This window comes from Silurus meridionalis, chromosome 25 (assembly GCF_014805685.1).
Source record: "Silurus meridionalis isolate SWU-2019-XX chromosome 25, ASM1480568v1, whole genome shotgun sequence".
Classification (NCBI taxonomy): Eukaryota; Metazoa; Chordata; class Actinopteri; order Siluriformes; family Siluridae; genus Silurus; species Silurus meridionalis.
In genome coordinates this window covers 8,462,227-8,534,315 of record NC_060908.1, presented here as the reverse complement: position 1 = coordinate 8,534,315, position 72,089 = coordinate 8,462,227, and the positions used below count along the sequence as shown (strand labels likewise).

Here is a 72,089-nt window from a genome sequence, read left to right as displayed (position 1 = left end):
TTCATTTTTTGTAGTTATATATTATTATTATTATTATTATTATTATTATTATTATTATTATTATTATTATTTTAAATTTCTACTTTTTATTTATTTGACAAGCTACCAAGAAATGGTTAACATTGTCATATGATATTAGGATAAAAAAAATCCTAAATAGCTAACTACAATTGACTGTAATAAGCTGATGCTAATGACTTGTGCAGATGATTTGTGTTCATATTTGCAAACTATTATTGCAACAATAAGTAGCTGTGGTGTATCTGGTGTGTGTATTTACCAAAGCTGTGGTAGTAAGAAGGCTTGTTTTTTTTCAGCAGGAGAAATAGAACACCTGTGCCCCGTGCAATGTCTCATCAGAGTCTTATTTGTTTGGAGGCATTTTGATAATGTTGTATAAAGCTCCTACCAAAGACATATAATGTTTAATGTGTAAAATTACATGTATAGTGTGTAATACAAATTCAAATGTATGGATAATGTCTGTCAGGATCTTACCTTTTATTCCATAAGAGTTGCCCATGTTGTAGACCGTACCATCTGGGTCAACATGGGGGTGGGCTGTGGCACCATTAACAGCAATGAATTTGCTCCAGTACCATAGTACCAAGTACCATAGAATTGAGAAACAACATTAAAACCTATCCTCAAACACATTATAAGTTAAAGTAAGTTAACTTATATATATATATATATATATATATATATATATATATATATATATATATATATATATATATATATATATATATATATATATATATATAATATAAAAAACATAATAATGGAAAAGTATTAAGCTACATTAAATATTTGTTCATTTATTTATCATTTAAATACTCAGGACACACTTTATCTTTCACTAAGTTTATATATTTTAAATGTTATGCTAGAAATTATCATTATTATTATTATTATTATTATTATATTATTATTATTATTATTATTATTATTATTATTATTATTATTATTATTATGTAACATTTTCTAAACTGTCTATATTAGAACAGCTATAAAATGCTGTCACTAATCTATCATATAATATGCACTATTATATTATATTATATCTGTAGAATTCTTAGTAACATTCACACTTTTGACACAGCTTGATTGTGTATTTTACACTTCTAAATATTAAACATTTTACTTTATTTCTATGTTAAACAAATGACAGATTGCCTATTTATATATGCATATACAGTATGTTACATACCTTTCATTACATTCTTTTGTTTCTAAAGTGTTTGGATCAATTCTGTGCATAAAGTTTGTCTCTGTGCTGACATAGTAGTCACCTTTGTATTTCACAATGCTCACATTAGCATCGTCTGTCTGCTCTGTGAAAAAATTGACATTGGAAAGTTAGCTGAATTTGTGAATCTGTTCTTGGGGAGCATGCAGTTACAGTACATGGAACTGAATAACAATGTACAAAGCAGCACAAACATATGATTTTATTTTGTGGAATTACTGTAGGTCTTTAGTTTGTAAAATACATATTCAGCAAATCCCTTATTTCTCCATCTGTAAGAACTTTGAGCTAATGTCAAAACTGTTCTCTGCTCCTTTACTCAGCAGAAATACAATAAATGGAAAGTGGACAGACTGACCACTAAACCTTGATAAAAAAAAAAAAAAAGCATGGCATTAATATAGAGGTGGTTGCTCCTTTAATGCTCTAATATCCTTTTTCTCTATGAAGTCTTTTCATTAAATACTGGACCATAAATATCTGCAGTAAACCACAAAAGCACAAACGGTTGGGTAATTAATGCCCATCAAAGAGGGTGTGAATTTGGTGTTCCAGTTCATCCCAAAGATTTTCCATGAGGTTGAGCAATATGCAGGCCATTTAGGTACTTTTACGCCAACCTTGCTATTCCATGTGTTTGTATGGAACACACTTTGTGCCCAGGAGCATTGTCATGCTGGAACAGGTTTTGGCAACTTGTTCAAATAAAATGAATTCCTAATGCACCATCATATGAAGTGTATTCTCAAATACGACTAAACATAATTAGACTGAATGGTAACACTTTACAATAACAGTAGATAAATAAGCATGTACTAATATGTAAAATAAATGTTATTTTGAACATTTATGAACTAATGATGAGTTAAGGCATATACTAATTAAGAGCTAACCTTTACTACACCATAAGCCACATGAATTCATGTGTGAACAACGTCTACCTAAATTACATTAGTATGTGTTTGTTAATTAATGTATTAATTAAAACTTTAGGTAAAGTTAAATAGGAGAGCTGCTGTGTTTATGTATAGACTGTTCATTATGATATAAAGGCAGGACACTTGATCAGTACTGACACAATAAACCAGTCCACACAATAGCCACAGTAAAGCAGGAGAAAACCATCACCTGTAGGCTAAAGCTAATTTGTAGTTTGGAAAGTAATGTCTGCTTCATGAATACATGTTGGTACTTCACCCATGAGGACAATGGAGCAGTGCACTAGGGCCTAGGCCACTGTAACCACTTATGGTGGGTAGATTTAATAAGAAACATGTGGAAACAGGTGTTTATTATTGTGCCTTTGAGCCTTTCATTAGGAGGATAATTTAGCACCATCTAATGGTGTTTGTAATGTTTTTTATATAGTGCACTTTTAATTCATATTCTTTCTCATATAGCAAGTTATATTAAGCGTAACCTGAAGTGTTAATTAATACATTAGTTAACAAACATGTACTTAAGGTAGCCGTTTTTCACACATGAATTCATGTGACTCAATTCAGCCTGGGACTGAATTGCAGCATCTGCACATCTTTGCATTTGTAAGCAGATTATACTCACTCATCATCTCAAAACGGGATAGAAATCGATGGAAGACATTCTTGCATGGGTCAGGGAGAGCAAACGTGCCAAATTCAGACATCACGATTCGATTCATCTCACTGTTCTGTTTGTAGGAGTCACTGCGCAGAAAACGACTTCTGTAGGTCACCTGACCTTCAGCAATATGAAAGCTGTGCATCAAGGCCATTCCATCAAACCAGTAGTTAAAGCTGAGAGGAGAGAGAAATGTTGTAAATTGTTACAAATAGAAAACTGTGTGTGTGTGTTCACGTGTGTAGCATATATGCAAAATTTCTTACAACTAGAAGTGTAATAATAGTGCAAAACTATTCTGTTGTTTTGGTTTGCTATTGCCGAAACAACTGATAAACCAGATAATGTTCTTGTTTATCTTTACTTACTGTTGATTTCCAAACTTAAACTTTCCAGGGCCATTGCGAAGGAGATTTCCATGGATCCATGTAGGTATTGTGCCTTTTACGGTGGTAGGGATGGGATCTGGAGTCTCCTCCACACTCTGCACTAGTTGGACAATGTTCTGCAGCCCATGCCTCTTCTCGGAGGTATTTTTTGGCTCATTGATCAAAACTGAAAAAGATGAAGCCAGATATCCTAAATTGTCAATCAAAATACCAGGATCCATTCTGAATAGTGAATAAAAAGCTTATATCCAAGAACCACCAAGCTGCCGCTCCTGGACCCTTGAGCAAGTCCGTTAACCCTCTAGCTGCTCAGTTAAATAAAAAAATAAATAATTGTTGCTCTGGATAACGTCTTCAGCCCTTATATAAACCTTCATTCTATAAATTGCTTAAAAATATTGAAAACACATATTGCATTCCAAATTCAGGAAATATTTATATATAAAATGCAGATATAATGCCTTAAAATGAAAAAAAAAACAACAACTATATTTTACTATCCACTGTAAACAAATAAGTAAAGTCTTTCAATACTAATGGACAGATGTTAGTGTCAGCAAGCTGTACAGCTACATTAGACTAGTATCTTACATGACCATGGTGGAGATCTATCATTGAGTATTAGTGGTAGCTTTTTTTTCTGTGCCATTTCTTGCCACTGTTACCTCAAGGGACAGACACTGCACCATTACATAAAAAATGTGCACATGAGTTATCACGATGCAGACAAAAAATATAGAAAGAGGGGCACAGCGGAAAATCTTTTCAGGGTTAAACTCGTGATTGGTACAATCTGTCATGAGTGCAAAGCTATCTATCATTTCAGAGGAAAGGATAGCAAGGGTATTTTATCAATTATCCTAGAAAATTTGGCTGTGGATGAAAGAGCGGTGACATGCAAAGCTAACATGGGAATGACCCAGACACACAAGAGCTGTCTGCACTTGTTACTGATGTCTGATTAACTACAGCAGTACAATACCAAACAACACAAAACCATAAAGTGGTACACAAAGGACACTGCTGCCACCAACTCTTTGATTGTGTACAAGGAACTATATGGCAACATGAGCCACAAGGAGTCTATCAAACTACTTATTGTTGAGCTCTGTTGTGTCACAGAAAGAATCACCAAAAAAAAAAAAAAAGGTGTGACCATGTGACATTTTGAAAAGCTGTTATGAGACGTCAGGAATATTGCCAGTGCTGGTCACCAAACCTGTGTGCAAAGCAGTATGTTTAAAAAGCAGCAAACATCATGGGAACATCAGGTGTGTCACATTTACTTACATCTTCATTTGAACCAGAGTATTTTTAGGAATGTCACAAAGGTGTTCAAATCTGTGTACTCATATTTAAAAAAAAAATGCTATAATAAACATTTCTTTTAGTGATTTAAAATAATTTCTTTTAGTTTCCACAGTTGCATTTTACATTCATAACCTCATTAGGGGTTGGTCATTATCTCCTCAGGTGTGATATACTCATATTCCTGACCGTTGATACTCCCCTGCATACAGACTTTGTCAAATTCAAAGTCCCACAGATATGGCTAAATTGTTATATGTGAATGAATAAACAGAATGCCTTTCACAACATTGAGGAATAACACTGGTCTATGTAACCCAGGATTTAAAAGTCTTGTGAAAATATACCTACATATACAGTACCTCACAAAAGTGAACACACCCCTCACATTTTAGCAACCATTTAAGTAAACAGTATGTTCTCAAGGGACAATACTGTAAAATGAAACTTGGATATATTTTAGAGTAGTCAGTGTGCAGCTTGTATAGCGGGACAGATTTTCTGTCCTCTGAAAATAACTCAACATACAGCCATTATTGTCAAAATATCTGGTAACAAAAGTGAGTACATTGTAAGTTAACATGTCAAAACAGTGTCTTAAAAAAAGTGTCATTATTTTTTTGTGGGAACCACTGTTATCTACCACTACCTTAATCCTCCTGGGCATGGAATTCACCAGACATACTTGGCCACTCCATCACCTCCACCTTCGGCTTCCTCAACAAGGCTGTTGACATCGGTGTGTTTGGGGGTCATTATTATTTTGGAAAACTGCTTTTTGGCCTAGTTTCTGAAGTAAGGGCATCATGTTCTGTCACAGTACAAGTTGGAATCTATGTTTCCCTTAATAAACCACAACTCATCAGTACCAACAGTACTCATGCAGCCCCAGACCATAATGCTACTACCACCACCATGCTTAACTGTTGGTAAGACACAATTTTCTTTGTACTCCTCACCAGGGCATCGCCACACATGCTGAACACCAAACAAGATCATGCTTTCAGACAGATTGTCTTCAGCAAACTGTTTGCAGGCTTTCTCATTAGCCAATAAGGAAGCCTTCTGAAAAGGCTTCCTTATAGGACAATGACCATGCAAACCGACTTGCTTAGGCATCACTAGAATGAATATGGAGAACAATAATGAATTCCAGTATTAAGTCACACACACAGACACACATACACACACACACACACACACACACACACACACACACACACACACACACACACACACACACACACACTTTCATACACAATGTTAACATAATGGGTCAAATAAAAAAATATATACAATTAACAGTCTAAAGCATCCGCATCTGACTACATTTTATTAGCCTTAATTAATAAAAAGCATTGTTAAAAAAAAAAAGCAGTCATGAAAATAGAGAAGGCAAAAGCATCAACTCATGGATGAGTTTACTCTATTTATTTGTTTTATATATGTCTGTTACTTCTAAATAGCGAAAAGTAACATCTTATTTAATACAAAATAAATAATAATAATAATATATAATAATTAATTAATTATTTATTTAGCATAGCATTTAGCTTGAGTTAATGAAGAGATATGTGCGATTCATTAAATATTGGTTATCGGTCAGTATATTTGATTGCATTTGCAGTGATACTTTAGGTAGCAAATGTAAAAAAAAGGATATAACTGAATTCAGGACTGATAAGGATGTTAATTAACTCAGCATTATTGCTAAATTTGCAACAGTTGAGAGAGTTTGTGATTGTGATTACATTTAAAAATGATCAAAGCATTTGAATGAATGAAGAACAAAACAATAGTGACAATGACTTAGGTGGTGTCAGAGATCACAGGCAATCAAAGAGGTGGAAAATTGGCAAATATTTTGAGTGTGAAAGTGTCAGTCTTGCAGAAAACAAGATTAAAAATGGCAAGACAGCAAACAGCAACAAGAAAAGCAAATCTTACAGCAAGTTATGGTCACTAAACTGCTGTATGTCCACATTCTGTTCTGAAATCAGCATGACCTTTACTGGTAACTTGAGTTGTATTTAGGCAAGGCTTCTTTTTTGCAGAATAGCACATGGTCTTTAAACAGGCCTATTTAATTTATGACAATTCAAAGGCTTGGGAGTGGAGAAGCGGGCAAAAAGAACCATCTGCAATCATCACTCTGGTTCTCCATACTAAGACTACATTTGTTTTTCACAGTTTTTGTAAATATAATATAATGAAAACATAGCCAACACCTTTGTTCTGAATATCAGACTGTTAAACATTAGATCACTTGGATCTCAAGTGCTTACTGCAATTAAAATCTTTATTGATCAGATGTTTAGTGTACTGTGTTTATCAGAAACATAGAATTCAGCCATTAGGGTCACACAAGCCAGTGCACTCTTAATGCAGACCACTCTTAGTGCTGGTCCCAAGCCCAGATAAATGGGGTTGCGTTAGGAAGAATGTCCAGCATAAAACATGTGCCAAATCAAATATGCAGATCAGGAATCAGAACTTTATATTCCCAGTTTACCAATGACCGCCACAGGTATTGTTAGCCAACAGTGTACCGGTGTAAATTTGGTTACTGTTAGCCGAAGAAGGAGAGGAGGAAGATGCCTACAGAGACAGCAAGGAAAGGAGAAGTGTGTAGGATAGCAGAGGTTAGGGTGAAAGCTTTAAATGTTGGTACTATGACTGGTAAAGGAAGAGAGGGAACTGATATAATGGAGAGGAGAAAGGTAATGTAAGATCTACAGACTGCCTCAACCCAGATTCTACCCCACGCTATATCAAATTAAGCTCATCCGCAAAACGGCTTAAATTTCACAAAAATAATTATGTAGTTTGACATAGAATTTCAGTTGTGTCAATCCTAATCATAGTCTCTTGAATTAGTCTGGGAGAGACAGCAAGCCATCAAGAACCATCTCTAACCAAAAGGTGTCTGAGACCCTGATTATCATTTAAACAATACACTATCAGCTGCTGCAAATAAGTATTAAAACACCTGTCTATTAGCTAGAATTCTGACCCTCAAAGACCTGTTAGTCTGCCTTTAAAATGTCCACCTTCACTACATTTATTATCCTAAATTAGATGCACCTGTTTGAGGTCGTTAGCTGCATAAAGACAGCTGTCCACCCCATACAATCAGTAAGAATCCAACTACTAACATGGCCATGACCAAAGAGCTGTCCAAAGACACTAGAGACAAAATGTTACACCTCCACAAGGCTGGAAAGGGCTACGGGGAAATTGCCAAGCAGCTTGGTGAAAAAAGGTTCACTGTTGGAGCAATCATCAGAAAATGGAAGAAGCTAAACATGACTGTCAATCTCCCTCGGACTGGGGCTCCATGCAAGATCTCACCTTGTGGGGTCTCAATGATCCTAAAGAGGTGAGAAATCAGCCCAGAACTACACGGGAGGAGCTGGTCAATGACCTGAAAAGAGCTGGGACCACCGTTTTCAAGGTTACTGTTGGTAATACACTAAGACGTCATGGTTTGAAATCATGCATGGCACGGAAGGTTCCCCTGCCTAAACCAGCACATGTCCAGGCACGTCTTAAGTTTGCCAATGACCATTTGGATGAGCCAGAGGAGTCGTGGGAGAAAGTCATGTGGTCAGATGAGACCAAAATAGAACTTTTGGGTCATAATTCCACTAAACGTGTTTGGAGAAAGAAGAATGATGAGTACCATTCCAAGAACACCATCCCTACTGTGAAGCATGGGGGTTGTAGCATCATGCTTTGGGGGTGTTTTTCTGCACAGCGAGAACTTGCAAAATAGCAGGGTGTTCAAATACTTATTTTCTTCACTGTATATCTAATTTACATTTAAAGGATAACTCCGGTCTATACTTCAAAGGGAAGAACAATATGAAATATCTGGGCAGAGTTTGCTCTGGGTTCTTTCTGACTCTGATGATCCCAAAGTGCTTCATGTATTTTGTCACTGCTACACTGTTATAAACTTCTTCATTACGATCTTCGTTGTCCTCATCATTTTTTCTTACAGTAGATATGTTGTGTGTTCAGGAGACCAAGTGGAAAGGTGAGTGAGGCAAGGAACATTGGAGGTGGGTTTAAACTGTTCCATAATGTTGTGGCCAGAAAGAGAAATGGTGTAGGGGTTATTCGGAAGGAAGAGTTTCTGATACAGTGATGAATGTGAAGATGTAAGTTGAAGGGGTGATAATGAATGTCATCAGTGCTTATGTTCCACAAGTGGGCTGTTAGATGGAGGAGAGGGAAAAATTCTATAGTGAGTTAGATGAAGTGGTAGAAGGTGTACCTAGGAAAGAAAGATTGGTGATTGGAGCAGACTTCAAAGGCCAATTTGGTGAAAGGAAAAGTGGTGATGAGGAGGTGATGGGTAAGTACTGATCCAACCGACTTTCCACTCTTCATCCTCTTAATCGCTGCTCTCACTTCCTCCTTACTAATCCTATCCACTTCCTGCTTTACCATCTCCACACCATCGGACCTTCTCTCTCTCTCGTTTTCCTCATTCATCAGTTGCTCAAAATACTTCCTCCACCTTCTCAACACTCTATCCTCACTAGTCACATTTCCATCTCCATCCTTTATTACTCCAACTTGCAGCACATTCTTCTCAGCTCGGTCCCTCTGCCTGGCCAATCGGTACAACTCCTTTTCTCCTTCCTTAGAGTCCAACTTCTCATACAGCTCCTCATATGCCTTTTCCTTGTCTTTCGCCACATCCCTCTTCACCTGCTGCCGCATCTCCTTGTACTTCTGCCTACTTTTCTCATCACTGTGTCAATCCTAATTCTGTTTTGCCAACCTCTTTCTACTTATGCTCTCCTGCACTTCCTTATTTTATCACCATGTCTCTTTGTCTCCCTTACTATTTCCAGATGTCACACCAAATTACTTTCTAGCTGTCTACCTTATCACTTCTGCCAAAGTTGCCCAATCATCCAGCACCTCTTCACCACCACTGAGCCCCTGTCTGACCTCTTCCCTGTATCTCATACTACAGTCTTTCTCCTTTAGTTTCCACCATCTTATTCTTCCTCCTCTTCTTCTTCACCTCCAAAACCAGAAACTCTCTTCACCTACACTACTCTCTTACTGTACTCTTTCTTTAGAATCACCCCTACACAATTTCACTTTCCATCCACACCATGAAAGAATAGTTTAAATCCACCTCCAATGTTCTTGGCCTTACTCCCTTTCCACTTTATCCCCTGAACACAGAACATAATTATGATTATACTGATATCTACCTTTCTCCTCCCCATCTTATCAGCTAACTATTTTCCTTTACCAGTTACAGTATTAACATTTAAAGTACCAACTATAACCTCCACTCTCCTTCAATTCTCCTTTTCCTGCCATCTCTGTAGATGTCTTCCTCCTCTCCTTCTCCTCCTTCGGCCAACAGTAGCCCAATTTCCACTGGTACCCTGTTGGCTAACAAAACCTGTGGCGGTTGTTGATAACCCAGGCTTTGACCGATCCAGTATGAAATTCTGATTCGTAATCTGCATATTTGATTTGGCAGGTTTTACGCTGGATGCCCTTCCAAAGCAACCCTCCCCATTTAAACAGGCTTGGAACCGGCACTAAGAGTGCACTGGTTTGTGCAATCCTAATGGCTGGGTTGACAATTTAATAATGTGTAAACATTTTTTTTACTTGAATACTGGTTTTAGCTGGTTAAAAAAGCTCATTTGCAGTATGTTTGTTTACAACATGGAAGACAGTCTCCTGTTTTGGATCCCAATAGATGCAGTCATCTATGCTTTTCGCTCTCATCCTAGATATCAGTATCTTAAACAGGTCTAACTTTATGGGCTGTTCAATAAACATTAGGTTGCTCTCCAACATGGCTAGGAAGAAAAAACAATGGTACATGATCTGCTTAAATACAGTACAAAGAAATGGAAATGTGTATAAAGACTTACAGTTTTTAAGTATGAAAAGTCCTGAGAATAACCATTGCCATTATTGTGTCTCTATTCATCACTTGGAGGATTTTAAAATCAATGATGATATATATACTAACCATTCCCCATAAGTTGTATAGTTTGGAAGCATTTGTATGCAACGTCCACAGAAATATTAGAGAGACTGTGTCCTCTTTGACTTTCAAACTGGATTTGATGCCTGTAAACTCAAGGTTATAATTTTTTGATTTGAATTTGGCTTTTTTTGGTGCAGATTTAATTGTTTTGTTTAAATTTATTTTACAGCAGCTATTTAAATATTCTTTAAGAGTTTTTGATGCATAATAGTATTATGATATGCAGCTCAGAGTCAATCCAAAATGAATATAGAAAACTAAGTTGTAAGGAGAAAAGACTCAAGTATAATGCAATCATATGAAAATATAAATTTAAACCACTGTAATAAATCTGGATAAAGAAACATTGAAAAGAAAACATTATTAAATCTTTTACAAATATTATTATGGTGGAAAAAATATATGTATTAGCAAATATATGATTTTTTTAAACTGATGGGAAAAATAGCTGAAATTGGTGGATTTGTTCTTTGGGTCAATGCTGTTGTATGATATAAAAGGGGAAAAAAATCAGATAACATGTTTGTTTACATGTTTATTACATTTAAAAATAGGAATATAAAAATCATGATGTTTAAACTGTACTACTGACGCAAACAGTATAACCAAGTATGTCTATAGTTTGTGCACTGAAGGCTTTGGTTTGAGGAATGATGGAGGAAATACCTCAACTAATCCGTTGTTTGTCTGTGTCCATGTGTGGGTTAAGTTAGAACTATTGTCCTACAGTATGTCAAAACTTTGTCAATTTGCCTTAAATTTATTATATACAGTGGAACCCACTTATCTCGACCTCAGTTAACTCGACAACCCTATTAAGTCGACATTTTTGAAGTGAAACCGCCAAATTCTCGCTTTGTCTTAGCATTTTTTATCGGTTATGTCGATTCTTTTATGTCGCCGAACCCTGATATCTTGAGCACAAGGGGGGAAAAATTTGCCATTTAACGTCGGTTATCTCGATCTGTGCAGCCGCAGAAGAACTCGTGAAAGTGGCGGAAAAACAAAGCCTTACAGATGCTACAGGTGTTGTATTGTATACTGGTGAATCTCTGCTGTTAGTTAGTGCTAGTGTTAGTAGTGTTAGTAGGGGTGCGGCGCGGCGCGGCTTTGGGAAGAAAAGCGCAGCCGTTGAGAGAGTGCCGGTGGGAAGACACGTACCGGGATACGCATGAGCGATAACAACGACCGCCGTGAACCAACATATACCAACAATAACGGACGGTGAGAGTGTGGAAGTTTAAATAGGAGCTGGTGATGATACTAAACGAGCACCATATGTGCGCGATTGAAGCCGGGAGCTTTAGAGAAAGCGGCCGCCGAAGCGGGTGTGGCAGGTGGATTCCTGACAGTTAACAAACATGTATGTACATTTTTATAGCATGCCTTCATCAAACAAATCGCGGCAACGCTGTTGTGTAAAAAAACCCTCCAAAAACACGTGCATGCAGATTCTCATTTATTAACGCACATCATGTACATAAAGAAATTTCAAGCACGTTAACATATTGCCACCATATTGATTTTCGTTTATCTCGATTATCGGTTATCTCGATGCTTTTTGGCAACCCCCTAGGACATCGACATAACCGGGTTCCACTGTATTTTTTTTTTTTATACTGATAAACCTTTTTTTTCTGATTATAATAGCCTGCTCTTTTGAGAATGTTTGTAACTAGATATAGGACATGTATACTGTATGGCAATGCCCATTCAACAAAAGGTGTTCCAAATCATCCCAAATGTGCTCCATAGAGATGGTGGGAATATACACACTATATTGACAAAAGTATTGGGTCACCTGACCTTTCCTGCTACATGTAGTTCTTTTCCAAACTGTTACCACAAAGCTGGAGGTACTCAATTGTATCGGACGTCTTTAGATGCGCTATAATAAAAATTAGCATTCACTCGAACTTGTAAACCCAAACCTGTTATAGCATTACATTGCCCCTGTGCACAAAGTGAGCTCATGAACATATGCTTTACATGCTTTGAAGAGGAAGATCTTGAGTGGCCTGCTATAGAGCTTTGGTCTAATCCCTACTAAACACCTTTGGGATGAATTTCTAATGCTGAATGCACCCCAGGCCTCCTCGCCTCACCTACACCAATACCTGCCTTTTGGCTGATAAACACAAATATCCATAAACACACTTCAGAATCTAGTGAAACAGCTTCCCAAAAGAGTGGAGAGAATTATAAGAGCAAATTAGGACTAAATGTGGAATGCAATGCCCAGAAATCACATACGGTATGTAGACAGGAGTTTAAAAGATGTTACCTAAACAACCAGCCCAGTCTCATGGCTTTCGTGATATAGTCACGAAATGTAATCTATTGATTGGTGTTCGTATACATGAATTTCCGTCTTTTTGCATGTCAATGAGGATGACTTTCTATGTAATGTATTTCAGTAGAAAGTATTTTTGGTGTCTCTGCCAAAATTTTCTGCCACTGGATTCCACAGATGCGGTATTGCTTTTTTTGTAAATTGTTATTGATTTTTTGATCTTCAAGCACTATTACTTAATATTTAAGCAGGAGATTTTATCCTTGTTTTTATTGCTGTATATTTGATAAGCTTCTCGCTATTATAAACCATCATCAGTGGTTCCTTCCAGTCAAAATACAGTAAATATATTATCCTGGTTATTTAAAGAGACTGCATTCATTAGTGGCACACACATTTATTACAGTACAACCCTAACCCTTACCCTTACCCTAATTGTATATTTTCTGCCTTATTCTCTGATAAAAAATGGAGAAAAAAAATTACATTTAGCATTTCTGTTAGCATTACCCATGACTGTCTGCAGTCGTGCTAAGTGAGACGAAAAAATAGGGAAATTCGTGTCTATGAACCCTAATCAATAGATTAAAGTTTGTGACTATATCACAAAATGCCATGAGACTGTGCTGAAACTACAGCTAATCTTGTTTATTCAGGACATGCTTTTCGGCACACTTTTGTGTATGTGTCTTGCAAAACTTTACTGCCCACATTCTTTCTGTCCAAATCCACCATTGTCCCTCTACCACATGAATCAATTCTGTTGTTGGCTAAACAGCTGTACACAAACAGTGTGTCCATTCAGGGAGAACAATCCCTGGCCTGGGATTAATACAAACTGACATACAACATCTTTACATTTGTAAGTAAACTCTACTCACTCATCTCAAAATGTGATATGAAGTGTTGAAAGATATTTTTGCATGGGTCAGGGAAAGCAAGAGTGCCAAACACAGACATCACAATTTGATTAATCTCATTGGTTTGCTTGTAAGCGTCACTACGCAGGAAGCAGCTCCGGTAGGTGACCTGACCATCTTTAATATAAAAGCAGTGCATCAAGGCCATTCCATCAAACCAGTGGTTGAGCTAAGACAAGAAAATAAACTGACTAAAATTAGGATTAAGTGAAATACAATAACTGGTAAACTGGTCAGCAATAAACTTGCATGTTTGTATGTAATTTTTTTTCACAACTAGAATCATAGTACATAATAATCGTGCAAAATTATTCAGTTTTGGTTTGCTATTGCCAAAAAATTCATAAACCAGATACTGCTCTTGTTTATCTTACTTACTGTTGATTTCCAAACTCAAACTTTCCAGGGCCATTGTGAACAAGATTTCCATGGATCCATATGGGTATTGTGCCTTTTACGGTGGTAGGGATGGAATCTAGAGTCTCCTTCACACTCTGCACTAGTTGGACAATGTTTTTGTAGCCCATACCTCTTCTTGGAGGTATTTTTTGGCTCATTGTTCATAAATAAAAAAGGATGAAGCCCAATAGCGTAAATTGTCAATCAAAATTGCTCTCTCTCTCTAGAGCTAATACTGTATGACTAGAGCTGAAGAGTCACTAATTTCACAAAAGAGTGCACAGTGGAGGTGGCAACAATCTTATCATTGGGATAAGGCTTCAGATGTGCCATGGTGATGGATTTTGCTTTCCTGTTGCCAGAACAACATGACCTTTACTGGTAATTTGAGTAGTATTGAAGCAAGACTTATTTCTTGCAGCAAAGCACATTGTCTTTAAACAGGTCTATTCAATTAATGACAATCCAAAGGCTTGGGAGTGGATAAGCGGGCTAAAATGACCGTCTGCAGGCTATATTATGTTATTACCCAGGTTCCCTTTCAGGCACTTGAGCTGTGTCGCAATGCTTTGTGAATGTTCCGCATTGTCGACACTCTGAATCACGTGTGTAATCCGGCCAACGAAGAGACCACCGGCGGGATGACGTCACTCTGTGTGTTTGTCCCCTTCAGGTAAGTCATAAATTTCCAAAAAAAGCAAGCGATTGTTCCAACTGTGCACAAAGAACAGCCCGTGCGTTGCTTGCTTACTTGGGAGCAGAGCACGTTAGATCGGTTCCCAAGGGAGCTGGCTGTGGGCACGCATATGCCACGCTTATTGCACTTTGTGCTCGCACTCTGATCTCGGGGAGTGCTCTTCAAGGGTTTGGAGACAGGCTTGTCCCTTTCTCCTGCCCAGTCCAGTGCTCGCTCTCTGGTTTGGAAGCATGCCTTTTGGCGGTTTCTTCCCCCAGTAGAAGCAGCGCTGCACTCTGTCTCTCTTCCTACAAGGAGGGGGAGAGCATGGAGACTAGCAAGCCCATGGACTCCTCCCAGCCTGTGCTGTATAAGAAGCCCCTGGATTGGCCAGACGAGAAGCAGAAGCAGCGTCCAGCTAGTAAGCTGGATGAACGCTTTTCTGCACCCTACAGCACTACCTCTATGCCAGGGTCTGCCTTTTCCTGAGGTGTTCAGATCCTGGGACTGCCCATATGTGGCCCGCCTCTTCACCCCACATGTCTCGCTGTATGTGTGCTCTAGGCATTCCATCCTCCGTTCGAGGAAGTCAGAGCAGTTTGTCTGCTATGGTCCCTATAAAAAGGGGCTACCTGCAGCAGACTGGTAGGTAGGATTGTGAATGCTATTTCCTCATCATATGAGTCCTCTAGTCTCCCGACTCCTTTTAGGGTCAAGGGTTAGGGTTAGGGTGGCCTGGTCCTCTGGAGTCCCGCTCCAGGACATTTGCAATGCTGCAGGCTGGTCCCCCCGCTGACCTCCGTCAGGTTCTATAACCTTGATCTTAGAGCCACTCCCAGGTTCTCTGTCCTGCACTCTGGCTGTGCTCTTACACACTAGGCAGGGACTGGTCAGTGTGGCATGATTAGACTCTCGTTCCCAAAGCGACGCAGCTCGAGTTCCTGAAAGGAAACGTCTCTACGTTACGTACGCAACCCTAGTTTCCTAAGGGGACCAGATGCTGCATTTCCAAGCCACACTCCCTGTATCCCTGCTGCACTTACATCTCCTTTCAGAAGCTAGCGTCAGTTCCACCACAAGCGCTTTTTGTAGCTTTCTGGTCGTGACGTCACCCAGCTGGTGACGTCGTGTCTTACCGTTGGCCAGATTACACACTTGATTCAGAGCCTGGACAATGCGGATGCGTTCCCAAAGCGTTGCGATGCAGTGTCTCATTCCCTCAAGGAACTAGGGTTACATACGTAACCTAGAGATGTTCTCCATACCAAGACTATATCTGTTTTTCACAATTTTTGTAAATATATTATAATTAAAACCAGCACCTTTGTTCTGAAGATTAGACTGTTAAACAATAGATCACATGGATCTAAAAAAAAATGTATTGATCTGGCGTTTAGTGTACTGAGTTTAAAAGAAACATTGATTAAATAAAGCAAATATGTAATAATAAATTAGGCTAATCCTCCCAGATAATCATCAACATCACCTGTCTAAATATTAGAGAAGTTATTTATAATAATGTTCTTAAGTGTCACGAGAAAACAAGAAGCCAAAAGAAGTTCCTTCCTCTCATTTTAAAAGTGTCTTAGTTTAATCAATCTTGTAGCATTATGGACCTGGATTTGATCACTGTCTTACCCCAAAAACCTTACCAGTGACAAGATATTTACAAATAAAATTCTGCTACACTTCAGCTTATAAAAAGAAAAAGTAAAAAGAAAGTACACCCTCTTTAAATTCTATAGTATATGATCAGGATATATAAAAAAAAATCATCTGCACCTTATTAAGTCTTAGAAGTAGGTAAATACAACCTCAGTTGAACAACAGCATATTACACATATGACATATTACACAGTGAATTTTACAAAAATAGAGCTAAAATTGTAAATACATGTCTGCAAAACAACATACATCTTATGAACCAATAGCCTGTAGAACCATCAGCAGCTAAAACTTGAAAAAATCATTTTCTGTACTAGTTTATCAGCCTCTCGCATCGTTGTGAAAGAGTTTTGACTCACTCTTCTTTACAACATTGTTTGGTTTGTGGGCATTTGTTTATTCACAGCTCAATTGGTTTCTCCATGTTGGCTTTAGAAGCAAAAGTCATATTTCTTTTGGGGTTCACAACATAATCAAAATACACAACTTTCCAGAATAACAGGTCAGAACGATAAGGATTATATCATCATATATTATTTTATTAAGTTTGTGTTCTAAATAGGTGAAATAGGTGTGCTAAACATAGGTTTCTAAAGTACAATGTTAGGTACAGTGGTTACAATACTGAAAACAGCAAATGTAATTGATATTAACTTTGCCTTTTGATGTTAATACAAGAAGTAAAATAATTAAACCTGAACAGTCCAAAATATTAGTGTTTTGATATGAAAATATTTGAGTATTCAAATTAAATAATGTTTTTGTATATGTAAATTAATAATCAACAGCATTAAGTGTTAAAACAAAACAAAATAAACAAAGACAATAAGCAGATGAATTCTGAAAATGAGAGGACCAAGTTGTAAAAGGTGTGAAATAGTGTCAGACAGCTGATTTGTGTTTGCCAAAGGCAATTTTCTTTGTGGTGTCACTTATAAACATGGCAAACGTTGGGGCTTCTTATGTCACTCAATGATATTTGTTCTCTTACAAGGAGTTAAAGGTTCCATGGAAGCTGGAGGGAATGTTAACAGAAACCTTAGCCCTTCCCACTTCCTCAAATGTCTTAGCATCAAGAACCAGCAGGAAAGTACCTTTATCCTATACCCAACACACAAAATAGACAATTACATAAAAAGTAACCAAAAAAAATGCAAAAAGTTTCATAGAACATCTTTTTAAAGTTTAATGTGTCTGTTTTTATACAGTAAAACCTCATATAGTCATACAGTACCTCCATGGGTGTAAGAACAACAGATAGGATGACTCCATCATCCTCTTCCTCTGCATTAGGTGAGGGGACAAACACAGGCTCAGATGGATAAAGGCCAGGCTGATGCCATGCCTAACCATTGAAAAGAAAGAAAAAAAAGACATACGAAAAATGGCAGTACATTTGCATTTTTGAAATACAATCATTTGTATTTGTAAACATATGGTATTAACATATGTAATGTTAATAACATATGTTAATTCCAATTAAATTCTGTTAAAATGTATTTTGTTTTATATACATTCAAACTTTTTAAAAAATCCATTGTAAAAAATCGATGAAAACACATTCATGTGGAAAAAAGAGCATACTCTTTGAATTTTATAGTTTTATATATCAAGACATAATAAATGGCAAACGTTTTGCTGTGCATTATGGTCAAACATCTCCACTTTGGTCTCATCTGTCTGAAAGATGTTCCAGAAGTCTGACAGTTTGTTCAGATGCAACTTTACATACCTAAGCCATGCTGCCATGTTATTTTTAGAAAAAAGATGCTTTCTCCTGGCAACAACTTGTAATTGTACTCTCATTAATTTTCACATTAAACATGCTAACTAATGCCAGTAAAAAAAAATTCTGAGCAATGCAATGTCTGAACTTGAGATGAATTTGCTGGGACATCCATTCTTGGACAGACTGGCAACCGTCTTGGTTGTTTTCCTATTGTGATTAATCTTCCCCACTGTAGAATGTTGAGCTTTGAATTGTGGAAATGGCCTTTCCAGATTAATTGGGAGCAGAATTAGCCTCTCTTTGATCATTGCTGGCATCATTCCTCCTTTGCTTTGTGTAAGATACACCTAAATGCTCTAGACCAACAAACCTTTTAAACTTTCATAGTGATGATCACACTGATCAGTGAATCAAGGGCAGTAAGGGTGTACTTAGTTTTTTAGACATGGCTTCAACATTTTGGCTTTATTTTTTAAATAAATAATGAGACTGTATTACATGTTGTGTTGTATTTAGCTAATTTAAGACCTGAAAATGATCAGATGACTTGTATTATGTCCTGATAATTAAAACCATAGAACTCATATATGGTGTACTTTCTGTTTCACACTACTGTATAATGTTGCATCCATTTCGTATACCACTATAATCTTAAAATATTCTTTATCACTTGTGAATATTTTATAATATGAACATAGTCACAGCTCTAATTTCATCAGATTAACCTAAGAAACCTTCTGAATTACATCAGTGTATAATCTTACTTTTAACTTTTTGCTCTCCAGGTCCATCTTGATCAGCGAATCTCCCACCAGGTGGCCAAAACCACATCCATAGAAATAGCGGTAGGGTTTGGTGTTACACCTGTCATAGTGAATGTGAGGAAATTCAAATCCCCCATAATCCAGCAGTTCTTTGTCATGCAGATCTTCCGACATGCAGAATACCTAGTAGATAATTATAAAACAGACATCAGAATATTGAAAAATAATAAACATGTGTGAACAAATGTGTGGCAGTATTGAAAATCAGTTGCTGTGAAGGGGAGACACAGAGAATAAGTAGTCAACAATTAGACATGTTACACCATTTTAAAGATTATAATGAGGTGTATTTATTGGATGTTTGTGTTGTAGTGTTTTTTGTCCCACATTACTGAGGAAACTAATCAGAGCCCTATCCATTTGCTTGAACCACAGAAATCTTAGACAGCAGGTCAACTCTATTATATTCTGCCTACCAGCTGCCAGTAGACATGGACAATTCATCTACATATCTTCTGTAGAAGACCAACTCCTCCCACATATGAACTACAGTGACACAGTTAGAATCACTTTGATCATTTTGACTTTTGATTTTTACAGTTTGATTTGCTGAGTACATTTAACACTATCTAACCTTAGCAGATGATAAGAACACAGGTGATGTCTTTTAGTAAAACTCAGATCTCTTTTTTTCAAGTTTTCTGAAGATGTTGAGTTTGTTGGGTGGATCAACAATTTAATGGACTTGCATGGGAACAGCCATCTGCTCCTTAATTAAGCCAAAGGAAACAATTAATTAAAACAAAGGAGATGTGATAGACTATAAGAACAAGATCACAGCTAGCTCCATTATCATCATTGATCAAGATGTTGAGCTAAATAACAAATACCACAGTGTCCATTCTCACAACAACCTGGACTGGAAGGTCCAGAGGAACCCAGAGGTTATGTACATTGTGGTTTCTAAGGAATTTCAGTTTCTATCATTTACAGCAGGATGTTAGAGATCATCTACCAGTCTGAGCTAGCTAGTGGTTATCTGTGCAGCATTATGTTAAGGAGGACAGATCAGAATTGTAGATAAAAATAAATGATCAAAAAGGCTGATTTGGTTTTGGGCAGCTCTCTGGATGGGTTTGGGGTGGTGGTGGTGAAATATAGGATGACTATCTGTCTGTCTGTCTGTCTGTCTGTCTGTCTGTCTGTCTGTCTGTCTGTCTGTCTGTCTGTCTGTCTGTCTAGATTTTCTGCATTTAGATTAAAACACTGGACCATCTTTAGGACTATATTTCTGTTAGCTTGCCATTTACAGCATGTAGACAAGTGATTACATGGCAACCCATGTAAGTTGGTGATGCGTCACAAAGACCAAGAAATTAGTGTGTGGTTACTCAATGTGTGTGGTTCTTAATAAAGTGTATTTCTAGGCTAATAGTGTCCATTAACAGACTGATCACAATAAAAATGTGTCTTTTTTTTTAGTAGTGATTCAGTTCTAGCTGAGATAACACTGACTAATAGGTACATAAGGAACTAATGAGATAATTTGGCCCCGAGTAAATGTACAACAGGTTTTGCTGGAAAAATGGCAAGGTGGCCGCCGACCCGGAAGCATACAACCACAAACCAAGGCAAAGCCGCTTCTGTTTAGAAAGACACAAACATCCCTGAGCTGGGGCAAGAGAGAGGACAAAGAGAATGCCTTGGAGGTTGGGAAAAGCTAGATAAAGCATGGAGCATGTCTCCTGGTGGCTTTTACCGCGGCGGGGCTTGGGAGCGGCATCCTCGGCATGACAGGCAGACTGGGAGACATTCTGTGTAATGCAGCAGGATGCTTTTGCAGCAGGGCTGACTGGCTGGAAAGTGTGCATGGCTGAGCGGATAGACTGGGGGCGCCCTTGGGGAAGGTCTGGAGTCAAGCAGAGCCCTCGGTGGATGTCTGGATCCGAGCGGCGCCCTCATTTTTTTGGCCAGATTATTCTGTCAGTGGGTGAGACTGAGAGGAGGACCCTAATGCAGGAAACAATAGGGGTACGGAAAATCTTTAATGGAGAGTCTTTAATGGAAGACTAAGAGCCGCCCGATGCAAAACGGCAAGATGGCTATATATATATATATATATATATATATATATATATATATATATATATATATATATATATATACACACACACACACACACACACACACACACACACATATATATATATTTGTCTGTGTGTGTGTGTGTGTGTGTGTGTGTGTGTGTGTGTGTGTGTTATATCTTCTTTCTTTCAGCTTTGGGGTGGGGTCCCAACACCAAATCGTTCATATATACAGTATATATATATATATATATATATATATATATATATATATATATATATATATATATATATATATATATATATATAAAATATATATATATATTAAAACACACTTCAGCATACTATATAAAGTGAGTACCCATTACTGTATTTTCTGTACTTCTCTACTGCATAATGTACTGTACCTGTACTTTATTTTTTTTAATTAAGCATTGTAATTGCCGGTAATTTACATAAAGTATTGTTAAAATAGTCTAATAATTAAGTGTTATGGAGTGAAATAGTGTTATTTACTCATTGAAATCGATTTCGTATAGTGTTCTTTGGGTTTTTACTGGGTTGGAAGGGGCGTATCAAAAGGTCGCGAAAATTATCTTTACTAAGGCAGATGGCAGATGGCAGTAGCAGAGCTGTTCGGCCTTGTGTTGAGGTTCTGGTTCAGTGGAGTATCATTGGTAATGCTCAAAGGCAATACAAAGCGGCGAGGAAATGACATTGATATGCTGTTATAAACCTGAATAAAAAAAGATAAAAAAAAAAAATTTTAAAACACTGTAAATAAAGTTGAACACCAATGCAAAAAATAGGAAATTCAACATTACTAACTTCATCTAGTTCTTCTCCTGACTTGCGCAAGTTCTGAAGAAAATAGATTTTAAGGGCTTGCCCATCATCTGAGCAGCACATGTCCACAATTAGGAAGCCATTCTCCTCAAAAGCATTGATCTGGTGAAAGGTGGTTAAAGCCTTGGTGTGGTACTTCACAGAACTCACCTGTTACAAAAACCTGACTTACAAAAATGTAGCATTACAAATTAAAGTGACAAGTGTGATCACTACATTCTGCAATCAAAACTAGTTCCAAATGCACATTATTTTCTGACTGTAACAGTTGATGCTACACTAACACATTTTAATAACTGAATAAAAAATAAAACTTAAGAAAAAAACACACTCAAAATAGGATGTAACAAATCTCAAATATTTTACTTGAATACTGGATTTAATTGGTCAAAAAAGCTTATTGGTGTCACCTTTCCAGTATGTTTGTTTACAACATGGAAGACAGTCTCCTGTTTTGGATCCCAATAGATGCAGTCATCTATGCTTTTCCCTCTCATCCTAGATGTCAGTATCTTAAGCAGGTCTAACTTTATGGGCTGTTCAATGAACATCAGGTAGTTCTCCGACATGGCTAGGAAGAAAAACCATAATGTTACATGATATGATGAAAATACAGTACAAAGATTAAATGACAATGTACAGTACAGACCAAAAGTTTGGACACACCTTCTCATTCAAAGAGTTTTCTTTATTTTCATGACTATGAAAATTGGGCTATTTGACCAAGAAGGAGAGTGATGGGGTGTTGCGGCAGATGACCTGGTCTCCACAGTCACCGGACCTGAACCCAATCGAGATGGTTTAGGGGTGAGCTGGACCGCAGAGTGAAGGCAAAAGGGCCAACAAGTGCCAAGCATCTCTCGGGGAACTCCTTCAAGACTGTTGGGAGACCATTTCAGGTGACTACCTCTTGAAGCTCATCAAGAGAATGCCAAGAGTGTGCAAAGCAATAATCAAAGCAAAAGGTGGCTACTTTGAAGAACCTAGAATATGACATTTTTCAGTTGTTTCACACTTTTTTGTTATGTATATAATTCCATATATAATTCCACATGTGTTAATTCATAGTTTTGATGCCTTCAGTGTGAATCTACAATTTTCATAGTCATGAAAATAAAGAAAACTCTTTGAATGAGAAGGTGTGTCCAAACTTTTGGTCTGTACTGTATGTAAAGACTTGCAGTCATGTATTGCTGTTTTTAAGTATGAAATGTCCAGAGAATAACCATGGCCATTATTGCGTCTCTTTTCATCTCGTGGAGGATTTTAAAATCAATGATGATCTATATACTAACCATTTCCCATAAGTTGTGCTACATTTATATAGTTAGGAAGCATTAGTATTATATCTAGTAGTGGTTTTTTATAATATCTGACCTGCAACATCCACAGAAATATTAGAGGGACTGTGTCCCCTTTGACTTTCAAACTGGAGCCTGTAAATTTGAGGTTCCTTCTTAAATGAGTCACACATAGGAGAAAAAACTTAAGTCTAATGCAATCATAGAAAAAAAAAAAATTCAAACCACTGTAAAAAAATCCAGAAATAGAAAGTTAAACAGAAATGTTTAGGATACTTCAACATTATACACCAAAAATAATAAAAAATAAATAAAATAAAAATGTGGAGTGAAAAAATAAGCACAAGTTCAGTTGGCTATGCAACTGTATCATCTTTAGGTTACGTATATAACCATAGTTCCCTTTCAGGAACTCAAAGTCTCGTTCCCTCAGGGAACTAGGTTACATACGTAACCTAAAGAAGTTCCCTTTCAGGAACTCAAGCTGCGTCTAAATGCTTTGGGAATGTGCCCAAGTGTTTAATAATGTGGAATAATGTGTGTAATCAGTCAAAAATTGGATGCTGGCGTCATGACGAGGAAGTATAAAACGCACATGGAGTGAGGCGAGAGCCAGCTTCTGTTTGTTCACAAAGTGCTCTGTTTGTTTATGTTAAATTATCTGTCAACTGTTCATCATTCGTCAATTTTGACTGAGTACACACATTATTTCAGAGCATGAACACTCGGGCGTCTCGTTCCCTCAGGGAACTATATTACATACGTAATATAGAGATGTTCCCAGATGGAACGAGATGCTGCTTCAGAAATGCATTGGGAATGCTTCCACTTTGTCCATGCTCTGTGTATAATCAGTCCAATTGAAAGTGCGGCATCACCAGCGGGGTGACGTTACGACCAGAAAGCATAAAAGCACATGGAGTGAACCGAGCACTAGCTTCTGAAAGGGGAAGGAAATGCTGCAGTGATACAGGCAGTGTGGCATAGAGACGCAGTGTCTCATTCCCTTGGGGAACCATGGTTACATACACAACTTCCACTTCAAGAAATCAAGCTGCGTCAGAAACAAAATGTGTGTCCAATCAAGCCAGACTGACCAATCTCTGCCTAGTGTGGACACGCACAGCTAGGGCAAAGGACAGAGTGGACAGGAGTGGCACTGAGGTCGAGGCTATGGAACCTGACAAGGGTCAGTGGGGTGGACCAGCCCACAACATTGCAATTGTCCTAGAGGGAAACTCCAGAGGACAAGGCCTTAGAGGCAGCCACACTTCGAGTAGAGTGCGCTCTGACTCAAAAGGAGCAGGAAGACCAGATGACTCAAAAGAGGAGTAAATAGCATCCACAACCAATCTGCTGAGCATCTGCTTGGTCTGGGAAAAGGGCAATGGCAGACGAACAGCTGCTCCGACTTCCTCCACAGTTCTGTTCTGTGGACCTATATCATCAACAGTTTTTAAACTGTAAGGAAACTCGAAGGAACCTCGGTCAGAAGCTCAAAGGGAGGCTCAGAGGCTCGACAGGGCCTCGAAGACAATGGGCAAGTCCTATGAATGAACTCCAGGTCGTACTGAAGGCCTTAGCCGGGTGCAGCAGAAAAGAACGTGTCACCAACGGGTTCTTACCCAGTGACTGCCCTGCAAGGGGGACATGAAAGGCCGCAATGGCGGACACGTAAAACCTCAGGGTGGAAGGAGCCAACCCTTTGGCGAACTGTTTTTGAAGGAATTCCAGCACTGAACCGACTGGGCAGTTAATTGGATCTAGTAGTGTTGTTACACCATGCAGTGAACAGTTGCCACCTGGCAGTGTACGACGTCCTCGTGGAGAGAGCTCTGGATTGAAGAATTTTCTCTACCACTTCAGTGGAGAGGCCGGCGGCTAGGAGCTGTGCCCCCTCAGAGGCCACAGCCTCCACAGCATTGGGTGGGGGTGTATTATTGCATTGTCTGAGATTGAAGATCCCTCCTGAGAGGAAACTTTAGAGAGGGTGTTCGAGAAGGGCTACCAGGTCCACCACCATGGGGCCACCTGGAGGAGATGGACTCCATCCTGGCAAACTCTCTCCAGAACTCCCGGGAGCAGCGTAAAGGGGGAAAGGCATACAATACCATGGGATCCAGCCCTAGAGGAAAAACCAGAGGGGGCAGTGCGATGTCTCTTGAGTCGCAAACAGGTCTACCTGAGCTCTGTGAAATTATTCCCAGATTTTAGAGCTTTAAAGTTGCAGTGTAATGATTTGCGGACATGATTAGATAGTAAAAAAAGTTAAAATGAGTTAGTCGACAAGTCAAAATGCTTCTATGTTATTAGTGAGTTGCATTAGAATGGGTCTGCATTAGACCCATTCTGTTTTCTCTAACTTTACACTACCTACTGCTTCAGAGATAATGGGTCTGATAGGTAAATCTAAATCTTCAACTTGTCAGTTAGACCCTCTACCAACCCCCTTAGTGAAAGCTTGTTTACCAGCTCTTTTGCCGTTGATTACAAAAATTGTTCATGCTTCACTTAGTTCTGGTCTTGTATCTCCATCTCTTAAATCTGCTATTATTACACCCATACTTAAGAAACCAGGAGGTGACCCATCAAATTTTGACAATTTCCGTCCAATTTCAAATTTACCATTCATCTCCAAGGTAGTGGAAAAGTGTATTGCAATTCAAATTCATGAACATCTCTCCAATAATAACTTGTATGAACAATTCCAATCTGGTTTTCGTCCCCACCACAGCACTGAGACTGCTCTTGTCAAAATAACCAATGATTTGCTGTTGGCAGCCGACTCTGGGCTTTTAACTATACTTGTCCTCCTTGACTTGAGCGCTGCCTTTGATACTGTCTCACATAAGATACTTCTTGACAGGTTAGCTTCCATTGGTATTACTGGCACTGCTCTGTCTTGGTTTATGTCATATTTATCTGGACGCAGTCAGCGTATTCAATTAAAAGGTTTTAGTTCAAGATTATCAACAATCACCACTGGTGTACCCCAGGGCTCTGTTTTGGGCCCGCTTCTTTTTATTATATATATGCTCCCTCTTGGTTACATTTTAAGGAAATATGGTGTTAATTTTCACTGCTATGCGGATGACACCCAACTCTACCTGTCTGCCAAACCCACCGGTTCTTTTCCTCCACCATCCTTAACAAGCTGTCTATCTGAAATTAAAGACTGGCTTTCAGCGAACTTCTTGAAGGTAAATGGCAACAAAACTGAGGCTTTGCTGGTTGGCACTAAATCTGTTATGTCTAAACCTAACTGTTTCTCTCTCACCATTGATAATACCACAATCTGTCCTTCCTCTCAGGTTAAAAGCTTGGGTGTCATCATGGATAGTACACTATCTTTTGAAGCACAAATTAATAATATCACGCGGACTGCATACTTTAATTTGCGGAATATTAACCGTCTTCGTCCCTTTCTTTCAAATAATAATACTGCTGTTCTTATTCACGCACTAGTCACTTCACGTATAGACTACTGCAATGCACTTCTCACAGGTATTCCTTCCAAATTGCTGAATAAACTTCAGATGGTTCAGAACTCCGCAGCCCGTGTTCTCTCTAGAACACCTTATACGGCTCACATCTCTCCGGTTCTTCAGCAATTACACTGGCTTCCAGTAAAGTATAGAGTAGAATTTAAAATCTTGCTACTCACTTATAAGGCACTTCATAATCTTGCACCACAATATCTTACTCAACTTCTTCATGTCTACACTCCTTCACGCGCACTTAGATCTTCATCTTCAATTTCTCTTGTGGCACCTTGGATTCGACTGACTACCATGGGTGCCAGATCTTTTAGTTATGCTGCCCCCGACTATGGAACTCTCTTCCCCTTGATGTTCGCAATAGCGAGTGCTTGTTGACCTTTAAAAAGCATCTTAAAACATATCTTTTTATACAGGCCTTTTTATAAAATGTTTTATTGAGATTTAAATGAATCTTACATGCATATGCTTTTCTGTTGTGTTGTTCTGTTTTATGCAATGACCTGTATATTGTCTGTAAGGTGACCTTGGGTGTTTTGAAAGGCGCCATGAAATAAAATGCATTATTATTATTATTATTTATTTGCCTGAAAACAAAGCTAGGAAAGAAGCTAAGAAAACTCACAAGCAAGAGAAGGTTGACATTTTGTAACTAAGCAAACAACATTAGCTTCATTAACAAACATTGTGAGGCGCACCCTTCTAGTGGGGAATAAAGAAATGAGATGTGGGGTGCAATGAATTGCAGGATTTACTTGTTTTTCGTGTTCATTAATCTTAATTTATGATTTTCTCTATTAAAATAAAGTTCATAAACTTGAAGCAACCGCATACAAACAATTAGGTCATTAATGCAAGTAAATTAAAACATCAGTTAATATGACGTAAAACAACTACACTTGTATTGTCTTTATATTGGCACTTGATATTTCAATAAATTAGACATTGTTAAACTTACAGGTGGGGCTGTGATAATCCACCCCAATTAAAGAAAAATTTTACCACTGGGCTAACTGAAGCTTATGACTGGGTTTAGTGATCAGGTTAAATTATAAACTTAACTGTAGGTAGCTGTGGTATATCAGGTGTGTCAATTTACCAAAACTGTGGTAGTAGGAAGGCTTATTTTTTTCGGCAGGAGAAATGGAACATAGCACCTTTGCCCCATGCAATGTTTCATCAGGGTCTTCTTTATTTGGAGGCACTCTGATAATGTTGTATAAAGTTCCTATCAAAGACATAGAATGTGTAGTTATCTCTTAGCTCAAATCTAATGCATATATATGTATGAAAAATTTCTGTTAGTATCTTACCTTTCATGCCATAGGAGTTGCCCATATTGTAGACTGTACCATCTGGGTCTACATGAGGGTGGGCTGTTGCACCATTAATAGCAATGAACTTGCTCCAGTCCACCTTTGCCATTATTGTGGAAGTACCGTAGGATTACATTACATTAAAAAGTAAACAGTTTTAAATCTTTCACAAATATATTATGGTCGAATAAAAATATGTATATGTTTTTTAAAAACTGATGGGGAAAATAACTGAAATGTTTTCTGTTTTATTGCCCTAAAGATACTGATCATTGTTTGAAGTTGTCCAAAGATTTCTGATTGTGGCAAAGCTCCAGACCCATGTATGTCTCAAGGACTGAGAGTAGTGCCTGGTTACTTTTGCAATGTAGCACTTGTACCGATGACAAAGAGTCTGAGTTGTCCCCAGAGATCCTTAGCTCTCTGGTAAGCAATGTATTGTCTCATATATTTCCTTTATGTGCAAATTGCACAACCTTGTCGATCCATGGTGCAACATTGAAAATGGTATTGAGTAATGAATAGTAATGAGGTTGTGGTTATGCATCCTATTATTATTCTACATTTTACTTATTATTAATCTTCTTCCACTTCTTTACCTTTTTCTTGCTATGTCTTTGGCAGCCCATATAAATACCAGGCAAAAAGTTGTCTAATGGACATTTTGCCCAAATTTAAGCCAAGTCCTGCAAACACTTTTGCCACCACTGGGTCAAATGTGGCTCTCATTTAGAAGTCATCAATAGTCATTTTTTTTAACCATGTGTTCATAATATAAAAGCTAATTTTGACAAGCAGTATTTTATTATTCATTTTACAAATTATCTCACCCAACAACAAATTTGGCATACATCATCTTCAGAACAATCAGAGCAAGTGAGACATACAGTATGTTATAAATAACTTTTAGAATACTTTACACAGTTTACCCAACAAATCTGACAATGAAGGTTCCACATCCATAATCAGTTACGATAACTTACTAAAATGCTTACATCTGCCATTATTGTTAGTCCTTTTGCAAATTTTGTCAAATCTTAAAAGTAATTGTGATATTCGCAACCATTTTGATGTTAAATGATTGGTAAATCATTTTTCTATCGTAATTTTATACAAATATATATAAATTGCATATGTTTAATGTTACATACCTTCTCTTTTGTTTCTAGAGTGTCTGGATCAATTTTGTGCATAAAGTTTGTTTCTGTGCTGACATAGTAGTCACCTTTGTATTTGACGAAGTTCACATTAGCATTGTCTGTGGGCTCTGTAAAGAGATGAACATTGGCCAGTTAGTTGAATTGGTGGATTTGTTCTTTGGGTCAATGCTGTTGCATGTTATTAAAGGGAAAAAATAAAAATCAGATAACAGATGTTTATTGCATTCAAAAATAGGAATAGAAAAATTATGATGTTTAAACTGTATTACTAATGCAAACAGTAATGTGAAGTAAATTATATTCTTAAACAGTGTGCAAATGTTAGAACCAAATATATGTCTATAGTTTGTGCACTAAAGTATTTGGTTTGAGGAATGATGGAGGAAATACCTCAACTAATTTGTCGTTTCTCTGTGTCTATATGTGGGTTAAGTAAGAACGTTCGTCCTTCAGTCGAAACTTTGTCATTCTTGGAATTACCATCTTTACCATCTGGGCTTTCTTGGTGATGGAGCTGGTGCCGAGTGACCAGGTGAGGTTATCCACCAGATGAACACCAAGGAATTTGGTGCTCTTGATGATCTCCACTGAGGAGCCATCGATGATCAGTGGAAAATGGATGCTCTGTGCTCTCCTGAAGTCCACAACCATCTCTTTGGTTTTGTCAATGTTCAGAAACAGGTTGTTGGCTCCACACCAGGCTGTTAAATGGTGCATCTCCTCTCTGTAAGCTGACTCGTCATTCTTGCTGATGAGACCCACCATGGTCATGTCATCGGCAAACTTGATGATGTGGTTCGAGCTGTGCATTGCTACACAGTCGTGAGTCAGCAGAGTGAACAGCAGAGGGCTGAGCACACAGCCCTGAGGGGCCCCAGTGATCAGTGTGGTGGTGCTGGAGATGCTGTTCCCGATCCGGACTGACTGAGGTCTCCCAGTCAGGAAGTCCAGGATCCAGTTGCAGAGGGAGGTGTTCATGCCCAGTAGGCTAAACTTTTCAATCAGGTGCTGAGGGATGATTGTGTTGAATGCTGAGCTGAAGTCAATGAACAGCATTCATACATATGAGTGCTTGTTTTCCAGGTGGGTGAGGTCCAAATGGAGGGTCGTGGAGATGACATCGTCCGTGGAGCGGTTTGGACGATACGCAAACTGGAGGGGGGTCCAGGGAGGGTCTAAATGAGATCATCTGAGCATCCAAGATACATATTCACCCATCTTACAAATATAAAACATGGGTGAACAAGTAGGAGGATGGACAAGTAACATCAACAAAAACATCAATACCACTGGTACCATATTGTACAACTTAATGTCTGTTGTAAGAAAAAATTATGAGGACAACGAAGATCGTAATGAAGAAGTTTATAACAGCGTAGCAGTGACAAAATACATGAAGCACTTTGGGTTCATCGGAGTCAGAAAGAACCCGGAACAAACTCTGCCCAGATATTTTATATTGTTCTTCCCTTTGAAGTATAGACCGGAGTTATCCTTTAAATGTAAATTAGATATAGGATATGCGTGAGGAAAAGGCTGGGGAAGACCATTCTCGGGGCGGAGGTCAGCAGGTGGTAATCACCGGTATTCACACCTTTGCCCCCCCCCTCCCAGATACCCTGTGGTTAGAAATAGTCCCCTGGGGGCTTGCTGCTTCTCCTAGACTGCTATGATTCTGATTAAATCTAATGAAATTCTTCATTAGATTACGTAACTACTTTTTTATCAATTTGGAGCCGTTTTGCGTATGAGCTGGATTTGATATAGAGTGGGGTGGAATCTGGATTGAGGCAGACTGTAATTCTTACACTGTGGATATGGAGGAAGGAGACAGGCACAATGTTTTTTAGCACCCTTGTGTGTGTGTCTTGCAAAACTGTGAGAGCCACTCTCTTTTGCATTATGGCATTTACTGCTCACATTCTTTTTGTCTAAATCCAGCATCGGCCCTTTACCACATAATCACACTGCTCAAGGTGTGAACTGACATTCACAAAATGCTGCACACCACATACCTGTAAACATCTCTGCACGTCCCTGGCCAATAGAAATTTGGTGTTAGTTTTTGTATCCTTGCCCAAATGTAATTATGATGAGAATAAAAGGTTCCCCGAATACTTTTTTATGCTGAAGGTCAATTACTTTAACTTGGTTGAATGCATGCCTTAGGGTCTTGTACAATGTCTGCTCCAAAGGGAAATTTTTTAGTAAAAAGGTAAAGGTACAATCTGTGCCCCCTCCAAAGCTCAACTCCAGAGAGTTTAATCTGTTTAATCTAGATTGTTGGGTCATGCTAAACAGCTGTTCACAAACAGTGTGTCCATACAGGGAGAACAATCCCTGACCTGGGATTAATAAGAACTAAATTACAAAATTAGAAAATCTTTACATTTGTAAGTAAACTCTACTTACTCATCTCAAAATGGGATAGAAAGCGTTGAAAGATATTTTTGCATGGGTCAGGGAAAGCAAGCGTGCCAAACTCAGACATCACAATTCGATTCATCTCATTGTTCTGCTTGTAAGCGTCACTGCGTAGGAAGCGGCTCCAGTAGGTGACCTGACCATCATTAATATGAAAGCAGTGCATCAAGGCCATTCCATCAAACCAGTGGTTGAAGCTAAGAAGAGAGAGAAAATAGTCATAAACTGACTATTGTAGTAATGTAATACATTGTAGTCAGGATTAAATCAAATACAATAACTGGTAAAATGGTCAGCAATAAACTGGCGCATGTGTATGGTGTATGCAATATTTCTTACAACTAGACTCATAGTACATAATAATAGTGCAAAATTATTCAGTTTTGGTTTGCTATTGCTAAAACAATTGATTAACCAGATACTGTTCTTGTTTATCTTTACTTACTGTTGATTTCCAAACTCAAATTTTCCAGGGCCATTGCGAAGAAGATTTCCATGGATCCATGTAGGTAGTGTGCCTTTTATGGTGGTAGGGATGGGATCTTGAGTCTCCTCCACACTCTGCACTAGTTGGACAATGTTTTGCAGCCCATGCCTCTTCTTGGAGGTATTTTTTGGCTCATTGTTTATAACTAAAAAAGGATGAAGCCTGATATAGTAAATTGTCAATGAAAATACCAGAATCCTTTCTGAATGAATGAAAAACTCAAATCCAAACACCACCAAGCTGCCACTTTTTTTTTTAAATGAATACTATTTTTCAGTGAACTTTTCCCAACTAATACAGAGAATGCCTGTATTAATATACACATTTTTTGAAAGACTCCAGTAAAAGTTGAAGTACTGACTACACCTTTTTACTCAAGTTAAAGTAAAGAGGTTTGGGCTCTGACATGTATTTAAATAAAAAGTAGCCATTACTACTACCTGTTTTAGTGTCATGCTGGTAACTGAACCTCACATTATATCAATGTATTAATACACAAACTAAATGTATCCAGGCTGAACAACCGCCATATAGAATACAAGCAGAGAAAAGATTACGACAACATAAAAAAGATATATATAATATTTCTAAAAGTATTGGCCACCAATATAGCAGAAAAGGTCAGGTGTCCCAATACTTTTGTACTTTTCGAATGACAAATTTAAGGTGAGTTATCCTGTGCATTTTTTTAAGTTCAGACAGGAAGTTTATAATTTATACTTCACCTGTATAGCAGTTATACAACATATAGAAACTATCTAACTAAACCTCAGATTTCAAATGACAGCTACATACTACAGAAATTAAGAAAATTAAGAACATCCTTATTTAAAAAAATAGCAACACGTAGCAGCATCCCTTATATAAAAGACTGTACTGTAAAGTACTAATAGCAGAAAAATCTACTTAAGTACATTAACGAAGTATTTGTACTTGGTTACTTCCCACCTCTGTCCTCACTACAAATGTACAGATGTTAGTGTCAGTGAGCTGTACTGCTACATTAGACTAGTATTTTACATGACCATGGTCGAGATCTATCATTGAGTACTGGTGGCAGGGTTCCAGTAATTCATGCTCTTGGACAGGTGGTCTTCAGCAAACTGTTTGCAGGCTTTCTTATGAGCCAGCTTTAGAGGAGGCTTCCTTCTGGGATGATTTCCATACAAACTGACCTTCTGCTTCTACAACCTCAAAAGCTATGCTGTCAGCACTCATGTGTCTGGTTTTAAAGCCAGATTCTGTACCTGATGCACAGCACGAGGACTCAATTTCTGTGATCAACACTCACAGTTCTCTTTTGGAACCTAACTATCAGCAAGTTGCGGATTATCTTAATATTTGCAGGAATCCGCAATGCGACCGCATGTTCAGGAACATTAGAAATAACATTTTAAACTATGTTGTCACTAACAAATTACATAAAAATTTTTAAAACACTTGTATTATTAATTTTAAATGATAAATAAAGCATTTATGACCATTATTTCACATTTTCTGTTCAAAATTCCAATATAAACATATTCATTTTCTATATTCCAAAACTGCGGTGAAACATCTAAACTGTGAGCATCATTATCATCTCTCTCTCTTTCTCTCTCTAGAGATGATACTGTATGACCAAAGCTGAAGAGTCACTAATTTCACAAAAGAGTGATGGAGCACAGTGGAGATGACAACAATCTTACCATTGGGATGAGGCTTCACATGTGGCATGGTGAAAAATGTTGCTTTCCTGTTGCCAGAATGTACAATGTGAATTTGGGTATAAATAGCTGTAGAGGGAAAGACAGATGAAGTGAAGAAGAGAAATAATGGCCCTATATATAAAAGACTCCGCCCCAGTTGAATTATCCTAGCCGCTTTCTCCGCCATGAGTCTTTCCTTTATTTATTAGTTTTATGTATGTCTGTTACCTCTAAATAGCAAAAGTAACTACTTATTTTATACAAATTAATCAGCATAGCATTTAGCTGAAGTTAATTAGGAAATATGTGCACATGCTCTATTAAATATTTTATATTTGATAGATTTTTCTATAATGCCTGGTCTGCAAAACAGACTACAGTAGGACTACACAACTGGCTGACCTTTAAACCATCAGATGATACTACAGAACATGATTTTTTTGATAACATATTTTATGCATCCACAAAGAGGGTACATCTATATATATATATATATATATATATATATATATATATATATATATATATATATATATATATATATATATATATATATTTATATGCAAATAGTGGTCTCTAGATTGTACCAAAAAAGATAGACACCTAATAGAAAGAGCGATCAGTGTATTTTGATTGCATTTGCAGTAATATCTAAAAAGCAAATGTGAAAAAAGAATAGAAATGAAATCAGTACTGATAAGAAATTTAATTAACTCAGCATTATTGCTAAATTTGCAACTGTTGAGAGAGTTTGTGATTGTGATTACATTTTAAGATGATCAAAGCATTTGAATGAATGAACAACAAAACAAGACTGACAATGACTTAAGTGGGGTCAGAAATCACAGGCAATCATGGAGATGGAAAATTGGCAAATATTTTGACTGCCCATAAGGAGTAAGAAAGTGTTAGTCTTGCAAAAAACAAGATTAAAAATGGCAAAGCAGCAGCCAGAAAAGCAAATCTTACAGCAAATTATGGTCATTAAATTGCTGTATGTCCACATTCTGTTCTAAAATCAACATGACCTTTACTGGTAACTTGAGTTGTATTGAGGTGAGGCTTCTTTTTTGCAGCATAGCACATGGTCTTTAAACAGGTCAATTCAATTAATAACAATTCAAAGGCTTTGGAATGAACAAGCGGGCAAAAATGACCGTCTGCAGGCTATATTAAGTCATCACTCAGGTCCCCTTTTAGGAACTCGGGCTGCATCGCAAAGCTTTGGGAACACTTCCCCACTCTGAAACACGTGTGTAATTCGGCCAACAGAGAGATGCGACGCCACCTGTGGGGAGGATTAATAACTTCTTATGCTCCTTAGAAGCAATACTCACATTTCTTTTAGGGTTCACAACAATCATAATACACACATTTCCAGAAGAACTAGTTCTATCATTATAAATTATTTTATTAAGCTTGCGTTCTAAAATACAATTTTGTAATAGGTGTGCTGAACATTTAGGTTTCTAAAGCACAATGTTTGGTACAGTGGTTACAATACTGAAAACAGCATATGTAATTGATTTTAAGTGTGACTTTTTATGTTTCCAAAAGCTACAATCTAGGAAGCATTGTTTCTTAGTTGTTAATACAAGAAGTAAAACAATTAAACTTGAACAGTCCTAAATATTGGTGTTTTGATATAAAAATATTTGAGTGTCTCCAAATGCAATGTCTATTGTATATGTAAATGAATAATTAACAGCAAGTGTTAAAACAAAAACGTAAAAAACAAAGACATTAAGCAGATTAATTCTAAAAAAGGAAGGACCAAGTTGTGAAAGTTGTGAAACTTATCACTTTGTGATGTCACTTATAAACATGGCAAACGCTGGGGCTTCTTATGTCACTTGATTATATTTGTTCTTTTACAAGGAGTTAAAGGTTCCATGGAAGCCGGAGGGAACGTTAACAGGAACTTTAGCCCTTCCCACTTCCTCAAATGTCTTAGCATCCAGAACCAGCAGGAAAGTACCTTTATCCTAAACCCAACACACAAAATAGACATTTACATAAAAAGAGTAAAAAAAACAAACAAACAAAAAGCACTGCAGAAAGTTTCATAGAACATCTTTGAATGTTAAATGTGTCTATGTTTTTATATATGTTTTAATTTGCAGAGTCTTACAGTACCTCAGTAGGTGTGAGAACAACAGACAGGATGACTCCATCATCCTCTTCCTCTGCATTAGGTGAGGGGACAAACACAGGCTCAGATGGATAAAAGCCTGGCTGATGCCATGCCTAACCATTAAAAAAAATTTTTTTTTTTAATTTGTATTTGTAAACTCATACAAATTACATATGGTGTATGTACATATGTAATTTATCTTTAAATATATGCTGTTTTAGTACATGCATGTGAAAAATAAAGTAGCTTTAACTGAACAACACATGGCATATTACACTGTCATCATTGTGTTCACAAAAAGCCAAACTGGAGAATCCATGTCTGCAAAAAAAAAGTACAAAATATGATTCAATACCAGTTGTAGAACCAACTTTAGCAGCTAAAACTTGAAGTAATTATGTTGTGTATTACTTTATTAGTCTTTCATTTTGTCAGGCCGGAAAAACACAGGCGGAAAATGAAGTAGCAGAGAAGAGCAGTAAAAAGCAATAACAGTACCGGGAAGGGATTATGATCCGGAATGTATCGGTAGATAGGGGGAGTTGGTGTCGTACCGGGAATGTCTACAGAATCCTTAAAGTCCTTGAGAAAGGACTTTAGTTTAGCAAATCCATAGGACGCCAGGGAATGGTGAAGTCCACACAGTCCGATTGAACAGATAATTCCACGAACAGATAGTCCGATAGAACAGATCAACTTCTTGCAGGCAGCGTGTTAAAGAGAGGCAAGGCTGGTCGTTTTTTGACACATTTACATCTGTGGCATTTTGCAGACGCCCTTGTACAGAGCGACGTACAAATGTGCTTTGAGTCTCTAGCTATGAATAAATCTAAACTGATACGCTAGATTACAAGCTTAAAATAAATCAGACTACAACTCTTGATTTTAACAAAGCAAACTTGTAGATTGCTAATTTAAGTGTTTCAGGAAGAGGTAGGTCTTCAAACATCGCTTAAAGATAGCAGGGACTCTAGGGGAAGTTTATTTCACCACCTTGGTGCCAGAACAGAGAAGAGTCTTTAGGTATACTTACTTCTTATTCTGAGAGAAGGTGGTAGCAGTCGAGCAGTGCTGGAGGATCTCAGACGTGGTGCAGTGCAAGGTGTGATGAAGATTCTATGTGTTAAGATGGTGCTGGTCCATTTTTGGATTTGTAGGCAATCATCAGTGTTTTAAATCTGATATATGCAGCTACTTGAAGCCAGTGAAGGGAGCGCATTTTGGATCATTTGCAGTGGACAAATAGCATTCAAAGGAAGACCTACCAGCAGAGAGTTGCATTAGTTCAGTCTCGAAATAGGACAGAAATAGTCTAATCATTTAGATGTTGTAGAGAAGAAATTGACAAGAACAAACCACATTAGCATGTGGGGAGAAGGACAGTTTATTGTCCATAGTTACCCCAAGGTTGCAAAACGTGGCTGAAGGGGAGAACAGAGAGTCATGAAGAGTTATTCGGAGATCTTGACCTGGAGCTGAATCACCTGGGATGACCAACAGTTCTGTTTTGCTGGAGTTCAGTTTGAATTCATGAGCACGCATCAATAAAGATATGTCTGTCAAGCATGCCGAGATCCAAGCGGAAGCTGTGGTATCTGAGGGAGGGTAGGAAAAGATGAGTCGAATGTCATCAGCATAGCGGTGGTAAAAAAAACCATGAGAGGATATGACTTTACCAATAGAGTGGGTATAGAGGGAGAAAAGGAGGGGACCAAGTACCTTTCACATTATTGTGGAGAAACTGTACCTCACTCTTTTTTACATTGTCGCTTTAGTTCAATGAGATTCCCTTTCAAGAACTAGAGCTGCATCAACAATGCTTTGGGGACGCTTTTGCGTTGTACACACTCAGAATCATGTGTCTAATCTGTCCAATGGAAAGTGTGGCATCACTGGCAGGGTGACGTCTTGACCAGGAAGCTGTAAAACGTGCATGAAGTGAAGCCGGAGCTAGCTTTTGTTTGTTCATGAAGCGCTCTATGTGCATGTGTATATTGTCTGTCCATATTGCCGAAAGTAGAGGAGCTTATGGAGGTTGTGACTCGTGCCGTTGCCAAGCTCGATCAGCCGGCTGATGAGCAGAAAGGTGGCTTTCTGCCACCTACATCACAACCTGACCTGCACCGAGGTGTCCAGGGCCTGGGCAAAGCTGTATTCAGCCCGCCATTTTAGTCCCAAATCCACGTTGTATTCCAATGTTATAAGAAAAGCATGGTTATGGATCGGTGCCCCGGGTTGAAGAGATGCATTGTCCCGTAACACGTCGGCACTGGTGTGTAAGGCTTCTGCCTCAGCAGGTCAAGCCACTGCATGTCCGCACACCATGGCAGCATTACAGGCATATCAGGCTGACCTGCTGCGGGAGAAAGACGTGGGAGGCATTTTGAGCGTCCTGGAGGACCAGGAGCTCCGCCATATGGGGATTTAGCTCTCAAGGCAACTAAAGAGACCGCTATAGCCATTGGCCCATCTATGGCAGCCCTAGCCTCCACGTAGAGGCAACTATGGTTCACCTTATTGAATTTTACAGATAAAGACATGGCCGTGCTGCTGGACGCCGATCTAGTGCAGACTGGTCTATTCAGCAACTCCGTAAACATAGTAGTCATTGAGTTCCAGGAGGCCAAGAAACAGTTTCGGTGGTTCTCTCACATGTCGCTCTCATTGGGGGTTGCTCGGCAGGCGCAGCACCAGGAACAACCCAGTACCTGAGATGTTACTGAGATGGCAGATCTGAGGACTGTCATTTATAATAAGAGGGCTTTGGCCAAGAAGTCCTGAGACGGGATGTTCTGGGGACTTTGCCGGGAAAGGGCATGGTGCACCTCATTACACAGTGACCGCCCCACTCCAGCACCTCCAGGGACCTGGTCCATCAACCCTGCCACAACTCTGCCCCTGAAACAGTGATTCAGAGCATGGCCAGCTCCAGCGAGCATCCACCTTGCCCAGTATCGTAGCGGAGCTGGAGACTTACGGCCCCCTTCGAGGCTCCTTGAGCTGGAACATGGTGCAGCCCTGGCTCTAGGCCTACCAGAGGTCAGTCTTGAGAGACTGATACCCTGAAGAGACTACCTGGCAGCCTCAGAAGCTCTACCTGACCTGTCTCTGTGGGTCCTGCATACTGTAGACATAGACTATATGATTTAGATTCGGTCTTATCTGCCCCGGTTTGACAGGATGTGTCCCACCCTGACTCTGGTCATGGAACAAGAAGTAAACTCTTTCCTGATGAAAGAGGCAATCAAGGTGGTCCCTCCAACAGATATAGAGTCCAGTTTTTATGGTTCGGAGGGTTGCGTCCTATTCTATATCTATGTCAGCTGAGCGACTCACTAATTAGACTCAGGTTCAAAATGCTGAACATCAAGCAGGTTGTGTCTCAGATCAGATCCGAGGACTGGTTTGTCACGATAGATCTAAAGGATGCATACTTTAATGTATCCATCCTTCCTTTTCACAGGTTCACTTTCGGGGCCGAGGTGTACCAATTTTGGGTCCTTCCGTTTAGTCTTGCCCTCTCACCCTGCATCTTTTATGAAGTGTGTGGATGCGGTTCTGGCCCCCCTGAGACTTCAGGGCATCTGTATCTTATAGTAAATCGACGATTGGTTAATACTAGCCTAATCACAGAATTTAGTGGTCCAGCATCGAGATATTTTCTCGCTTACATGGAGGAAGTGGTGTTACGGCTGAACGCCAAAAAGAGTGTGCTCATACCTCCTATACAAGCTGGCATGCCAGATCCTCCTGGTGGCCCAGGGAAAGCTGCTCTCCTTGAAAGAACGAAGCAGCAGACACTCTTTTAAGACAAGAGCCAAGGCCAGGGGAATGGTGGCTCCACCCCCAATTGAAGAGATTCGGCAGGGTTCAAGTAGACCTGTTCGCGACTCAAAAGACCCCTCTGGTTCTCCCTTACACCTCCAGCCCCCCTAGGGATGGACGCCTACACCTTTCCCTTGTCAGATTATTAGGAAGCAGCATTTGCCTCTCTTTGATCATTGCTGGCACCATTCCTCCTTGGCGTTGTGTTACCATACACCTAAATGCTCTAGACCAACAAACCTCTTAAACATTCATAGTGGTGATCAATGAATCAAGGAAATTTGATTAGCAGCATGGGCCTGCTACTTCTAAATTCCTATGGAAGCAATAAGGGTGTGCTTAGTTTTTTTTAGACATGGCTAATCTAATTTGGCTTTTTTTTTTTTTTTTATAAATGTATAATACTAAGACTGTATAATATGTCATGTGTTGTATTTATTATGTCCTGATAATTAAACCATAGAACTCAAAGACTCAAAAACAAAGTGTAATTTTCACACTACTGTATAACATTGCATCCATTTCGTATACCACTATAATCTTAAAATATTCTTTATCACTTTCAAATATTTTATAATATGAACACAGCTCTAATTACATCAGACTCAAATATTTTTTTCAACATTTTCATCATGTAAAACCTAACCTAAAAAAAGTTTCGAATTACATCAGTGCATGATCTTACTTTTAACTTTTTGTTTTCGAGGTCCATCTTGATCAGCGAATCTCCCACCAGGTGGCCAAAACCGCATCCATAGAAATAGCGGTAAGGTTTGGTGTTACACCTGTCATAGTGAATGTGAGGGAATTCAAATCCCCCATAATCCAGCAGTTCTTTGTCATGCAGATCTTCCGACATGCAGAATACCTAGTAGATAATTATAAAACAGACATCAGAACATTAAAAAATAATTAACATTTGTAAACAAATGTGTGGCACATTTTTCCCCATTGAGAAGATTATAATGGTGTATTTATAGGATTTTTGTGTTGTAGTGTTTTTGACCCACAGTACTGAGGAAACTAATCAGTGCCCTATCCACCTGCTTGTAACAAAAACCCACCCATATCTCAGACAGCAGGTCAACTCTTTTAAATTTTGCCTACCAGCTTCAGGAAGACTTGGACAATGCATCTACATATCTTCTGCAGAAGACCCACTTCTCCCACATTTGAACTACAGTGTCACAATAAGAATCACTTTATTTGATTTGCTGAGTACATTTAACACCATCCAACCTTCCTATTCGAGAGAGAAGATAAGAAGACAGGTAATCTCTTTCAGTAAAACTCAGATCTCTGCCACCTGCCAAGTGTTCTGAAGATATTGAGTTTGTTGGGTGCATCAACAATTTCATGGACTTGGATTGAAACAGCTAGCCCCATTATCATAATTGATTAAGATGTTGAGCTAGATTACAAATACCATGGTGTCCATTCTGACAACAACCTTGACTGAAAGGTCATCCCAGAAGTTATGTACATTGTGGTTTATACAGTGGGGAGCCGTCAGGGCCAGCAAAGCCTTCTCCACTGGCCTAAACACTATCAGATGCACTGACCTACATTTGCAACCTGAATTCTAATATTTGTTCCATCAAATTGTATTAATTTATTCCCAAAAGTCTATTCTCTTTATTTTGTATCGTTTCTCTTGGCTGCACTGCTTCCAGGATGAGTATTTGGATGTTAGATTTTTAGTCCAATCAGATTTCAGCCTCTATGTGCTGCCATGTCAATGAATCTGCCCAGGGCCTTCAAAGTCTGTACTGCTGGCCTTTTTTATCTTAGTCTCTATTAGCAATGTGTCTGATTCTTTAACCAATCAGATTTCAAATTCAACTAGCTGGCCCAGAATATCATCATAATTTTTCCGTCTTCTGATTGATTGGTCAGAGGTAAACTGTTACAGCCAAGTTCAACTGGCAAAACACATCTGTAGCGTGCTGCACACACGTTATGTACATTGTTGTTTCTAAGTTATTTCAGTTTCTATTGTTTACAGCAGGATGTTAGAGATCATCTACCAGTCTGAGGTAGCTAGTGGTTATCTGTACACCATTATGCTAAGGACAGATCAGAATTGTAGATGAAAACAAATGATCAAGAAGGCTGATTTGGTTTTGGGCAGCTCTCTGGATGGGTTTGGGGTGGTAGTGGCTGTCTGTCTGTCTGTTTATCTATCTAGATCTTCTGCATTTTGATTAAAACACAAGAACATCTATTGGACTTAATTTCTGTTAGCTAGGCTACTTTGTCTTCATTTTATGTGATGCCTAGCAGAGTGTCAGTGGGTGAGACTAGAAGGAGGACCCAAATGCAGAATGCAAAAGGGGTATGGAGAAAACAGTCTTTAATGGAAGTAGCAAACAGAGAAATCAGTTTTAAAGTGAGAGCCGACTGACAGAGCAATGGGGCAAAGGCAAGAACACAGTCCAATAACTAGTTGAGGGTCTAAACACAGGCAAACAAAGCAATGCAAGCTGAGACAAAACCGAATCCAGGAACAGACAAAAATCAGACACCACAAACTACGTCTAGGTCTCCGGTGGGCACCCAGGCTTTCTGTTTGACATGATAAGGTGAAGCAAGGGTCTTCGCAAAGGTCTGAGGCAGAGCGGACTCTCGGCGGAGGTCTGAAGCGGAGCGGCACCCTTGGTGGAGGTCCAAGGCTGAGTGGCACCCTCAGAGGGGCTTGGGAGCATAGAGGTGCCCTTGGCGGGGCTCAGGAGCAGAGGGGCACCATAACAGGCAGGCTGGGAGACATTCTCTGCAGTGCCTGGAAGCTTTTACAGCCCATCAGCCCTGCTGTAAAAGCCACCTGGCACTGCAGAGAATGTCTCCCAGTCTGGAGGTGCCAGGAGGACTTTACAGCAGGGCTGATGGGTTGGGAAGCGTGCTTGACCAAGCGGATAGACTGGGGGTGGCACCCTCGAGAAAGGTCCGAAGTTGAGTGGCACCCTTGTCCGAGGACAGGAGCTGAGCAGTGCCCTCGACAGAGGTGTGGAGCCAAGCGGCGCCCTCGGCGGAGGTCTGGAGCTGAGCAGTCCGATGACCAGTCCAGGGTCTAAACAGATGCAAAATAAGCAATGCAGGCAGAGCAAAAACACAAACCAAAAACAGTCCAAAGTCCAAACCAATAATCAGGTAGGCAGGGCAAAACAGTGATTCGAAACAGGGTTGGGAACCAGGAAATAGTACAGGCAAGACAGCAAGACTAACCTCAGGGACATAAGGAACCAGCGAGATAATCTAACCCAGAGTAAATGTAAAAGGTCTCTTAAAATAATGGGTGGCACGGGAAAAACGGCAAGATGGACACCAAGCTGGAAGCACACACCGCAAACCTGGAAGTCAGTGTCATGAGCCCGGAAGTGAGTGCCAAGAGCCTGACACTGAGTTATACACAGTTCTAACAGCAGTTTTCAAGAATTCCCTGTAAACTGTGTATATGGACGAAACACATTTTAAACAAATTATATATATATATATATATATATATATATATATATATATATATATATATATATATATATATATACAGCATATCAATTTTTCATTATTTTCAGCACCCATATTATTGAAAGCCAAGGCGCACATGACAGGGGGGCGGAGCGACACAACAAGGCACGGTTGGAACCTAATTAGGTGAGCGGCAACTCTTCACCCTCCTTGAGGCGAATGAATAGTATAAAAGGAGCCACAAAGGAAAGCAGGTTCAAGAATGTCTGGCTCCCAACTAATTCACAAATTATCTCTCACTTTTCTCACAGGAAGCAGAGATGGCAGCGAGAGCAGAAAGAGCAGTGCGAGCTATCACAGCGACCACACCGACGCTTACCCTGCCTCTTTGACCCTCTAGAGGTTCCTACGTGCCAAGGACACCGAGCACCCACCCGTACAGACAGGACGGGGTCTCAGCTCTCCTTGGCCTGGCCGTGGCTTCAAGCGACTCGAAACCCCTCCGAGCTCCAAATAATGGCGACCAACGGACTAAGAAATACTCGCATTCACGACTTCACTTCTCCCTTTCCCCCACCACTCCTGTAAATACTGTAAATAAAACACGATGTGACACTTACAATTCTGCTCTCCTTGTGTGTGGGTTCCATCTGTCGCACAAGCGAATCACTACAATATATATATATATATATATATATATATATATATATATATATATATATATATAACTATAGTGCGTTATCATGCCACCTGTTAATTAGTGTTATTCATTGACTGGTAATAATGATATGCCTGGATGGTGTATATTCATGTATTTTTGTTATATATTTAATATTTGTAAAAATTCCCTAGCAGCCTACCTTATCTTTACTAAGGCAGATGGCAGTAGCAGAGCTGTTAGGCCTTGTGTTGAGGTTCTGGTTCAGTGGCGTATCATTGGTAATGCTCAAAGGCAATACAAAGCGGCGAGGAAATGCCATGGATAGGCTGTTATAAACCTGATTATAAAAGTAAAAAAAATATTAAACCCTAAATAAAGTTGAACACCAATGCAAAAAAGCGGAAAGACAAATTTACTAACTTCATCTAGTTCTTCTCCTGACTTGTGCAAGTTCTGTAGAAAATAGATTTTAAGGGCTTGTCCATCATCTGAGCAGCACATATCCACAATTAGGAAGCCATTCTCCTCAAAAGCATTGATCTGGTGGAAGGTGGATAAAGCCTTTGTGTAGTACTTCACAGGACTGACCTGTTACAAAAACATGGAAATTTCTGTGAATGACCTACAATTTTAATAACTGAATAAAAAATTAAAGTTAAGAAAAATCCACACTAAAAATAGTACGGAACAGATTTTAAATCTTTGAATACTGGATTTAGCTGGTCAAAAATGCTCATTGGTGTCACCTTTCCAGTATGTTTGTTTACAACATGGAAGACAGTCTCCTGTTTTGGATCCCAATAGATGCAGTCATCAATGCTTTTCCCTCTCATCCCAGATGTCAGTATCTTAAACAGGTCTAACTTTATGGGCTGTTCAATGAACATCAGGTAGTTCTCTGACATGGCTAGAAAGAAAATACATAATGTTACATGATCTGCTCAAATACAGTAAAGATTAAATAAAAATGTTTGTTAAAGACTTAGTTATGTATTATGGTTTAAAGTATGAAATGTCCAGAGAACAACCATGGCCATTATTGTGTCTCTATTCATTTCTTGGAGAATTTTAAAATCAATGGTGATCTATATACTAACCATTTTCCATAAGTTGTGCTAGGTATATAGTTAGAAATCATTAGTATCATATCTAGCAGTGTTATTTATTTTATTTTATAATATCTGAACGTCTACAGGTCCACAGTTGACTTTCAAACCGGATTTGGTGCCTATAATTTTGAGGATCAAATCCATCTTTTACTCTTTTGGATTGAATATGCAAACGTTTCTCAATATGAATTTAGCTTTGTTGGTGCAGATTTAATTGTTTTGTTAAAATGTATTTCACAACAGCTATTTAAATATTCTTTTTTTTTATGCATTATAGAATTATGATATGCAGCTTAGTCAATGCAAAATTAATAAAGAACACTTGAATGAGCCACACATAGCAGAAAAAACAAGTATAGACCAGGTCTGCAAACCATGGCCTGCCTGGCCACCGCGGGGCCACCAGGAAGAGACGGACTCCGTCCCAGTGAACTCTCTCCAGAACTCCCAGGAGCAGTGTGACGGGGCAAAGGCATTCAGTACAGTGGCATCCAGCCCTAGATAGGCTAGGGGTGTTAGGGAAAACCAGAGGGGGCAGTGCAATGTCTCTTGAGTCGCAAACAAGTTGTTTGGAGGGGAGTTGCTCGGCAGACCAACTCCGGCTTTTGTTGTGTCTTCTGGACGCAAAACTCTTGACTCTGAGTTGTTTCTACAACAGTTGATATAGGAAACCACCGAATTGTTGTCCGTACAGGAGGAAATGCCTCAGAGCTTAAAGCACGTCCAGCATTTCCAGGCAATTAATGTGCTACATCTGATGGGGCCTGCCCAGAGACCTTGAGCGGAACAGCCACTCATGACCGCTCCCCACCCAATGAGAGACGTATCCGTCATAAGTGTTATGCGATGCCCAGGAACTCCCAGTATGGGGTTCCTAGTCAGGAACCCGGGATCTCTCCACACATCTTAGGCACATAGTGCTCACCATGTAACCTTGATCACCCCTCTGGGTAATCCTCAGGTCTTGAGCCACCACTAAGTGGGTCTCATGTGCAGGAGGACATGTGGAACCGCATTGGATGCTGCTGCCATCAGACCCAACAATTTTTTTTTTAAATGTTTGAAATGTGCCCCGCATGCTTATTTTAAATTGAATCCCATAATACGCTAAGTAAGTGGTTCTAAGTGATAGAGAAAGCACACTCTTTTCGGCATTTAGCCTTAACTTATCTGAGATGACGGTCCTCAGATCCGTCATCTCCCAGGGCTTTGGCCTCGAGTGTCACACCGGATCCTTCTTGGGTGAGTATGCATTGCGATGCTCTGTCTCTGCACCTCACAATGCCTGGAAGTGCAGTGTTGTGGTCCAGGCCCAATGAGGGTGATGTGGGACGAATCACTGAAGCACCTCTGACTGCTTTTTGGCCTCCTGAAACCTGTGGACGACCGCATTAACAGCATCGCCGAACAGGCTAGGCTGCACTAGCGGGTTGTCTAGTAGCACTGCCCTATCCCTATTGGAAAGATCCGACGGGGTGAGACAAATGTGTCTCTCAGTCGAGGCTAGGGTGACCATGGACCGGGCCAATGGCCTTGGCGGTCTCTTTGGTAGCCCTAAGGGCTAGGTTTGTAGCAAAGAGGAGCTCATGGACTTGCTGACCACCCGAGACATCTCCCACATCTAGCTCCTGCAGCAGATCGGCTTGATAGGCCTGCAGCACAGCCATGGTTTGCAGCTTTACCCGCTGAGGCATAAACCTTGCCCACCAGCGCCGAGGTGGTTCTCAGGAGCTTAGTGGGCAGCGCTGTGGCTTTGAAAGATGACGCATTATCCGAGGAAAGACATCTAGTGAGCATCTTTGCAATCCGGGGCATCGCCCCATAACCACACTCTCTCAGTCCAACTATATTCAAATATAGTTACACACAAAGACTAAAGAAAAAGGGAGGAATAAGGCCTAACCCACAACCTGGAGCATGTGTGCATGTCTGGGAAGATAGGAGGCAGTAACGTGGGTTGCAGAAAGGGCTTGTCAAGCTTACTAGGTGGACGAGCCTTCTGCCAATTAGCCGACTAGTCGATCTCGAGCTTGGCGACGCCATGGGTCATTACCTCTTAGACTCCACAAAAAGAACTGCCTGAGGGGTAGTCTCAGGGGGCTCGCAGAAATCTCCCCCCATCTCCTTCAGAGGAAGAGAGGCGGAGCTGAGCACTCTCCTTGCAAATGGAAGAAACCACTGAAAAGCATGCTTCTGAAACTTGCGATTGGGTGCTGGACCCGGCAGGTGAGGAAGGCGAAAGGGAAGAGCCCATCTCCAGCCCCTGCGAGGTCCAATTGTGAGCCTCAGGTCCTTGAATGCCTTGAATCGGGGACAGAATCATGAGAAGCGGCAGCACTCTCCTCAAAGACTGCAATCTGTGCAGAATTTTAGATGTAAGGCTAATTCAGAGATTCTCGGAGTGTAGGGTGCACCCCTCTAGTGGGGAATAAAGACATGAGATGTGGAGTGAAATGAATTGCAGATTTTTTTTGTGTGTGTTCTTCATTAATCTTAGTTTATGATTCTCTATCAAAAATAAAGTTCATAAACTTGAAGCAACCACAAACAATTAGGTCATTATAGCAAGTAAAATAAAACAACATTTAAAATGACCTAAAAAAACTACACTTTTATTTTCTCTGTATTTGAACTTGATGCTAATGGATGTTATTAATTTAGAACTTGACATTTCAATAAATTAGACATTGTTAAACATAGTATTTCACTAAAACTTTTGGGCTGATGTAGGACAGGTGGGGCTGTAATAATCCACTCCCTATAAAGCAGGGAATTACAATTAAAGTTTGTGAACTACTGGGCTAACTAATGCTTACTTAGTTAGGTGATCAGGTTAAACTATAAACTCGACTGTAGGTAGCTGTGGTATATCAGGTGTATGAGTTACCAAAGCTGTGGTAGTAGGAAGGCTTGTTTTTTTCGGCAGGAGAAATGGAACATAGCACCTTTGCCCCATGCAATGTTTCATCAGGGTCTTCTTTATTTGGAGGCACTCTGATAATGTTGTATAAAGCTCCTACCAAATACATATAATATGTAGTTATATCTTAGCTCAAATCTAATGCATATATATGTATGAATGATATATGTTAGAATCGTACCTTTTATGCCATAGGAGTTGCCCATATTGTAGACCGTACCATCTGGGTCTACATGAGGGTGGGCTGTTGCACCATTAACAGCAATGAACTTGCTCCAGTCCACCTTTGCCATTATTGTGGAAGGAACATAGGATCAAACATTTAAAAGTAAATTAAATCTTTCACAAATATATTATGGTGGAATAAACATACTTTATATGTTTGGGAAAATGGAAATATGGGAAAATAACTTAAATGTTTTCTATTTTAATGCCTTCAAGATACTGATCATTGTTTGAAGTTATTCAATGTTTTCTGATTGTGGCAATGCTCCAGACCCAAGTTTTTTCTGCAAGCCATGAACTGCCATGATGCATGTTTTAAGGACTGATTGTAGTGCCTGATTACTTTTGAAATGTAGCACTTCTACCGATGAAAAAAGTTAAAGATTATTATTTTGAGTTGTCCCTAAGATGCTTAGCTCTCTGGTAAGCCATATATTTTGTCACTTTGTGAGAAACCAAAACCTTTTCGATCCATGGCGCAACATTGAAAATGGTCTTGAGTAATGAGTAGTAATTAATTTTCTTCTTCCACTTCTTCTTGTTGGTTTTCTTTGGCAGCCCATATAAACACCAGGCAAAAAGTTTTCCAATTAACAATCTGCCCAAATTTAGTCCTGCAAACACTATTGCCACCACTGGGTCAAATGTGGCTCTCATTTAGAAGTCATCAGTGGTCATTATTTTTAACCGTGTGTCCAAAATATCCACAAATTATATCTCACCCAACAAATTTGGTATACATCATCTTCTGAACAAACAGAGCAAGTAAGACATATGAATAACGTTTAGAATACTCCACACAGTTTGCCCAACAAATATGACAATGAAGGTGCCATACAGCATATTAGGCTATTTCTTACTAAAGACCTACATCCTAAATCCTTTATTTTCAATCAACCTTGAAAAACGTTATTAAATGAATTTGGAATAGGATTTGAGATTTTGTCTAAATTTCAAAAGTTATTTTGATATTCGCAACAATTTTCCTGTTAACCTTTTAAACAAATCTTAGTATGCCCTGAGGCTATGCAAGGAATGTAAGCAATCAGGAAGACAGGTCAAAGTAGCAACAGGCAACATGACAGATCACAATAGTGGCATCAGCTGTTATTATTATTATTATTATTATTATTATTTTAAAAGTCTGTGTGGGACTATTTAAGACTGCATTAATATTTAAAAAAAGCACATGTCTGTTAAATGTGAGACTTTAATATCTGAGAATGTGTATATATATATATATATATATATATATATATATATATATATATATATATATATATATATATATATAAATTGCATATGTCCTATGTTACATACCTTCTCTTTTGTTTCTAGAGTGTCTGGATCAATTTTGTGCATAAAGTTTGTCTCTGTGCTGACATAGTAGTCACCTTTGTATTTAACGAAGTTCACATTAGCATTGTCTGTGGGCTCTGTAAAGAGATGAACATTGGCCAGTTAGTTAAATTGGTGGATTTGTTCTTTGGGTCAATGCTGTTGCATAATATTAAAGGGCAAAAAATCAGATAGCACATGTTTATTGCATTTCAAAATAAGAATAGAAAAATAATGTTTAATCACTAACAGTAACTTGAAGTAAATTATATTCTTATACACTGTGCAAAGTTGCAAATACAGAATTACCCCGCTTTACTGCGATTTAAATCTTGTGCCCCCAGTTTATTGCAGAATTGCATTTGCCACATAGCTTATTTGTTTCGCTGATTTTCCCAGTCTCTCGCGGATAGCCCAATAGACTAATAAACTTATAAAAAAAAATTTTTATGTAAAAAAAAAAAAAATGTATCAATAAAAATATCATTATTGTGTTTTTGCAAATGTTTTCTGTATGTGTGGGAGGATGATTTACAAACAAGAAACAAGAAAAAAAAAAAAGCATTTCTGGCCTGGCGTCCATTTATCATGGTTTTTCGTTTATCGTAGGCAGTTTTGGAACAACGGGGATTAACAGGGATTTCTGTATTATAAACAGGGCACATGTGTCTTTAGTTTGTGTATAAAAGTTTTGGTTTATATTGATATAATATATTATATAGTAAAAAAAAAAAAGATACAGGGGGAAAAAAAAGATACAGGAGGAATAAGCCCAGAGACACAGCCTTCCTTCTCATGAAACATTCCAATCTTCTTTCATCTTGGAATCACCATCTTCCTATTAAATGTCAATTTACGATAATTAAGAGCATGTGGTTTTAATCTGAATCACACTATAACAGGAGGAGAGAGCTGTCCTCAACTGAACTTTTCAATGCTTTGTCTTAAGACGAAATGTGTGTAGTCCTATTAGACAATACAATCTATGTGCTAAAGCTGTCAGATTTCTTTTTTTACATGGTCTTTTTCAAAAGTGGCTTCCTTTTGCCAGGAAATAACCCCAGGTTAAATGAGATCATATAAGCATCCGAGCTACATATTTACACACCGTACAAATATAAAACAAGGGTGGACAAGGTGGAGGACGGACAAGTAACGTCGATAGTAACATCCATACCATTGGTATGTTATTGTGCAACCTTGATATCTGTGGATATTGAGAAAGACCTAGTAGACAGGCAGAATATTAACCAAGCACTGGGCTTTTGTTTATTCAGTTTATGCTTTTCAACACACTTACAAAAAAAAAATGTTTTGTGTGTGTCTTGCAAAACCGCATTTATGGCATTTACTGCCCACTTTCTTTCAGTCCACATCCACAATTCAACCATAGCCCACTAGCACTGCTCAACTAAGGCTATGGAGCTGTCAGGTCTGCAACTAACTACACTCCCACTGGAAGAGGTAATCCACCAACACCTTCTGCATGCCCTTGCTACATTATAACCTTTAATTTCAATGGTTGAAGTGGCAGATACCAAAAAGTGATGTGTGTTGGCATACTTCATGCAGTGGATTAACTGGAGGAGGGAAAATTCAAAACAAAGAGATAGGTAGGTAGGGACCCCAGTAGGTAATATTAGATGGTGAGGACTGCCCACTTAATGAAAAGAGGGCCTTCGGTATGGAGTGTATTTATCCCTCCACCGCCATGGATAAAATGGCCCCAGCCCCCTGCCATTCTGCAAATAAAAGTAAGGGAGCATTTGTAATCTCAAAATGGAAAGATTATGCCAAAAGTCATTATTCTAAGTTATTATGTCATTCAAATAAGAGGTGGAATTGTATAGTGCAGAAGTTGTATTTTGTCCATAATATTAAAACATTTATAGGGCTCTAAACAACCCGAATGCATGACATCGGATATGCATTAAATGTACCATATTTTTTCGGACTATAAGCCGCTACTTTTATCCGACATTTTGAACCCCGCAGCTTAAACAACGAAGTGGCTAATTTATGAATTTTTCCTGGGTTTCACAAACTTCAAGCCAAAAAACTGAACCCTATACCATTAGACCAATGAGATTTCCGAACGTAAACGGAAAAAACGCACCTCACCTGTGTTCTGAGCTGCACGGCTTTGGGAGAAAAAACTTCCATCGGGTGATTTTTAAACGCACGATGATGCCAAAAGATAAACTCTCGAGAGAAATAGTTGTGAAAGGAAGGAGGAAAACAGTGAACAATTACTTAATTGGTCGGCTACTGTTTAGATACAAGTGAAGGGATAGCTTCAGTCAGAGATAGCTTCTCCAGTTGCAACAGAAATCATATAAGCACAGACAGGTTTCCAAAACTCGTGCTTTTTTATTTTTCTTGGCAACAGCATTACGGGTTAGTCAAAGAAACTTAGAAATGAGCATCAAAAAATAATAAGGACATAATCCTCAGTCTCCACACATGCAGTAATAGTGGAAAAATGCGGCGGCATGCCATTCCCAAAATATCGCTATGCTCCTAAAGGAAGCGCATATTTGTAAAATTCAGTGGGTGCGGCTTATATATGGGTGCACTTTATAGTCCAGTAGACACAATGTAGTACGGTAGACACAATGTTGACTTTTTTTTAAATCCACTCAAAAACTCAAAAACTACTAGGCTGCTCCAATTACTGTGATACCTTTTGATTATTTACCATGTTGATGGTGTTCATCCTGAACCACCTATTTACAAAGGCTGGAGGTGTCTCAATGTGCAGATTTATTTTAATAGGCTGTGTGCCTAGATAAGAAATAAACACATCTGCAAAGCTCCTCTTGCAATCTAGCAACCTGTACCCCCTGGGACAGTGAGAATTGAACTCCAGAGAGGACTGAGGTAAATTTGGCTACACTTTTTAGACTCGCCTACAGTTTCTGCTTCTCACTTTTATGGACCAGTATCATCACCAGATTGCTGTGTTATATTTGACATGCATTCCCTCTATTGTCAGTCAGGATATACAAAATATGCTGAGATGTTGGATGTTGGATGTTGGATGATGGAGAACTACTACTTCTGAGCATCACATTTATATGTCCACCAAAACTGACAAAGCAATATCCTAAGTGTGAGCACCACACCTTTCTCAAGATTCAAGAAGGTCCATGCTGGACCTAACTGGATCTAAGTGGTGTCATAGCATATAACCTCTTTGTGGAGGGAGCTCTGGATTGGATGATGGTCTCTACCACCTTGGTGGAGAGACCGGAGGCTAGGAGATGTGCCCTCTCAGGGAACTATTTTGCCCCCTACCTAAGAGGGAAGATACCTCCTGAAAGGAATCTCCCAGAGAGGGTGTTCGAGAAGGGCAAACAGGTCCACAAACTATGGCCTACCCGGCCACCTTGGGGCCATCAAGAGAAGACTGAGACTGTCCCGGTGAACTCTCTCCAAAACTCCCGGGAGGTTGTAAGGTAGACCCAGAGTGGACAGTGCCATGTCTCCTGAGTTGCAAACAAGTCCATTGGACGTAGCTGCTATTAGACCCAGCAGTCTTTGAAACTGCTTCACAGTGAGTGGCCTTCTCTCACTCTCTTGATGGCCATAAGAATGGATTTAATTCGAGCAGGAGACAACTGCACCTGCATGAGGGTCAAATCCCAAACTACGCCTAGATAGGTGGTTTTCTGCAATGGAGAAAGCACACTCTTCTTGGCATACAGCCTTAACCCCAGCTCCTTCATGTGGGGAAGAACAACATCTCAATGCCGAGCCGGCAGCTGCTCTCCAGTATCAACTAATCGTCTGAATAATTTAGAATGGGGACACCACGGAATCTCAGCAGGACCAGTGCTGCATACACACATTTCATGAAGGTGCGGACAAGACCAAATGAAAGGACCCGGTATTGGTAAGCTTTGACCCCAAAAGCGAACCTCAGGAACTTCCTGTGAGACAGAAGGATGGATACATTAAAGTATGCATCCTTCAGATCTATCATGACAAACTAGTCCTCTGACCTGATTTAAGCCTCAAAAGAGAGCGGTTCTGCTGACGTAGATCCAATATAGAACGCAACCCTCCATCCTTTTTGGGAACTATGAAGTACCGACTGTAGAACCCGGATTCTCTGTCTGATGGAGGGACCACCTCAATGGCCTTCATCCTTAAAAGAGCATTTAATTCTTGCTCCATGACCAGAGCCTACTTGAGCCACACCAGGGTGGGGCATACCCTGTTTAATCGGGTTTAATCGGGGCAGGCAAAACCAGAACTGAATCGTCTAGCCTCTGTTGACAGTGCACAGGACCCATTGAGACACGTCTGGCAAGCTGCTAGATAGTCTCTTAAAGGAATCAGTCTCTCCGCTGACTGCTTTTTGGCCTCCTGAAATTTGTCAATTTGGCCAAACAGGCCAATTGGCACCAGAGGGGCATCCAGCAGAACAGTCTGACAGGGTAAACAATAGGTGCCTTTCAGTGGACACCAGGGTGGATGTCTCCCATGTTTAGCTCTCGTAGCAGGTCTGCCTGGTAGGCTTGGAGCACAGCTATGGTGTGCAGACAGCTTGCGGCTTGACTTGCTAAGGCGTAAGCCTTGCCCATTAGCGCCAAAGTAGTACGAAGGGGGCAGTGCTAGGGTCTTTAGGGATGATGCTGCATCTAGGGTAAGATAGCCAACCAGCGTTTCTTTAACTCGGGGCACCGTTCCATAACTGGCCACTCAATGATAAGTTTGGCAACAGCTCAGGTCATTACCTCCAGTAGCTCCTCAAACAAGACTGGCTAAGGGGGAGTGTCTGAGGGTTCGCAGACATCCATTACCCCCACCAAGTTCCTGAAGGGGAACAAAAGCATTGATCAGTGCAATGACTGCGTATAAGCTAAGAATTGGGCTTCCTCTGAATGCAGTGAGAGGAGGCACAGTGCATATTCCTTCTACAGCCATGCAAACCACGAGGACCATCTTTCTAAGTGTCAGAATTAAATGCATTTTAATTTATGTAGCAATTTTTACAATGGGCATTGTTTCAAAGCAGCTTTACACAGATAAACATGAGCAGGAAACACACATGGAGATGTTGTACTCTGTAGTAGCACCTCTTGGCCTGCTTATGTGCAAGCACAGTTGCAGCTCTTTGCATAGGTTGTGAAATGCTTGATAATGGGTTTGGTAGAGAAGTGTGAGGGATTTTATGATCTCATACACTCAGGAGGCATTTCCATAGTGGTGTCAGAATCCTTCTTTAATTAGACTGTCATTTATGCAGTCCATGCTTTTCAGCTTACTTCAAAAAACATTTTTAAAAAACAAAAAAGCTCACAGCTTTCATTCTACCAACTTCAAGTTCACACCTGTCTGTTTTTGTGTGCATGTATGCATGTATGTGCTGCAAGTCCTGATCAGCCACTCTTTATCTCATAATGGCAATTATTGCCGGTTTGCCCACCTTCTCTTTGATCACATGCTCAACCTTTGCAGATATATTTGGAATAAAGGAACTGTCCAATGTGGTGGAATATGCTCTGGAATCTGATAGCAGCCCATTTCAGAATCAAGTCATTCCAGCTTTTTATTTTCATTGAGAAAGAGGAATAGCAATGTCTGTTCAATCTGTTCAGTGTAGATTGCTGGGTCATGCAAAACAGCTGTACACAAAAAGCCTGTCCATAAAAGGATAACAATCCCTGGCCTGGGATCAAAAACAACTGAATTACAACATTTGAACATCTTTGCAATTGTAGGTAGACTATACTTACTCATCTCAAAACGGGATAGGAAGCGTTGAAAGATATTTTTGCATGGGTCGGGGAAAGCAAGAGTGCCAAACTCAGACATCACAATTCGATTCATCTCACTGTTCTGCTTGTAAGCGTCACTGCGTAGGAACCGGCTCCGGTAGGTGACCTGACCATCATTAATATGAAAGCAGTGCATCAAGGCCATTCCATCAAACCAGTGGTTGAAGCTAAGACGAGAGAGAAAAAAAAAAATCATAATCTGACTACAATGAGGATTAAGTGAAATACAATAACTGGTAAACTGGTCAGCACGTTTGTATGTAATTTTTTTTTACAACTAGAATTGTGTGGAATACAATCAACTGGTAAACTTTCCAGCAATTGTGTGTGTGTGTGTGTGTGTGTGTGTGTGTGTGTGTGTGTGTGTGTGTAACTAAGGTTTGTTAAGGTTAATAAAGTAGTACATAATAATTGCAATATTATGTGCAATAATATGCTGTTGTTATGGTTTGTTTGTACATAACTAATGAATCAGATATTGCATTTGTGTATCTTTACTGACTGTTGATTTCCAAACTCAAACTTTCCAGGGCCATTGCGAAGAAGATTTCCATGAATCCATGTAGGTATTGTGCCTTTGATGATGGTGGTATGGATGGGTTCTAGAGTCTCCTCCACACTTTGCACAAGGTTGACAACCTCCTGAAGTCCATGTTTTTTCTTGAATGTATTTTTTGGCTTATTGTTAAAAACTGAAAAAGATAAAGATTGATATTACAAATTGTCAATTAAAAGCCCAGGATCTGTTCTCAATAACCAATATTCAAATAAAAATAAGTCTTAATGCTATTCAACAATTTATAAAAGTAACCTACATGTAGTGCAGAACAGCCCAAACCTGATCAATTGCATACACTATGCAATGATTTTGTAGGTGGAATTTTTTTAATTTATTTCAGAGGATGTATTTGTATATTCTGAACCATAATTCGCTAAAAGAGAATTTCTTCTTCATCTTCTTCCGTCTACATACCCCCTGTCCTCTACATCTGCCACTTTTAAACCAACTACCTGCATGTCTTCCCTAACTACATCCATAAACTTCCTCCTTGGCCTTTCTCTTTTCCTCCTTCCTGGTGGCTCCATCCTCAGCAGTCTGCTACCGATAAAACCCATGTCCCCCCTCTGCACATGTCCAAACCATCTCAATCTCTCCTCCCTCACCTTGTTACCAAAATGTTCTACATGCACTGTCCCTCTTAAAAACTCATTTCTAATCCTGTCCATCATCGTCACTCCCAACAAAAATCATTACATCTTCAACTCTGCTACCTCCAGCTCTATTTATCTTTTTGTAAATGAGAAAAAAAAGCTGACCAAAGAATTTTGATATCTAAATTTGTATAATGCCTCTATGAACGCTTGATTCATGAAAGGGTATTAAAAATGCATAATTTTTTTTGCTGTGAACAATGTGCATGGGGCCTTGCCTTGCCCATCAATTGATTCTTAGGACAAATTGGCTGGGGAATTCAGGCATAAGTGAAGGAAGTATTTGTGAATGGTCCAGCAGTACCAAGACACGTTGTGTAATTTGTGCAGTTTGGGGTGAGGAGGCAGTGCCAGGGCCACAACATCCTTTAGGGGATTTTTCTTGGAAGAGTTGTTGGACAAAGCCCTGAGGCATGACTTTAAACAAGTGAAAACAGCTGATGGTCATCAAATACAGTCTAATGTTGTTCTATCCCACCCATAATTTTATTTTTGTTTTTACCTGAAAGCAAAAAACACACTGGGACAATTGACACAGGAGAATTAGGTAAACACACAAGAATGCCACTCTTGGCTGTTTAACAGGGGTACTTAACTACCACAGATAAAATAGAGCTGGGTTAGTGTACTTTAGATAATTTTAAGGGGAAAATAAGTTAATTTTAAATTTCAACGCATCAACACATTTCAAAAAAGTTGGGACAAGGCCATGTTTACCACTGTGTGGCATCCCCTATTATTTTTATAACTTTCTGCAAATGTCTGGGGACTGAGGAGACAAGTTGCTCAAGTTTAGGAATAGGAATGTTGTCCCATTCTTGTCTAATACAAGCTTCTAGTTGCTCAACTGTCTTACATCTTCTTTGTCACTTCTTCCTCTTTATGATGCACTAAATGTTTTCTATGTGTAAAAGAACTGGCCATATCCCAGTACCCGGATCCTTCTTCTACGCAGCCATGATGTTGTAATTGATGCAGTATGTGGTCTGGCATTGTCATGTTGAAAAATGCAAGGTCTTTCCTGAAAGAGAAAACGTCTAGATGGGAGCAAAGGTTGTTCTAGAACTTGGATATACCTTTCAGCATTGATGGTGCCTTTCCAGATGTGTAAGCTGCCCATGCCCCACGCAGTCATGCAACCCCATACCATCAGAGATGCAGGCTTCTGAACTGAGCGCTAATAACAAGTTAGGTTGTCCTTATCCTCTTTAGTCCGGATGACATGGCGTCCCAGTTTTCCAAAAAGAACTTTCCAAATTTTGATTCGTCTGACAACAGAACAGTTTTACACTTTGCCACAGTCCATTTTAAATGAGCCTTGGCCCAGAGAAAACACCTGTGCTTCTGGATCATGTTTAGATATGGCTTCTTTTTTTGACCTATAGAGTTTTAGCCGGAAACGGCGAATGGCACGGTGAATTGTGTTCACCGACAATGATTTCTGGAAGTATTCCTGAGCCCATGTTGTGATTTCCATTACAGTAGCATACAGTACCTGTATGTGATGCAGTGCCATCTAAGGGCCCAAAGATCACGTGCATCCAGTATGGCTTTTCCGGCCTTGACCCTTACACACAGAGATTGTTCCAGATTCTCTGAATCTTTGGATGATTTTATGCACTGTAGATGATGATAACTTCAATCTTTTAGCAATTTTTCTCTGAGAAACTCCTTTCTGATATTGCTCCACTATTTTTCACTGTAGCATTGGGGGAATTGGTGATCATCTGCCCATCTTGACTTCTGAAAGACACTGCCACTCTGAGAGGCTCTTTTTATACCCAATCATGTTGCCAATTGACCTAATATGTTGCAAATTGGTCCTCCAGCTGTTCCTTATATGTACATTTAACTTTTCCGGCCTCATTTTGCTACCTGTCCCAACTTTTTTGGAATGTGTAGCTCTCATGAAATCCAAAATGAGCCAATATTTGGCAGGACATATTAAAATGTCTCACTTTCAACATTTGATATGTTATCTATATTCTATTGTGAATAAAATATGTTTATGAAATTTGTAAATTATTGCATTCCTTGTTTATTCACAATTTGTACAGTGTCCCAACTTTTTTGGAATCGGGTTTGTATTTTTATTTCCGTAAATATTTGACACATATGCATATATATTCCTCATATTTATAATACACACATTTTTATATATATATATATATATATATATATATATATATATATATATATATATATATAAAATCATGTTTTATTTTTTAAACCTGTGTGCCAGCAAGTAACAGGGATCAAGAGGGGACTAAATATAACATTAAACATAATGTAACAAAACTGCAACATTAAACATTTTCACATTTTCAAAGTAGTATTGTGATACAATTGCATGGCATAGTAATTATTTGCACTTTCTCCTGATCTGGAACTTGAAACACTGCATTTAAGTCATCGTCCCAAACTGGAGTCAAAAATGTTGGAAGATTGTTGGAACACTGTACTTTTACTTAAGTGACGGATGTGTGTACTTTTGCGTGTACTTTCCATCTCTGCTTCTATACAGGGTAGAGCTTAAATAATTGAATTCCTCTGCATTTACATGCATGCATTTAGCAGATCTACACCCAACAGTAGGGATGCCTAAGATAAGCACAAGACTGACCTCTCAAATTACTCTCTAGAAGTATATCAATGTTGAATAGTCCTATGAGTCTATGTGACACCAGTTTCACATATTATTACATACTATATTATTTATATATATATATATATATATATATATATATATATATATGTGTATATATTTATAATTATACAAATTTGCCACTTAACGACGGTTAATCCCCCTGCCACGCCCCCTTCGGCGGCTGCATTCCCCGAAGCACCCTGCTTCTTCTCCTCGTCGCAGTCGCAGTCATGCTGATCACACACACCTGACTCTCATTCACTCACTCATCCCATCTCCTATTTAAGCCCCTCACCTCCACACATTTGCGGTCCGTTATTGTTTGTGCATGATCGTATGTGTTGGTTCATGGCGGTCTGTGTAATCGCGTATACGTATCCTGCCACGTACCCTTCTTCTCAGACTCCGCATTCTCTCAACGGCCCCCCGGATTACTCCGATCCTGCTGTTTTCTATGTTCACGCTGTCTGCACCACGTTTATCCGTTGCTGCCCAGCACTGCGCTTTCCATAGTGCGGATCCGTAAATTCTCTCCACGAACTGTCTCTGCTTTTACAGAACTTTGTGGACCGCGCTCCCGGAGCGCACCACTGGATATTACTGCTTCGCTACAAGTATTGGTGGATTTTCTCCTGAGTATTCTCAATAAACTTTGTTTGCGTTTACTTCGGCTTCTGCCTCCTTATCCGCATTACAGGTTATCTCGATCCGCATGACCAATCAAACAAATCACAGCAACACTGTTGTGTAAAAAAAACCTCTAAAACCTTTAATAACGCACATCATGTACATAAAGAAATTTCAAGCATGTTAATATATTGGCGCCATATTGGTTTTTGTTTATCTCGATCATCGGTTATCTCGACGCTTTTTGGCGTCCCCTAGGCCGGGGACATACCCGGGTTCCACTATATATATATATATAAATATATATAGTGGGGGAAACGTGACAAATATGTTACGTTATATATGTTCTCACAGGCAAGAGAATGAAACTGTTCATGTTTGGTACTGGTGAGGAAAACAAGATTATATATACAAGAAACAAGAAATAATAATAAAAAAAGCAGCAAAGTCAAGCTCAGAAACACAGTAAATGCTAATGCTAAAATGAATTTATATGCGAGATCAATGCTTCCCTTAGGCCTTAGGCTAGTGCTCATTCATCAACAAACTGTGTGTTACTGTGAGACACTGGTGCAGAACATGCATGCAAAAACAATGAACTGGCAAAGTAAACTGGAATTCAAATAACAAAAGAGAAGGGCAGACCAATGGTGGAGTATTACAGAAAGAGTCAGTCACATAACCCTGTACCCATATTAACAAAGCATGAGTGGAGGAATTTCTTCATGTCTGGTTAAGAACAAAACTAATTAATACCAACAATTATTCATATTTTAAATTTTGCATTGAGGCCAAAAATAAAGTAGACGGTAATGCATCAACATACAGACAAACTTTTGGAAATGGCCTCAAGTCTGTTCTAAAGCAGTGCTTATGTTCTTGTAGCCTTTTAGCTAGTGCCATTTGTGTTTATATGCACTTAATAGTGCAACATTAGTGAAATGAGCAAATTAGCAAAGGTTATGTCCAATGACCAAGTATGCCCTTGCCTTAACATTAAGTTAAAAAAATCATTAGTTGTATAAATAATCATATAACTGGCAGACGAGGTGGTGGCACAGTTATTTATAAAGATTACTAGGCATCCCACAAAAAACTGGTCATTTATTCAATGCATTTGGACATACTAAATGTAGCTAAAAAAGATAATTGTTATTTACAGATCACACTAATTTGGTAGCATTTCAAATGCCATGGAAAGAGAGCAGAAGGGCTATTATAACTGCTAGATCAGCAAACATCTCTACCTTAATACAATTTTAAATGATACTTAAAAAATTTTATTTCCTTATTAAATCATGTATAATAATGAGTGTTCTAGATTACTCATCAACTATTTTTTTCTTCAAAGCAGTGGCAGGTTGTGTATTTCAAACGTAGACTTCAGTGGTGTTCTACCTGAATCAATCCACCATTATTATGTTATGTATGTATTATTAATCCAATATCATTATTATGATGCCATGGCTATAGAAATCAATATTATAAAGAAATGCAGTGTAACAGAGTACTGCATCACAGACAGGTATTTTATACAGTAAGAATGAATGCCATTACTAAAGCAAGAAACCCATTGAAACAAGAAACACAATTCAACAAGTCTTTAGCTGCAGCCATAGCTGGCCACCCATATACACCATCTGTAGCAAGATCCTCAATATTAACCTCATAAAACGACCCTGGGATTTTCCATGCATTTTTGTTCATTGTTTCACTGTGGGTTTCTTGGGGATTTGAAATTACGGCAAAAATTGAGTTTTTGTGCAAAATGTATAGGAAAGAAAACAGTTCATAAACCTAACCACAGCACTGGGAAAACACTTTAATGTAGCCTCTAATAAAAAGTTTCTGTCTCTGGTTACACAAAAAGATATTTTTTAGCTTTTAACACCATACAGTATATTTTTAGTTGGTTTTGCCAACTCAGAATCTGATTGGGTAAAGTCACAGCTTCAAGCAACATGGACTTTATGCGACAGGTGAAATTTGAGGAATTTGAAAGCCTCATGTCACAGATTTTAACCCTGGCAACCTAGGGTCAATGCATCATTTATCCATAGGTGTGCATGCATTTTTATAGTGTTTCACTGCATTTAATCTGAGATGAATCAAAGATTTTAAAATATATATAAAATGTTTCTATTATACTAATTCTCATAACTTAAATTATGGTATAGACCTTATAGAAGAGTAATGTGCAATACATGTGACATTTGTTAAACCTTATGAAACATTATCAGAAGCATGTCAAGAGGCAAATTAGGGTCAACTGACTGACACTTAATACATGTTCTTATATTGTATTACATGAATTTTGTCTTTCACTTATCAGGCATGAAAATAAACTGTTAAAAATTATTTTCAAAAGCTGTCCCAATGTACATGATTTCATCATATACTGTATGCCATGCAGTCTACGTCTCTAAAACCAGCAAAACATTGCAAACCTTTACGAACAGGCAAGTCATCATAGGGCAGGAACACCACTAATGTTGTTCATTCTGAAGCATCTCTCTCTCTCTTTCTTTCTCTATCTCTCTCTCTCTCTGTCTGTCTTTCTTAGCACTGACGATGTGATCTGGGCAGAAGCAAGCTGCAATTTCACACATCAGCGAAGTAGCATCATCTTACCTGTGGGATGAGGCTTCACATGTGACATTGTGAAAGATGATGCGCTGCTGATGGCAGAGCGGACAAAATGGAAATGGCTGCGTAGGGCTGTGGAGAGAGGGAGAAAGAGAGAGAGAGAGAGAGAGAGAGAGAGAGAGAGAGAGAGAGAGAGAGAGAGAGAGATAGAGTGGGAGGGTGGGGAAGGGAAAGAGATGTAGTTTAAGAAATTCTAAACAACCACAGCAGGTACCAAGTGTTGCCTCTGGATGGCACTACCTTATCTAATATGAATTAAATTGGAGATATAATAAAGGTGTATTAACACAAAGCATAGAACCTAATAACACAATAGGATAATATATGCATGCATCAAAAAACTCATCCGAGTTATAGGAGCCCAACTAATATACATAAAAGCAACAAATAATCAAAGCAATGAGGCTGCAGTCACTGAGGAGCCCTAGAACACATTTGTACACGTTTTATTAGATAAGCCTAAAGCAACACACCGTGTTGGGAGACTGAAAGACAAATTAACAAATAACATATCACAAAATTAGGCTTACCTTTCATGGTTGTTTGTAAGTTTAACCAAAGTTATGGACAATGAATGTGCAGAGCACAGAAAGAAAACAACCTATGTAGGTCAGATACTTTTGCTTTCCACTGCAGTTGGGAGGGCAATCATTGGTCACCTTATGTAAACATGCTTGTAACTGGGCCACTTCCTGGTTGAAAAATGACCCCTGCCCTCCAGTGCTTTGTTGTTATTACTGTGTTGGTAACGTATTTAGGTTAAATCACAGAGCATTTAGTTGTATCAAAAGTATTTTTAGAATTAATGATCCTAAATTGAGACTAAAATACCATTTTGACTGTGCTGAACACGCACGTCCTGATTTTGCCAAGTCCGTGCTGCCCTGAGACAAATATTTTTTATGCGTTTACGACGTCATCACTATGTGCGACCCAATTACTATCACCATTTTGCAGAGTCCGCCAAAATACAAAATAAACAACGTTCTGCACCTGCACCGCACCAGTGGCAAAATCAGGATGTGCCACCCATGGGCGTAAATCCCGGGGGGTGGGGAGGGGGGCGGAGGAGACATGCCACCCCGTCCGAGGATTGTCCCCCCCAAAAAAATTATTTAAAAAATATCGCACTCTCTATTGTGAAAAATATATGAATGTATACCTAAATAACTGTGTAAGTAGAAAAAAAAACTAACGCAAAAATGCATTTAGAAACAGTTGAGTCCCCCCTCCCCTTCTCACAGTGGTTTGACCCACTGCCTGCTATCCCAGTTCATCTCAACTCAATTAGCATATTGTTTAGCTGTGCATTTAGTAAGTGAGCACTGTGCTACGTCCGAACTGACCCCACTGTATTTTTTTTTTGTAGAATACATTTTTATTCTGTTCTGAAGTGTCTTAATTAATAAAAAATTAAACCTTTTTTAAATTCCTTGTTTTTATTGTTGTGATTATTTTTTTAAGATAGTTTTACTTTCTTTATGTAAAGCACTTTGAATTACCATTGTGTATGAAATGTGCTACAGTATAAATAAACTTGCCTTGCAGTGTCATAGACTAGATAGAATGACGGAGAAAAGAAAAATGGACATAAGATCATTTTTCAGTGCACCTAAACCATATCTTTATATGTACAGTTTGACTGTATTATTTGTGTCCCCTTCAAAAATTGCTCATGAGAAATTTTTATATTTATTGTCCCCCCTAATGTTAAATGAAATTTACCCCATGAAGCCACCAGCAAAAAGGTAAGGCCGTGCCTTAATTTTTCTTTTTCTTTCTATTTTACAAAAGTATATTAATGATAGTAAGCTTCATAATTCTTTTTAGATTTGTGGGGATTTCACAGCAGAAATTGTAATATTAGTTTGAATTGCCAAGTTAACCGCGTTAGCCTTTCACTGATGTAAGTTACCGTTAACTTTCTAGCGCCAGTTATAACAGTCTAATAACGACTGTTGATAGCTGTCAAAGAGATGCGATTAAATAGTTGCATTCAAAGACGAACAAAATGTGGAACAAAACAGCGCTAGTTAGAGCACCGCACGGATCATTCAGCTCTGACCACCATCAGACAGAATTTGAGACCCTACTGCGATCCGCTGTGAGATCCAGTTAGAACCGATTGAAACAGATTATTTATTCTGTTACATATGAATATGTTGACTTCAAGTCATCACTGATTTATTCGCTTACATATAAATATGTTGACCACCAGTCATGATGACTTGAGGTCGTCATATTCATGTCTAACAGAATAAATCAGTGATGACCTCAAGTCATTACAGAGTTATTCTGTTACACGATGTTGTCCTCAGATATGTATTACACCAAAGTTTTATGGCATAATAAAGTTTTTTAGGCAGTATAATATCAAACACAGTATCATAATGAGGCCATGCTTTACCTAAATCAAAATCAGATTTTTGAATGCTGTTCAAATGTAATTACTAAGGGATCTGTTCTTTTAAATGTGTTAGTTTTAACAAAATGGTAATTTGATTAATGAATGAGAAAAAGCTCTGCTTTCTAAATACATTCAGTCATGTACACTGGCAATCAAAATTAGAAACCAATTTATAAACAATTTAACAATTCTGACAAAAATGTCATCCTCACTGCTCAACAGTTGAAGGAGTTTTTGTCCTGTCTATACCATGCTACCAGAACACCTTTTTCACAAAATAACTAAGGCATTTGAAAAAAAACATTATATTGCAAAAACCACCCTGATCAAAATCAGAGAACAACAATGACTGTAGCATGGAAAAAGATTCCAACAAAATTTTCTGAAGGTTACAACAGTCAGCAATTAGTATGAAGTGTACAGGCCTCTGCTCTGAATGACTTCAGCACATCTGCAGCCACAGGACAGCACTAGTCTCTCACACTGCTCTGGTGTGATTTTGGTCCACTCTTCTTCCAGTCTCCTCCACAGTTCGGTGACTGTAGTGGGTTTTTTGGCCATAACTTTGTCGCCAAGGATTTTCCAGAGGTTCTCTATTGGGTTAAGATCAGGACTCTGGGCAGGCCATGTCATTATTTCAATGTTTTCAGTTTCAGGGAACTGCTTTACCCGTTTTGCTGTGTGACATGGAGCGTTGTCCTGCATGAACACTGCGGGCTGATTGGGTGATGAACGCAGGGAAGGAACCATATGTTGTTGAAGAAGGTTCTGATAAACATTTGCATTCACTCTGCCATGTAGCTGTATAAGAGGCCCAACTCCTGCTGCAGAAAACATGTCCCAAACCATGACACTTCCTCCTCCACTTTTCACTGACTTTTTTACACACTTTGGGTTCAGTCTTTCTCCAGTTTGTCGCCAAACATAATGTTTCCCATCGGACCCAAATCAATTAAACTTGCTTTCATCACTGAAGTGAACTTTGGACCAGTTCTCCCCTGTCCACACAACATGCTCCTCAGCAAAGCTTAGTCTAGCCTTTTGATTCTTTCTGCTAATGAGAGGTTTGGTCACTGCAGAGTGGGCTTTCAGTCCAAATGCTCTTAAACGTCGAGACACTGTATGACGAGACAGATCCTTACTCTGTTCAGTGCTGAACTGGTGAGCAATTCCAGCTGCAGTGTGGAAACGATTGCCCATTGAGATCCTCCGCAGTATCCTGTCCTCTCTTGTATTTGTCTTCCGTGGACGACCAGCCTTCTTGGCGGACTTGAATGAGTTTGTGATGTTGTAAAGATTCAATATTCTTGAAATCACAGATTTGGAACGACCAACTTGTCTTGCTATGGCTAATAGGTTCATCCTTTGGCCTTCATCTGACAACCTGCTGCCGGAGGCTTTCAGTCACTTTAGAACGGCCCACCATCTTGCAGAGTCAGTGAAACTGGAAGGTAGGCTGCCAGTTAAATAGGGGTTGACAGATAATCAAGGAAATTAGCACCAGGTGCCAGATTAACACCAATAACTGGGAGGTATCTGAAAGTGTTCTCTAATTTTGATTAGTGTGTTTTCTGCAAAATAATGGTTTTTTTTTTAAATGCCTTAGTTATTTTGTGGAAAAGGTGTTCTGGTAGCATGGTATAGACAGGACAAAAACTCCTTTAACTGTTGAGCAGTGAAGATGACATTATTTTAGAATTGTTCAATTGTTTATAAATTGTTCTCTAATTTTGATTGCCAGTGTATATTATGTGCTTACAGCTGTCATTTTCATAATGTTATATTTTATTATCTATCAAACTAATTTCATATAATGAATGTCAGTAATCTGGAAGACTTAAATGTTGTCCAACTCTTGTGCAGTACATCTTGGAATCCAGAATTCCGGATGGATAAGAGGAGATTTATCAGTTAACAAACTCTGTTACTTCTGTATTTAAAGGGCACCAAGTGACCAAGAGCACACAGTGGAAGGTATGATTTTGTTTAATTTATTGTAATTGAACAATTTTTATTTTCATGTATACCTTGCTGATGGTTGGGGGGACGGGCTGCTTCCACATAAGCTACATGAGAAATAACTTATTTCACACCATGTTGTAATAAACATATCTTTGCAATGCAACATGGTTGCCAAATGTGTAATTCTTTTCATTATTATTGATCTACATTGATCAGGCATTAAGGTGTCTCCAAAACAAGCGCCCAACATTCACATTAGGAAGTGTGGGCTTATATGACATTCAAGTGAACAGTTTGAACACCTTAATGACGGACAACCAGGTTTCTAATAAGGTAAATGGTTATCTTTGTAATGAGCCATAAAAATTCTTACACTTATTTTCTGTGACTTATTTCCTGTGTACTTATCCTACCACCAAAACAAACCACTATGGCCTATACATCTAGAACAGTTCTCTCAAACTGCCTTTGTCCATTTGTCTTTTCGACATGCAACTAATGTCAAAAATATGTCCGGACTGCAAAATTATAATTAATTACAAAAAAAAAAAAAAAAGTGTTTAATTTATTTTTTTTAAATGTGGTGTAAAAATTTTAAAGTTTCAGTGTTTGCGTAAGTACTGCACTTTGCCTTTGTGTCACAACATTGTTACAACAATGGCCCCCAGACAATTTGAGTTTGAGACCCCTGTTCTACAATTTAGCCTTCAAACATGTTCTGGATGTTTTCCCAAATATTTTTACAACATTTATTTGCTGACCAGGTTTCAACAACATTAAGGAAAATGAAAAATGGCCGTTGATAAATTATTCACAACAACATTTCATCACATTTCATTTATTTTTATTTCTTAAATGTCACATTTGTCCTGAAACATTCAGGTCATGAATTCCATATGTGATATCCTTAGTAAGGTAAGTGTAATTTTATCAGCAATATCTTAAAGTTTACACGTAAAATATTTGTTTGTTTGTTTGTTTGTTTAACCTTTATTTTTACAGGCAAGTCATTAAGAACAGGTTCTTATTTACAATGGCGGCCTGACAAGTGGAATAACCACTTAGGGAAAGGGAAGTAGGGCAAAAATGAATACAAAACATTACAATTACATAAATAAATTTTAAAACAAAATTATGTTGAAAAACAACTGCATATATCCGTGAACAAATATGATATCACATTTTTAAAGGTTGAAATTGGAATGAATTTATCCAGTTTGAGAGTATTTTGCCAAGCATTCCAGTCGCGAGCGGCAGCAGATTGAAAAGATGCAAAACCAAACTCAGAGTTGGTTTTAGGAATGCTTAATTGAAAATGAAGTGAGGACCGGGTGTTATATGTGACAGGCTTTAGCTGCAGCAAGTGACCTAAGTGTGGAGGTGAGTGGCCGAGAAGGGTCTTATAAATGAACGTGAACCAGTGAATTTTACGGCGATTGTGAAGGGAGGGCCAGTTAACAGATGAATATAAAGCACAGTGGTGTGTATTGAAAGGAGCATTTATGGCAAACCTGATAGCAGAATGGTAAAGAGCATCAAGTTTTGATAGTGTGGACTTACAAGCAACCCTATATATAGTGCTTCTATAATCTAACATGGGTAGAATGGTTATTTGAGTAAGAATAAGTTTGGCAGAAGTGGTGAAGGAAGAGCGGTTTCTGTAAAAGAAACCAAGCTTGGCTTCGACCTTAGATTGCAGCTTTGATATGTGGATAGAGAAAGAAAGTGACGTTTCCAACCAGATGCCCAAGTAGTTATAAGCAGTGACTTGTTCTAAAATATCCCCCTTGCAGGTTGTGATGTTAAGGGCAGGAGGAGGCGTAGTACCCCTACGGCAAAACCACATGCTTTTTGTTTTGGAGGTATTGAGAGTGAGTTTAAATTGTGTAAAAGACTGCTGTAGTTGGTGAAAGCTATGTTGCAGGGTAGTTTGAACAGCATCAGGGGAGGGACCTATGGCATAAAGGATTGTATCATCGGCATATAAGTGAATGAGTGAATTACCAATTGCCTGGGGAATGTTATTAATATAAATTGAGAAAAGTGTGGGACCAAGGATGGAGCCTTGGGGGACACCCCTTGTGACTGGGAGAGAATGGGAGAAAAGGTTTTCAAATCTTACACATTAAACACGTTGAGAAAGATAATTTGAGAACCAAACCAGTGAGTGATCAGTGACACCAAGATAAGTGTGTTGTGGTCCACCGAGTCAAAAGCTTTTGCAAGATCAATGAATATAGCAGCACAGTTTTGTTTGTTATCTAATGCAGTTGTAATGTCATTGAGCACTTCAGTGGTAGTTGTAACACAACCATACCCTGATCGGAAGCCAGACTGTGCCCCGGAGATGATACCGTTCACATTAAGATAATTGATTAGTTGTTTATTGACAAGGTTTTCCAGAATTTTTTTCTGACACTTTTTTCCAGAGTTTTTTTAGACACACATGGTAAGATGGAAATTAGCCTGTAATTATTCAGGTCAGCCTGATCACCGCCCTTATATAGAGGAAGCACAACCGCTTCTTTCCAAGCAGGTGGAATCTTGGCTGTATAGAGGGAGAGGTTAATGAGGGCTGTTAGTGGAGCCGCAATGACGGGGGCAGCAATTTTAATAAAAAAAGCAGCAAGATCATCTGACCCAGCTGCTTTATTGGGGTCCAGAGCAGTCATTTCCTTCAAGACTTCCCCCACTAAAACAGGCCGGATGGAAAAACTGCGAGGAGGTGCTAAAAGGTTGCAGGTATTAGAGGCTGCAGGGGCTGTAGAAATAGGGTTTAATGTTTTCGAAACTAAGCCAGCATTTATGAAGTGGTGATTGAAAGCTTCAGCCATGGAGTTTTACTATGTCATCCAATTTTAGGGACAATGGTATGGTCCGGGGTTTATTTTCAAGTTTTTTTACCGTATTCCAAAATGCTTTTGGATTCGCACCACAAAGTGTGAGCTGTTTTTTAAAAAAGCCAGCTTTAGCCTCCCTCACCGCTTGTGTGGCCTTGTTCCTGATTTGACAAAATAAAATGTTGTCTTTAACAGAGTGTCTTGCGTGCTCTGCGCCAGGCTGTATTTTTTTGCTGAAGCAGAACCACTAGATCACGATTAATCCACAGGCTGTTGCGTTTTTTTTATACGCATGTTTTTGTTTGGGGCATGTTTGTTGATTACAGCAGTTAAAAGATCTTTAAACAACAACCATGCATCATTCACTGTAGGAATCAGACTGACTCTATACCAACTTACATGATTCAAATCATGTAAGAAGGCTTGAGCATCAACATTTTTCAGAATACGTTTAGTAGTGATTACGACAGGTTGTTTGACAGGAAGTTGTTTTCTAACACAGGCAATGAAACAGTGGTCGCTGAGATCACCAAATATGATGATGATAATGATAATAATAAAGATTTATAATAAAATATTAATTAATGATACAGAAAATAATGTAATATTTAGTGCAGTTACGCATACTTACAGTATTTCTTTAACTTTATTGAAATGGAAAACAATGTTTTGTTGATCTACTCTAAACCAGGTGCGCCCACGTGTTGTGCACATCAATTGTTAGGCGCTCACAAAAATACTGGATGGCTCTAAAAGGGCAAAGAGCATCTACTTTCTTAAGGTATGTCAGTGATTTTTTAGGTACTATATTAATGAATAGCTCCTCAACATCAGCAAGCTTAATTAAAGCATTTTGATTGATTGTCATATGCTAGTGTTTTTTTCTGTCGTTACTTTGAATCTACAGAATAATGTTTTGGAAAGGGCAAAAGAGGTGTTTGGTGTGTATCTGGAGAATGGTAATCACTGGACCTTTTTTGTGAGTCAAACCTTTTTAAGGATAAAACATGTTTGTATGCAGATTCTATTTTATTCTTGCCTAAAACCTTTACATATTACCCTCTTAAGGATCATGCATTTGAATCAATATGTGATGTGCAACATAATTTGTTTATTTAAGCCCAACACATTTCTAAACTTTCAAGGTAAAATGCAAAAAAAGAAGAAAGATTATGACACGGTCAAATTATGAATAAAATATTTGACATTATTATAAGCTGTATCACACATGAATCCTATTTTTTCTTAAATGTTCCTAGTAATAAAAGGTACGGAGTTTAGCCCAACACTTAACTTCAAACTTTAAGGCAAGGGTCATTAAACTTCGTCTAGGAGGGCCACTGTTCTGCAGAGTTTTGCTCCAAGCAGCTCACACCTGCTTAAAAATGTTTACCTAGCAAGACCTCAATTGTCAGGATCCTATGTGTTTAGTTGGGGTTGTTGAATGGTATTAAAAAATAAAGTCCAAAGTCGGCAACACCAGAGCTTATTAAGTTTATATTATAAAAGTGTATAAAAGTTTATTGTTATTTAAAACTCATAGCTTCATAGCTATCTGATGTGACGTTTCAAGCACACAGACTATCCTTCAGACACATTTAACACAGTGTTACATGTGTCTGAAGAAGAGCCTGTGTGCTTGAAACGTCACATCAAATATGAAGCAGAGTATTTTTTTAATATTTTTGGAGCTCTGGTGTTGCCGACTTTGGACTTTATTTTTCATTATATATTTTTGGTCGAGCACCCAATTTAGATGGATGTGCGCATTTTTTGCTATTTTTTTTATATTGAATGGTATTGCAATAATTGTCTTATGGTTATTATAACTTCAGATATTTATGTTATAGCATTGCAATGTTGACAGAAGGTGCATCACCTATTTTAAGTCTGAGAGATGGAGTGGCAATGCCAAGCAATTGCTCAACACTGGTGGTAAATATTAATAGATTTGTTTAGAATTGTGATATCAGTGGTCTAACAGGATAAAGGTCTACTTTAAGTGTCAATTTATGTATAATGGAGGTACCTGCTAGTAGAACTCTATTACATAATGTAGTCTTTATCCATCTGACCCCATTTCTAACCAAATACGTCCCATTCACAATTCACACTTTATACAGTTCCACTGCTGCACAATTAGTTCCTGTGACAAGCACAAGTACGCCTCACTGTAGCTTAAGCTACATCTTTGTTATTAGGACACAAACACTGTTTATAGAGGTTTAATCTGACATCGATATGAGTAAACAATGACAAAATGTTTATTTTAAAATGAATTGTTTAAATTGGATGCTAGTGCCAATTATGAATTTGTTGATTTCAGTGCATTTGCAACCTTAAGGGGAGTTAAAGGCGAGTGGGACCTCATAACCACAAAACACAGTTTGCAAACCGATTCGGTGTCATGTGGGATCCACACACTTGCAGTAAGTTACCAAGCATAGATCATTG

General features: G+C 38.8%; 2 protein-coding genes and 1 pseudogene across 4 annotated transcripts; all 3 read right to left on the bottom strand.

Moving 5' to 3' along the window:
- Positions 1-3,461, bottom strand: part of LOC124379473 — a 5,262-nt pseudogene extending 1,801 nt beyond the window's left edge.
- A 13,610-nt stretch (positions 3,462-17,071) lies between these two features.
- LOC124379477 (beta,beta-carotene 9',10'-oxygenase-like) lies at positions 17,072-34,283 on the bottom strand. Its single transcript, XM_046839843.1, is given in 13 exon segments — positions 17,072-17,639; positions 17,773-17,883; positions 19,032-19,214; positions 21,498-21,501; positions 21,718-21,851; positions 21,944-22,111; positions 22,372-22,532; positions 27,859-27,987; positions 28,073-28,175; positions 29,227-29,342; positions 31,648-31,856; positions 32,105-32,291; positions 33,835-34,283. Coding segments are annotated over 13 exon segments (1,806 nt in total). The 5' UTR covers positions 34,022-34,283; the 3' UTR covers positions 17,072-17,525.
- Positions 34,284-35,224: 941 nt separating this feature from the next.
- bco2a (beta-carotene oxygenase 2a) lies at positions 35,225-63,433 on the bottom strand. Of its 3 annotated transcripts, XM_046839217.1 has the most exons (14): positions 63,258-63,432; positions 62,957-63,163; positions 62,412-62,498; positions 55,797-55,986; positions 55,253-55,461; positions 49,491-49,606; positions 48,127-48,229; positions 47,913-48,041; positions 44,663-44,823; positions 44,337-44,504; positions 44,116-44,253; positions 40,479-40,661; positions 35,971-36,081; positions 35,225-35,819 (listed from the first exon to the last, which is right to left on the bottom strand). In XM_046839217.1, the coding sequence occupies exons 2-14, from the start codon at positions 62,961-62,963 to the stop codon at positions 35,706-35,708; spliced, it is 1,716 nt and encodes a 571-aa protein (XP_046695173.1). In that variant the 5' UTR covers positions 62,964-63,163; positions 63,258-63,432; the 3' UTR covers positions 35,225-35,705. The 3 variants fall into 3 exon arrangements, with proteins under 3 accessions (XP_046695173.1, XP_046695172.1, XP_046695175.1); XM_046839216.1 differs by having other exon boundaries at positions 62,957-63,432; XM_046839219.1 differs by lacking the exons at positions 35,225-35,819; positions 35,971-36,081 and adding an exon at positions 37,414-37,563 and having other exon boundaries at positions 62,957-63,433.
- Positions 63,434-72,089: the final 8,656 nt, after the last annotated feature.

What these genes read in the sequence shown, in the direction of transcription:
- bco2a (XM_046839216.1), bottom strand. An exon ending in TTCCTACTACCACAGCTTTG is followed by an intron (nt 44,824 to 47,912) that starts GTAACTCATACA and finishes TTTTCTTTCTAG; the next exon opens with CCATGTCAGAGAACTACCTG. An exon ending in CAGGAGAAGAACTAGATGAA is followed by an intron (nt 44,254 to 44,336) that starts GTTAGTAAATTT and finishes TTTTATAATCAG; the next exon opens with GTTTATAACAGCCTATCCAT.